Genomic DNA, 72,089 nt, shown 5'->3' with positions numbered 1-72,089 from the left:
GATTCAATATATTCTTGTGCCATAATAATTTTGTTATTTATCACAGAAAAATGACTAAATTTTGCTTAATTTTTGATTAGTTATATTTTAAAAGATACACATTTCGAAACTTTATTGTATGTATGTACGAAGTTTGATAGCTCTAGATAAATCGGTCTAGTCTATAGACTGCCAATATACACACTTACATGTATCGATATTATTAATAGAGTTAGAGATGCCATATGCTGCTCATAAAAATAAAAATATTAGCCATTCGCCTTTTCATCCTGTAATAAAATGGATACACATATTTCCGTTGAATGTAGATAACTCATATTTTTCATTAAATGTTAAATACAGAGGATAAAAGGTTAAATAACGCAACAACGAATAAAATAAAAAAATCTTAGTTTACTTTTAAAAAAAGGAGGAAGAAAGAAAAATTCACATAATGAAAATATACTGCTAGAAATAAATTTTCAACGTGAACTCTGTGACTCAGAATTATTTAAAACCTTTTCCATTTATTCTCTACACAAATATAAAGAATAAGTTCTAATTAAGAAGAATTTGTTCGGATTATTTCTCCAGATAATTTCTAAGCCCGTTCCTGAGAGTTTTATGAAATTTACTTGGAACTATTTAGAATAATTTTAAAAGAATAGTGAAATTTATATGTCTATAAGTATTTCTTAAATTTGAAATATATAAATATCAATGATTTAGATGTGCATGAGAAACCAGACGAAGAAAAAGTTATTGAAGAAATTATTTCCGTAATTGATTCGCCGATCAAGGAATTTTCAGCCAGATTTTCTCAGTTTAAAGAATTACCGGAAATGCTCAAGTTGTGTCTTGATGTGATTTCATTTGATAAACTTAACTTGTCCTAATTCGATTAGTTGCAAATTGAAGAATTTGAAATGCAACTGATTGAATTCCAGTCTATTTCAATATGGATTCAAAAATGAATTGAAACAAGGAAAAAGTTGGAATTGATTGAAAGAGAAAGATTAACAAGCAATATACGTAAAAATGCTACTAACAAAATTTTGAAAACGTGTAATTCGATTCAAAACATATTTAACTGTTTGGAGAAGCTGTCTCATGCTATTTTCATCTACCTTTGCCTGTGAGTCCTTATTTTCAGAGAGGAATAACATTAAAGACTCTTTTAGAAACCTTTTGGTAGATGACTCCAATTTCAGCATGCATTCCGCCAAAAGTAACAACTTTCAATCTTAATATAAGTTGTCATCTAATCTGCAACAACAGAAGTCACACTAATGTTACTTTAATTTTAATTACACTTATAACTAAAACCTTTACTACTATATAGTGCAAAATGTATTTTTTCGTCTTAAATAAAGAGTTTTGAATTAGTCAGTATTTAGTTTTATTATTTTCCAAATAATCACAAGTCAAAATTATTTGACGTTAAATCTATACCTCATTAAACATTTCTTTAGAAAAAATGGTACGTTTATCCATAATGGTTCACCACCCCTGTTCTAGAACAAACTGTAAAATTTGAATCTTAATGGAAGTATTATCAAAATTCTCGAATTATTTCAATTCCGAGCCAAATTTGCCAAATAGTTTAATAATTTCCAATTTGGTCGACATGGTCAGATGGCTTCTATTATATATTTGCAAAATTATCTTCCTTAACTGGAGATATAATATCGGAAAACTATCTTACAAATTCATAACAATATCATAAAATAGGAAACAAAACATTTATTATCGATTTACATAAATTTTATTATTTTCAGCAAAATATTATTACTGTTTATATCAAATTGATTTTCATTTTGTAATTGAGATTTTGATTTGTATATATAAGGAATATATAAGAATTTGAACTGATAAGAAATTTTAATATACCATATTATCAAAGAATATATTTACAATATAAAATGTTTTGTCTGAATTTTGTCTGAATGTTTTGTCTGAAGAACATTTTTACAAAATTACTTCAGCTTATTCAATTTAAAAGCTGAACAAATTCATGAAGCAATCGTATTCCCTTGTGTATTTCTTCTATGCGCTTTTTACAGATTTCTTAAAATATAAAAATATTAATAAAAATCAATTTCTGAAATACGTTTATTGAAAATGTACTCCATGTAGAATAGCCAGATATTTTCTTTATTACCTATTTTATTAACGATGATATTACAGAAATATTTTTATATTGCGTTATGATCGTTATTTTAAATTTGCTCCTATTCTTGAGTGCGTACTGATTAAATAAAATATATCCATTATTTTATATACAGGTTGTTGCCGAATTCGACCGACAAATTTAGAGGGGTGATAGTAGTATTATTATGCATTCAACATGGGGTTCCAAACGACGTTTAATTGGTGAACATCGCAAAAATATAGACGGCCAGAGAGTAGAAAGTGAATAATTGATATAAAGGATAATCATAGACTATCTACTCCGACCGACTCAAACGCACTCGGGAAAACTTGAATACCTGACCACTGCGACAGCAACATTGGTGGGAACTGTGGTTGAGTCCTAAGGGCTATAACCAGCATTGGTACAACACTTCCCTAAGGAAGCACGTCCTTTCATCGATAGGAGGTAGCCACCCCCAACCTTTCGTATACCCTCAAGGGTGGCAAAAATCAACGGAAACTTTTCATCCTAAATTACGAAGTGCCCCCCGAGGGTCTGATATAAAGGATAAATTATAGCCTTTATATCAACCGATTAAAGACATTTACCTTTGATACGAAAGGAAATCACATTTTATAGAAAATTCATCTGATCTGCAAATTGTCCAATGTTAATTAACAGTAATAAAACTCATTTATCAAGACTGTCAATAGAAAAATTAGAAATAATATACAGCCCTTCACAAATAGGTATACAAAGACGTTTGCAATCAACAGTTGGAGCTTTTGCAGTTTTTTCGAAGTATTTCAAAAACTATATGCAAATAACTTTTAAGATAAGAGATAAGATATTTTAGTATTTCATCTTTGCTGCCATGAAAAACGTTTTAATATGTTATGATTCCTTTTTTCAATCAAGAACAACTTTTAAAAATTTCTAAAAAATATTATTTTTAAAAAAAATTTATTTCATCTATTTAGGAAGAAAAATTATATTTTTTAAACAAATCATAAAATAATTGAGAAATATATTATAGTTTCTGAGATATCACCAAAAGGTTTTATGATTAATTTAACAATGGAAACGCTATTTTACACAAAATTATAACACTTGAAAATTTTATTAGAAGCTTAAAAACCTTTTGGTGGTTATGTTAAAATTTGTAATTTATTATTTTATTTTAAAAAATGTTTAAAAACATATTAATTATTTTTAATTTAAATATTTATTTCAACCGAATCAAAATTATATTCTTTAAATGAATCATAAAAATTTGAGAAATATATTACAGATTTCGTGACATCGCCAAAGTTTTTATCATTAAAATAACAATGGATGTTCTATTTTACAACAAATTAAAGTCTTAAAAATTTTATTAGAATTTTAAAAAATAATAATTATAAAACTTTCTAGTTGTTATTTTAATTATGAGCAATCGATTAAGATCAAAATATTGATGGGAAAATATTGAGATATTAATAGCTCTTTTAATTATCTTAGTTAATCATCTGCATAAACTAACCTGCTCTCTTCAACCAGTGCTATCTACATTAATTTTATGGAGATGCGATAATAAATAGAAACATTGAAAAAGTGCCCCATTATTTTTTATAGAAGGATTTTTTTTTTCGCTACAGTAAAATGATTTTAAAATCATTTAATTTATATCAATGATTTTAAATCCTTCCTTACCTTCTAAACCTTCATATATATATATATGTATAATTCGTACAAAAGTAATTTTACTGAAGCATTTAGATGGTACACAAAACCTATTTGAAACAATGAGAGTTTTTAAAGGAAAAATGTTGATGATTATTACTTAAAATCTTTCCCCCTATAATTTCCAAAAAAGTATTTTAAATTGTTCAGACTACGAAGAACTTCTTTGTAATATATTTCTCTCCAAATTTTCTGGAAGTTACAGGCCCAGCACTAAATGCCATCCGTAAATCTCCATTTCTTTTAAAAGACCTCCCCATTTTGACTTTCACCCACCATTTCATTGTAGTAAGATGTACTTTGTTTCTAGTTCAAAGAGCTTTACTTTTTTGATCAAAAAGAATGTCTTCCATTTAAAATAAAGTCAAAGAATAGTATCGGGAAAAAATAATCTAAAATCGTGGAAGTATTAGGAAAAATTGAGCAATGAACAAGAGTTGTGAAAAATACCTTTTTACTTTTTGAAAACGTGACTACAAGGATTTTTTCTTCGTAATAAAATATTTAATATAATAATTCAACAATGTGCGAAGACTAGAATTTTTATTTTCCTCTAAAATAAGAAGAAAAGGACTTTTTCGTTTTACTACAGTTTTCAGTAATATAGTCTGATGTAACTTTGTTTTAGATTGCTCAGAGACATTTCATTATGAATTCTTATATTGACTGCTAATTCATTTGAAATAACATTAAGTCTGAAAATTTCTAAAGTAAACGATGGATATATTTTCATATATTTTTTTCTTTGAAACATTGATATACAAATTTTCATTTCTGGTTATTTTCTTTCTTCAATGGTGTTTTTTTCTTTAGATATATCATGAATACCTTTCTAATACAGAGTTGTTTTTTTGCAAACTAATCAACTTTGACGGCAAGAGAAAGATAGAATTTTCTTTCGATGATGTTTTATATCTATCAGAGTTCTGTGTTCATGTAATTGATTGACGTCACTTAAAAATGTTCAAACACCACTGAAAATTATCATCAGTTTATGTCTGAACAAATTTTATCGCTTTAGTAAATACTTTTACACTTAATCGTGGCCGAAACAATGGGATTAAATATGTTAAGAAAATGTAATGTATATAGCATTTGTCATATTCGACGATCAGTTCATTTACAGAGGGTAAAGGTTATATTTAATTTCGATGAGATGAAATTTCATGCCTCCACAAATGATGAAGATTCTCCCTAAAATTCCACATATGAAATCCATATTATTTTAAATGTCTTTCATATGTTTTATTCATTCAATACATGGACCTTTCCAATAGTCATCAGCCCTATAGTATCATAGCGTTGAGCAACTCATCTATCTTTTAAAATTTGCGATCTTTAAATAAAATCCCTCTTTTTTAATTTTCTTTCAACAGTGGTAGGAAATCTCTAGATAAATATTTGACGAAACAATGAAAACTGTTTGAATTTCAGGCATCAATGCAATCAATTGCTGGAAATCAAGCAAAAAATAGTTTTAAAAAATTTTAAATTCAAAAATCTTTTATGTTTATTAAATTGGTGTCATTAACTGGAGAATGTTTTAAATCTTGAGATGATTTTTAAGTCATGCAATAGTATTATTGAAAGTTATCAGGGGAAAGCTTCAAAGAATCGCTTAATTTTTAATTAATAAAAATTTCAAAAATTTCTCTGAGAAGCACATTTCTACTTTAACTCTCTTCCAAAGTATGTATATTTCAAATTTTGTAGCAGTAAACTAAACTTTCTGGCCTGTAAAGTACTAACACATACATACACACATCCATCTTCATTATTATTAAAGATTATCAATTTGTCGTTGATTGCTTTAGGTTGCAGAGTCATAATTAACTTTAATTATTTCTGATTTGAAATAAATTATAAAATATTAATACTTGGAATACCAGATGCATACGTGATCGGATTAGTCTACAGTGTCATAATATTCATTCTCTAATTATAAGTCTATGGGTTCTTACTATCACAAACTTGTTTTAAAAAAATTTCAAAAATATGTAATCATTTGCTGGACAAGACAAGGGTGAAAACTAAATAATGAATATCTGAAACTTTATATGATTTGTTTCCTATTTATGGATATTTCAAATTACGTTCCTGAATTTTTCAAGCCTGCATTTTATTTCCTGTATGTGTTCAAAATAAATAAATATAAATAAAAAAATGCCTTTTCCGGAAGTAAATCAACATGTTCCTTTCCTTTAAGGAACAATACCATAAAATGTGGAAGGAAAAAATGCGAGGACACGCATAACTGATAAAGGACAACTTCATTCACTGAATACCATGAAAGAAAATCACAAGAATCTTAATTTACTTTTCTATGGATAATTCTGTTTCTTTTTCTTTCGTTTTCCTAGGATACATTCCTCCCCCTTTTGTTTGGAGGCAAAGGAAAAATGTTTTTGAAATGCAGCAAGGGAATTCGAAAAGTTCGGGAAAATATTATTTATTTATTCTACTTTCTTTTGACTGCAATTGCTATAAAACAGATTTTCCATGAATGTAAGAATGAGCGAAATAAAAAAACATCATCAGAGATAAGAAGTTTTTTAATACAACTTTTGATAAGAGTTCAAATAGTATGCAATGAACAGCGTTTAAACTTTTTTTAACAAGCAAATGATAAACGAGCAAATTTATTATCCTTTCAGTAGACATATCCTTTCAATAGACATAGAAAATATTTTTCATAAATATTTTCATAAATCTTGAATGAAAGAATTTTCACAAAATTCAACCTTAATGTTCCTAGCATTGATATTAAAAGCCTCAGCTCTGGTCTACCAAATCGCTTCATTCAAAATCTCAATAGCGTTTTTATCTCTTTGATTTTTTTTTGTCTTATAAATTGATATTTATAGTTTTATATGTTGTATTTGTTAAATACAAAACCTATTTAATGTATTATGTTAATTTCTTTTAGAATTTAAGCTGGATATTTTATTCTAATTTCTCAAAGGCTGCTATATAGCATGATAATTTTTTTATGAATATCATTTGCTGTAAAATTAAGAAAATACTTCTGTAACTTACTGAAAATAAAACATCGTTTGTAAAATTAAATATGATTCAGGTATTTATTTATAAATGTTAAGGATTCAGAACATTTCTGAAAGAAAGAACATTAGACAAAAGATTATCGGGCCTAATATGTAGCAATTAATAGCTGTGAGTATTGAAAAGCTATGCAGAAAGCTGAAACCTCGTCTCATTTCTTTAATTTTATGCAAATAATTTTATATTAATTCTTCTTTTGCAAGAACCAATAACTTGAATGAGTGCATTTTTAAAATGAAATAAAAATGAAAAGCAGAAATTTATTTATCTTATATTTATTCAGAAAGTTCCATGTTTATCTAAACCAAAATAATGTTTAGTCCATTAAGTTAAGTAAACAATGTTAAGTAAAATAATATTTATTTTAAGGAAGAAAATATCTTTATTAATAACAGTATCTGCGAATAAAAAAGTTGATGCAAAATATTTTTTGTAATTCATGGAAAACCTTCCAGCTTTCTTAGAAAAGATTTGTATTAACTTCGGTGAATGACGATTTCCATTAATGTCTTCAGATTTTCTCCATTTTCGAATGTTCTGATGTTTCACAAAGATCCAGTAGATTTAGATTTTAAATTATTACTGCAATTTTAGTTTTTCAAATCTTAATGCACTAAATAATATGAACGAAATTGTCATTTTATTCGCATAATAAAAGGTTATTATATGAGAAACTTTGCGTTATATTTTCCATTATATATGAGAAATTACTCAATCAATTTGAAACAACGAATGTTTTATCTTTTCTTTCTTAACTGTATCCATGGTATTATTATGGATGCAGTTACCATACATTCTGATATCTTTGTTTTTAAATCTCAAATAATAAACAATAATAAATCCTTGTCTCATATGTAATATTCATGCATGATTAATTTTTATTCTTTTCTAGACAAATTTTATCATTTGCCAAGATCATTGAAATCTGAAAAGTAGTGTTCAGTCAGTAAAAAAACTAAAATGTTTCAAACCAGGCCTATTGGTGCTTTCGAGTAGCAAGGGGAACAATTTCTTACTTAGTTGTTTGTCATCTCTAAGCCTACTTCAATGAAAAAGGAATATTATTATTTAAAATGGCAAAATAAGTAGATGAAAGATCATAATGAAATTTATCGTTTGTGAAATGCCCTTACATCAAAGATTCCAGTAAGTATCTGAAATAAAAAAAAATAAGGAAATTGTAAATATATATTTGTACAGCTTTTATATGAGAACTTTAGCACAAGTAAATTTTAATTTATGTTTTCCATTGAACAATTTATATCAGCTTTTCATAAATCTCTAAAATAATCTGAATGATGCTTCTCATCAAAATCTATTTTTAACTTTTCTTCAGATTTATTTTTTTATGTTATTTCAGTATATAATTGTTGAATATAAATAAGTATTATAATTTTTTACTTACCTATTACATTTATTTATATATCCAAAGTACATTCACTCAACGTTCTTGTAAATGAATGTAAACCCATTCAATTTTATTTCCCACTTTCAATAAACAAATCGACACATTATTTATATCTCACTTTTATCAAGACTTTTTTTTATCTTCCTTTCTGTTTCCAAAACAACTTAACGTATTAAAATAAAATCTTCGAATGCTTTTTTCTTCCAAAAGAGTTCAAAGAGAGAGAGAGAAGAAATTTCTTAGATATCCAAATAATTGTTTTTTTACGCTGTTGATGAAACATTGTAACTAAAGAATAAAGTAGAGTACGCTCCAATGGGATCACTTAGCAAGATGAAATGTATTCTCGTGAGAATTGGCTGAATCAAAGAACGCCAAGAACCAAAAAGGAATTCTACTGGCATTATCACTTAATATAAATTAATTGATGAACACTGAATTCCTTTCTCATCATGAAAGATGGTTCTTATTCACATATATGTGGAACTCGATTAAATAATTTAATGCAGTTCTCCATAAAATATTTACTATTCTACCAAATAATTCTGTAATGCAAATATTTACCTTTGTTACAGAAAACCTTTTGATGCACTTCCAATTCTAGTACTATGTATTTCTTAAATGTCTACACATAACAATTACCATATAAATATTATTATATTAATTACATAGATCAAATTTAACTAAAACTAAACAACAAAAATGCAGAATTTTGTAATTAATCGAAGTTTCACATTGTTTTCAAGGCGATACTAATAAAATTGACTGGTATGGTTAATAAGATGCTAAATATTTCATTTGGCATTTAGGCATATTTCATTTGTAAATATTATGTTGAATATTGTCCTAGGAAATCAAATCTTATTATGAATGTAAAAAGGATAAAGAGAAATAATTTCGTCCTAGCTACCTATGACCTTGAATTTAAGTTGATTCACAGTACTCCGGAATGCTGACAATATACAATTCTGAATTTTTAAACACACCTTAGTATTATGATAAAATGATGCTCCACTATACACTCAGTTCAGTTTAGTTTAGTTATATTAACGTCCCGTTTTAAAGCAACACTAGGGCTATTTTGGGATGGACCTCGTAATTTTGAACTGCGGTCATATGACGAGGACGACACCTGAGCTGACAGTCCTCACCACACTTCCACAGCACACCAGCGAAAGGATGTTTGGCCCCGACGGATTTAACGTGCATTCGATCCGCTTAAACGACAGTTCTACGGTGGAATCGGGCCTTGAACCAGAAGCTCTCCGGTTCCGTAGCCTTAACAACAGGCCACCCCGGCCTTATAGGCATTAGAGAAATATCATTTTAGTTTACATCTGTTGAAGCATTTTCTAATGCGTCGCACATGTAAAGCATAAAGGTTTGGGATTAACAATATATGATTTCTCTACCATTTTTACTTTTTCACGAAGTATCGAAGCGATATTACTGCAATATCCAAGATATTCGAAATCCAGGTTTCTTCCCCGATATACATACTCTCCCGATTATAATACATTTAAATAGACATCCATTTATTTCACACTCAATATATTTCTTAGTAAAAGACCTGATTTTATATTGTTTTATTATTTAACTTCTTTTTAATTTCTCTGGCTATAGTATTTTGCCTTCTTTGATTTATTAAAAGAAAATGTAAATAGAAAATTTAATAGAATTAGTACAATTTAGCCAGTTAACTTTTTAAAAAATAACTCCCCCCCAAATTTAAATCAACCCCATTTCGTCAAAATTAAAATCAAAACTTACCAAAAAATGTGAATCGAAGTGTTAAATGGACGTTATTTCATAGGAATAAATTAAGCATCTTTCCTTTAAGGTGTGTTCCATTGAAATACATAAAAAAAATTTTTTTTGTTTATTTTAAAGAATGCAAAACCAAAAAAAAAAAAAAAAAAAAAAAAATCACAATTTCCTGAATGCACAATTTTTTATTTTTCATTTCATTTTTTAAAAATTATTCTTATTAAGTTTGATTTTATTTTTCTTTTTATCTTCAATAATTACTTTCTTTTTTTTAATATCATCAAAGCAATCTACGAAATATTATTAATTCCAAAAAAAAATTCAATGAATAAGCAATCTCAGAATCAGTTACGAATAAATTACTAATTTTAAAATATAGGAGGAAATAAACTACAATATTTATTAACGCTTGTTACATTTTTTATTCCTCAAATATTTACTCAAAGCATAATACTTACAGGAATGGCAGCCAATATATTAATACTATGTCATCTCTCTGAAAGGAAACTATGTGCCTATATTTGTGTACTGGCGCTTTATAGACTATACCATTTGACCTAGAGATACCGAATTTAGGATAACTCATTTTGGGGGGCAGTAAATATGTATTTAAAAACGATTTATTTTTAATATTTTAATTCAAATTTTAATTAATTAGAAATTCAATGTGATTTAGTTTTTCCTTCGATATCTGGTAAAAATATTATCCCACAAAAAAATTTTTCAAAATATTTTAAGATTAAAGAAATGCCTTTTTAATATCAAAATAATTACAATTTTTTAAAAAAATTTTGAAATTTTTAAAAATATTTTTATGTATAACTTTTAACATATTTTTTGTTATTACATTCCAGTTAAAACTTTTTATTGTTACGTCAAATATTAATTACAGGCTTATTTTTTTCTCTTTGAAAAATGAATCGAGAAAGGGATGTCTTGAGGGTCTTTTCTTTCAAGAGGGAGTAGCTATCCGTAGTTTACACAGGGATAACCGTTCTGTAAAAAGACTCATAATTAGAAGGTATATTACTCTTGTTCATTACGTTTTTGAAGTCACTGCTGTGAATTGAAAAGTGATTCCATTAAAAGGGTTCATGTTCATAACAAATATAACAAGTGTGAATCTATTTACTTAATACGGCTATAATGTATGTAACAGATTCATAGTTAAAAATACTCTGTTGATAGTATCGAGCGTATCAAAATATGAAATTATGCATATGAAATGTATATCATGCGAATGGAATCAAATATTACCATTATCTCGATGAATCATCGATTCAACATTGTAGCTAAAGAATAAATATATTTTATGTTCCGCTTTTGATTTTAATTACGTAAGATATATTTTTAAAAACTGATATGGCCTGATTTAAAAATATATATGGCCAAAAAATTTGGTATGATTAATAAGATAATTTTTTTAATTTTAAAATGAAGTAAAAATAATTATCCTATTGTATTATTATCAAAAGTTATCATAGTAAAAGACAGAATTTCAAAATTCTAGCTAAAACTTTAAAAAAGTATGCTCCGAGGTTCACATTTTCACTCTTTATTGTTTATATGTGCCACGCTTAGTAGGTTTAGATCAAACGATATTTTGTCATATAAACCAACACATATGCATACGCTGACAAAAACATTTATCATTATCGACAGTTGAGATTATTTATCTTAACATAAGACCTTATAAAATATAAGTTTTCATGGTTCGAAAGTGGGATAACTTTTAATGTTGAACTCAATCTGAGAAAGTTGTAAAATGCAAGAAATACTGCTAATTTGAACACTGAATATTTTTAATATTTAAATTTTAAATACTAAATGTTTGTATTCAATCTTTGTAAAGGCCTATAATCGTGTGGTAGTTAGATCTAAAATTTTGATTACGAGGCTTCCGATGATTCTACAAAGGATTCATCTTGGATACGATTCAATCCCCTGTTAAATTCGTCGGCGTCGAACATCCTCTGCCGATATTTTTGGTAAAGAAGCATTAGGAAATTTGCCCTTCCCTACATCTGAATCACTGTTATACATTTCCAATCAAAATTTAGCATTCATTTAATCTAGAAGAGCGATGATAATTTACAAATCTTCTCATGTTTATAAGTGCATTCTGTGCACCTTCAAATCAATCAAAGAAGCACTTAAGCGATTTTAACTTCGTTTTGCTAAATATAACGGAACAAATCTATGAACCTATTTTTACTATTTCCCCTATTTCTAAATAACTAAAAAAAATTAAAAGCCAGAAATTAAATTAACCACACTTGCATAAAAAAATTAATTTAATTTATTAAGGAAGAGAGTTACTGTTGTTTTAGTTTGTTATACTTTATTTTCTTTTTTTATGCAGGCGGCATTCTTTCCCATTTAGAAAGACAAAGAAGAAAAATGACTTTAACAGACCTCAGTTAGAATTCAGAGTGGTAGAAAAAAAGTTATTTTTCTCTGTTCATAAAGAAAATGTAGTTTTCGAAACGAAGTTACCATGCCACAGATGAGTGCAACTTTCAAAAATAAAATTCTATTTTTCCCTCCTGCTTTTGCAATAGAGATCTGGAATCCTGCTGAGAATTAAAATTGGATTTGTTTTCTGGCAAAAGTAAAAAGAAAGATGTGATTTTTTTTTTTAAAAAGTGTCCTTCTATTTTGAAAGAACTGCTTTTCCTTATTATACTGCATTAAACTATGGTTTCTCGATTTTTTTTAAAATGATTATAAAGCTCTTAAAATGTTTTAATCATTCATAAAAGTAATATGATGAAACATGCTTCCTCACGTTTCAAATTAGAAACCAAACAGCCTATATCGAATTTTAAGTTTTTAGATTCCGACAAATACTATATATATATACACACAGGATAATCAGTGAAGTCCATTTAAGGATACCTCATATAACCAGAGAAATAATGTATATCTATAGTAAAAGGAGTATTCATAATTTATGAAATGGGTTATAGTGCCCCTAGAGGTGAAAAGAGGAAATTAAGGACATAAAGGAGATAGGCCAAAACGTCCAGTTAAAAAAATGTATTCTATACTATAATAAAAATATAGGAAAAATTTATATATAGTTACATGTAAAACTGGTGATGATCATGTCGTATCCGCTTTGCAACGGAAAGGGGAGTGAAGTAGCTTTTGAAGGTAAAGACCCTGAGCACCCTAGGATAGAAGTCCGACTTCTAGCTCATATGAAGATGACACTCTCATACTCCCTTCATACATACATTTTTATAGGGAGGGCTCTTTCATGCACCTCAGATATATAACACAGATGAGGAAGAACAACCATGTCTAAACCAGGATGCCTAGATCACGAGAAAGACGCGCTATCCCTAAGCCTGAAGATATTTTTGAGATTAAATTTATAGACATTCCATGACTGGAAAAAGAGTTCATCCAAAAATCCTTTAATAATCTGAAATTAGCCCTCTTCTCCCACTAGAGTACATTGCTTAGAATTTTATTAAATTGTTTTTACTTTCTTTGTTGTTTAAATTTCACTTTGTCATTGCTTAACTTGGAGAAAATTTATGATAATTCCAGATAATAGATTTGTCAATTTTAAGCTAACAGCTTGTATTTTTAATATGATATAGTGCACGTATTTTTGAGTATAGTATGCTGTATTTTTCTATTTGAACTTTTTTCCCATCTCTTTCATTTTTAATGTTTTTGTGATTTATTTTGTCACTAGAAGTGTTGTAACATTTCTGAGTAAACTCAACATAATATACTTTACTATACTTACACATTACATAACATACTTTACTTTACTTACACGTTACTTTCCTCCTTAAGGGTGCTGTAACCACGAACGCGGCTTTATATATACACATACATGCACACAGACATACGTAAATAGACATATATACTATATATATTAACACAATGTATTAAAACTTCGTCATATTAAATCGCTGTCACGGATTATCTGTTCAGCATAAAAATGTCCAGTATGTTACATATAGGAAATAGAACAAGATAATGCTTATTTGCTGGTTTTAACATCATTAAATGCGTCTAAAAGAATATTGCCTTCTTCTTATTGAGATCACCTTGATGACATATAATTTAAAATTTTGGTTTCATTTTCTGTTGTCACATACAAGATCTGCGACAACATTTTATGTTCTGTTGTTGCAGATGATAAATGCCCTCAAAGGCGTTCTATGTGCCTTATTCTTAGCATTCATGCTGGAAAAATGTTTTGAAATACAGAATGATAAAGTTTGGTGTGTTTTTTTATTTGCATTTATACTTTTGCATTCTTTTTATGACTGCAAATCGTTTGCTTCAGTAATTATTGCCATTAAAAGGAATTTAAATTTCCGACTTGCAAAATTTCATCTTACGTATTGGAATTCTTGAAAGTATATTCTGGTATTTCTTAAAATCTTATAAAAACGCATTAACTATTTAAATACAATAATCATATTATTATTCATTCGTATACGAAATATACAAAAAAAATATATTGTAATCGGCAAACAATACGAGCCTAAAATAATGCCAAATCTCTCTGAATTTCATAAAAACATTTTTTTAGACAAAACTCAAAAACACATTAAGCTAGACACATAAATTTTGGCATCTAATATTTACACCACACTTGTAGATTTTTGAAATTCTGAACGAAATTTATTGAAAGAAAGCGTGTCTGTCCAGTTATCTGAATGTACATTAACTCAAAGATTATAAAACAAAGAGAGATAGAAGCATAAAATTGTGGTGCACATATTTTTTATCTAAAGTGTAGATATGTCTCAAATTTTGAGCTAAATCCGTGAGCTAATTTATTCAATTATGGTCTATATTTACTCAAGCTTCAAACGCGGTAACTCAAAATCGCAATGACATATGCATAAAATTTGGTATGTGGTTTTGTAACTATACTTATAATTATATGTCAGATTTTGGTTTCCTCTAAGGCATATAAATAAACATCTATTATTTTTTAAATATTTTTTTTTACATATTTGCATTAACAGCATCCCAGCGATTAACCACCAAAAAGTCGTACTCGAATAGTCGCCGACTAGTTAGGGTGCTAATGATTATTTTTAAACTATTGTTCGCCAGTGGTATGTAGTTATTAATACGCAAGTACATGATATATTTCATCAACTGTCAATTGAATTTTATAATTTTCATTGAAATGTCATTTAATCTATATTTTATATTATCTATCGAACAAATAGTTCACATGATAGTTTTTTTTCTTCTATTTTTTAAATATATTCAATCATTTTGAGATTAATGGAGCTTTACAAACATTAATTGTTAATTACTGATCTATAATTGTTCACTATAACGTTTTAATCAATAATAAATCATAAAGTGTATATTGAACAATGATAGATTCATAAGTTTTACGAAAAGCTGCTAATCTTTCATTGAATACAAACGATTAATTTCTGTCAAAATTCTCTTACATTTGAATGGGAAATATAGGAATTGGGTTCGTTTTCTTTTGATTATCATGGGTGATTCTCAAAAACACCTCAGCTTCGACCTAACCTTTCTTATTCATAAAAAGAAAAACATTTCTAAAATGACGCATTTCTCATAAAAAAAGCACGTGCTTTTGCACAGTGGGTTTTTTGTCTGCGCATCATTTTCTTTCAAAACTCTACGTCTCTTACATTCCTCATCCTCTTTATAGCCTGATATCATCGTGGGCTGTGGTGAAAGCTGCGGAAACGATTTTGAAAGACCTGTCAAAAAATGGCTTCCCATATCCCCCTTTTCTCCATGAAAGACTGGGAAAAAAAGTGGAATAAATGCATTGCATTGCAAAAGGGAATATTTTGGGAATTTTTTTCAAAATGCAGAGGATAAATATGGGTAAAAACATTATTAATTATCGTCATTCTTTATTATACAGTTATATAGTTGTCATAACTGGCATTTTTCCTAAAGAAAGAACATAAAAATGGCTACCCGTATCTCACTTTATTCCGTGGAAGACTGGGAAAAAAGTGTAATAAATGCATTGCATGTAAAAGGAAATATTTTGGAAAAAAGTTTCCAAATGTGGGGGGAAAATATGGGTAAATATTTTTTTATTAATTATCATCATTGTTTATTAAACAGCTATGTAGTAGTCATAATTGCCATTTTTTCTAAAGAAAGAACATAAAAATGGCTTCCCATGCCCCACTTTTTTCCGTAGAAGACTAGAAAAAAGTTGAATAAATGCATTGCTTGTAAAAAGGAATATTTTGTGAAAAATTTTCAAAATGTGGAGGATAAGTATGGATAAATGTTTTTTTTTTATTAATTATCGTAATTCTTTATTAAACAGTTATGTAACAGTCATAAATGACATTTTTTTCTAAAGAAAAAACATTATTTATTCTTAAAATCATGATCACCTGGAATTTTTATTCAATTGATTTATTACAAAAACTAATTACAAGGCCTCTAATATCGCCGATTGATTCTAAATTGGAGTATAAGTATGGGTAATTATTTTTTATTAATTATCTAATTCTTTATTAAGCAGTTATGTAATTGTCATAGATGACATTTTTTTCTAAAGAAAGAACATTATTTATTCCTAAAAACATGATCACCTGGTATTTTTATTTAATTGATTTATTACAAAAACTAATAACAAAGTCTCTAATATCGCCAATTGATTCTTCCACAATTATCTGAATTTTTTTTAAATTTAAGAACAGCTTCAGCTTTTGTAATAATGTTTCACCCTCAGAAAGTCAGATTTCTCCGTCAACACTCCATAGTTTTTATTCATTTCCAGTTAGTCCCCCCCCCCTTCTTAGGATCTAAACCTCGAAATGTCAGTTTCCACGCATCGAATTTGATAGAATTTTACTCGATTTCCTGTCATCGGTAAAAATGACTATTCCATCGTATCACTGTAACGCAATTTAAGATCTTAGGCATGGTATCACATCCCTCATCATGGAATTTATGTGAAAGCAATATTAGATAATTACTAACGGATCAGAGAGAAAGTGGGAAGGGATAAAATCCATTAACTTTTCAATCTTAATTTCGAATTCTATTATGGGGAGACTGGATCTGTTGAAGAATCACGATGGTTGCTACTTTGCTATTATGGCTAGCAACGCTACTTTACTAATTTATATTTCATAATGTAGTATTAATATAAGAAAAGTTTAAAATATTTTGGATGGCTTATAATAATAATATTCTTTATGTATACCATATTAATTTATTGCTTTTGTTAAAACGATATCATATAATCTTGTTCATAATATTTTCATAAAAAGTGAGGTAATATGTTATAAGTAAGCAAAAGAAATGGAAACATGAGTTAAAAGTTATAAATTCAATTAAAGTACATATTAAAGCTACAAATAAGGAGACTCATAATTTAAAAGATCGCACAATGAAATGAACCATGTGTCCTTAATACATGGCACTTAAATGCATATAAAGAACGTTAAAAGAAAATCCAAATAATTAAATAAGCATAAACACAGAATTTCTTGAAAATCTTGAGAAGCAAAACTTCAAAATAATAACATAAATGTAGCTGCTACTCAGTCTTTTAGTAAAATAGCCCGCATCCAATCAATTGTCATCATTAGATAATTTTAATTATTTCATTTACAAATGCAGGAATTTTTATTAAGTAGTCAAAGAATCGTTAATAGGATTTGTTACTTTTTTTAAGAAATTAATTTCTATTATTGAAATTTCAAATTTAAAAACTTAATGTATTTTTATATACCTAAAATACCTAAATATCTAAAATGTAATATTAACTTATATATAACTATCTCTGATGAAAAATGTGATTTTTTAAAAAAATAGCAAATAAAAAAAATTATGCAGATGTTCTATAAAACGAAATATTTCTATTATATTTTCATTAAGAGCCTAATTCTTTTTGTCGTAATTATGCCTATTTTGTTGCAATTTGACTGACCTGTTAAGTTTTATGACTAAAAATAACATCACTGAGAAATCAAGAATCTTAGATATAAATGAAAACATTATGAAAAAAATAGCTTAGCATATAACTAGGGATTGCAATACCGGTATACCGGGATACCGAATACCGGTATTTTGAGCCATTTGTGCAATTTTGTAATACCGGTATTCACAAGTTTAAATACCGGTTTTTCGGTATTTACAAGAAATTATAAAAATTGTCTCCACTATATGTTCAGGGATCGCGAACATAGCAAATAAGTATACGCTTTTGTTTTTATGACTCCATAACTGGCGAAATTAATTAACTAATTAATGGCTTAATTAATTGTTAAATCTAAATTAGCGAAACATGGATTATCCCTGAAAGAAAATATTGTATCTATAACGACTGATGGAGCAACAATTATGAAAAAAGTTGGAAAGTTGATTGGTGCAAATCAGCAGTTGTGCTATGCACATGGAATTCGATTAGGAGTAATAGATATATTATATCAAAAGAATAAAGAACAGAAGAATCCAAATACTGTGGATTTAGAAATTTCGGATTCCAACTTTGAAAAGAGTAAGAGTGAGAGTGATATTGACAATGAAGATAATGACAATGTAATTGTTGAAGAAGATATTGCTAATGAAGATGAAATATTAACCTATCAAGAATTGCTTCCTATAATTTATAAAGTTTGAAAAATTGTTAAGATATTTAAACGTTTCCCAATAAAAAGGATATTTTACTAAAATATATACTAACTGAAAATAAAACAGAATATAAGTTAATATTAGATTCTAAAACATGTTGGAATAGTTTACTCCTAATGATGGAACGATTTTTGAAACTGAGAAATCCCATCCAAAAAGCAATAATCGACTTAAACTTGTAAATTAATTTTTCAGATAGTGAATTCGACTTAATATCCAGAACTATATCAGCTCTACTTCCTACAAAACTGAATATTGAGGCATTATATTGGAGAGATTCTAATTTATTAACAGCTAATGCAAAAATAAATGTCATGTTGCAGTCACTGAAAGAACAGCACACATCACTATCTGAAGAATTAAATATTACATTGAAAAATCGCATAGAAGAAAGGAAAACCGAAATAGAAGATGTTCTTATGGTATTTACATAATTATATTAAAAATGAAGATGAAGAAGAAGAAAATAAAATAACGAATTCAAATCTGATTAAGTTTAAAGTAAATTTTCTTAAAATTTTTTACCCACAAACCTATCCACATTCAGAAGAATTCGGTTCAATTATTGAAGAGTATTATGTGACTACTGTCGATAGTGAAAAGGAATTGGCTCTTGAACAAAAATTAGAAGTAGCTATAAATAAGAAAATTTCAACGAACCAAAATACAATACAGAAATCAGCTATATCCAAAACCATCCGACGAGAAATCGATTTATTTGAAGATGAGGGATTTGGAGGTAAATACTTGGAAAAAGTATATCGCGCATTGCTAACAGTACCACCAACTAGCGAATATGCCGAAACAGCGTTTTCGACAACAGGTAATTTTTACACAAAATTACTTTTCAGGCTTAATAACAGTAGAATTGCTGAATTATGTTTTTTAAGATCAGATTTCAAAAATTAGTAATTGTACCACAGACTGAATAGTGATATTTACGCTTTTTTTGTAATTTAAATAAATAAGATGTTTCTTTACTTTTTGCGATTATATACTATTATAATTTATAAGTTACAAATAATTTTTGTGATATTTACACTCTCTAACAAAACTGGCAAATAAAACAAAGAAACACCTGTGTTTTCTTTCTTTTTCTAAAATTTCTAATACCGGTATTAAAACCGGTATCCCGGTATTAATATTTACAAAATACCGAATACCGGTATTGAAATTTTGGTCCGGTATTGCAATCCCTACATATAACATATACAGGTAAAGTCCACTAAAAATGTCTCAGTGACTGATGATGGCACTTAGAGTCATTCTTAATCAATGGTGATACAATGCCTTCGTTCTTGAAAAAGGTTCATAATAAGCATTATTCATGCCATGGAACTTTTATTTCGAGAATTATATTGGCAACAGATCAATAAGTTTCCTTCGATGGGCTTATGAAATGAAAGAATAGAATTTATAGAATAAACTGTAAGTAATCCGGATCACCTTTTCTGAATAGAGGAAAGGAATATAAAAAAATAAATCGAACCTATGGAAATAGAACACAAGGGGTCCTTGTACTGTGATGATATGATTAAATTTATGATTGAAAGTAGCTAGGTCATTATTAACATGAGGTACAAACTGAAAAGTTCAACTTCTCATCTCCGAAAATTGTCTTAATAGTAAAGAAGACATCAATGAAATATGAGTGACTTGGGAATTCTCATAATTCACTCGAAAATTCTTTGGATGCCCTTTAAACGTCGTCCTTTATTATTTCAAAAGATTAATAATTCCCATTTGGATCATAATCAGCAAGATTTCCATTAATTAAACAAAATTCTCAAGCGTTTAAAGCAACATGTTTAGTAATTGACAAAGAGTTAATTTAGAGTCTAGACTTGAGTAACAGTTCATTGTTGAAGAGACATGCAATAGCCATTAAATCTTATTTAGAATATTTATATAATATTAACGAAACTATTTTCTATGAATATTTTGTAATATTTTAAGGCATTCATTTAAAATAAAAACTTGCATTGGATTTAGCAAAAAAAAGTAGAAACAACTGTTTCTTTAACTGAATACTGAAATATATGAAATTTTTGATATAATACATAAAGTAAATCAGAAAAATAATGAAAGTTATTATTTTATTGTTTCATTTCATGAAACATATAATTGATAAAACAAAAAACAGCTCTGAATTTGAAATTATCATTCATTATATCTTTCTACTGTGGTCTGCTTTAGAGTTCTCCGGAAATTAAATTTCTTTTACAAGTCTCCATCAAATCAATTTTCATCAAACATATAAAGTAAGTGGAAAGAACTACTTTAATCTGAAGGGGAAGTTTATTCTGTAAAATATTAACCACTTTATTAGTAAATGATTTGGTAGAAAATGATTTATTAGTAAAGGATTTTTTAGGTAATTTCATAATCTTACTAGTCATAGAATACCCTTGACAATAAGATGAGAAAGAGAACATGGTCATGGTGCACTGCTTGCAATTTTACAAAGTAAGGCTTTTTTTCTCTTTCGCGAACATTGCATATAATATAGTTTGATTTTTTTAAATTTAAACTATGAAAGCAATGAAAGCTTGAACACAGTTTGAATGTATCAATCCCGCCAGGGTGCAACAACTTCTACCGAGCGGCTACATACATATATTGATTAGTGTTATCCTAGTAAAAGATTAGATCTTTAAGGCTTTTCAACTCTGAATAGTTCTTATCAAAGTTGACTTTTCATTGCCAGTTGGCTACTATACTGAACCAAATTGATGCCACTTTGATAAAGAGGCATCAACTCGTAAGAGAAAATAATTTTAATCCACTAAAAATAAAGAATAACTTTATGAAATAGATATTGACCTGACTGAAATGATTTTATTAACTTTTTATATCAAAGATAGAAAGTAAATATAAAGGCAAAAACGTAAAAAGTAAGACAATGTTTTAATTTGTATTCGCTCAGTAATCTTTCTATGGTTTTTAAACAGTTGCTTTTTTTAAACTTTTATAGAATTAATTAAGATACAAGTAATGCTTAGTTTTTTTTCTTTTTCTGCAACTATATCAATATAAAAAAATTCTTATATGTTTCTTTCAAATAGACTGATTTATATTGAACTGAAAGTTTTCAGTGCCCTTTATAAAATTACAAATATTGGTATGTTAAAAACTGGAAATATGAACGATATAACTTAACGAGGTGTCTTAAGCCTTCTGAAGGACTCACTTTGCATTTATGTTTTTTTTCTCTTCTTTTCGTATTCAGGTTGATCAAGTTAACAAAAAAAATGCATTTCGGTAGCAAATTATCACATATTTGCGAGTCCTTAAAGACTAAATTCACAGATCATTTTTAAAAATGAATTGGTGTCAGTTTGTGCTCGCATAATAAATTTGAATCTACAGGCGAGTCCCATTTCGTATCGAATCTACAGTTAATCGGGTAAAATTTATCTCATTAAAGTATTAAAAAATAGTCGATTAGAATAATCATTCATTTATTTGCTTTAGACATGTCTGGGAATTTGATTTCTTTTTACATATATGAATTTTGTTTAATTGAGTGGCATTTGTTTATTTTCAGTAGTTTTCTTTTCATGTTCTAATATTTGAAGCAAAGGGCAAATATTGTAATCATTAGGAAATTTGAACTCGTGGTTTTGAAAAAAAAATCCAATCTTAGACGTTAAAAAAAAGAAAAAACAACATCAGAACTATCAGATGACATTACTCATATAAAATCAAAATTTAATTAAACTATATCTTTAAGGTCTGAAAATATTGCAATACAATATTGTCATCTACAACTTTTTTTTATCAAACTTTCAGCGTCTTTCTCACCATTTCGTATTTAAGGGTGAGAACTGAGTAACTGAGAATTCGGGCACAAAATGCCAATTTCACGAACATTAAATCGTGAAGTATAAGTGTATATTTAAATATAATGAAAATTCATTTATTAAAAGTTTTAAACTGTTTTGCTATATAAGATATGTACTAACTATTTTGTCTTTTTAGCACCATTTTTAAGAAATTTATCAGAAACAAGCTGTAATAAATATTACCATCTCAACTACTTAATTTGTACTTTGAAATTTTAAATAAAACATTTCCAGAATATTTAGTTTTATAAAATTATACAGCTTGGTTATTTAATTGGGCTTAAATATACTTTTATGTTCATCACTCTTAATGCCATTGAAGCTAAGTCACTAAAATAGCAGATGTACAACTCAACAAGGCAAAAGATAATAAATCAACAATAAACTTGCTTGAAAAATTGCTTCACTTGCTGGTTTGTGTCACTTTTCTGGCAACGAATTCAAATACCTCATTAAAATAGATTTTCCTCCTCTTTATCTACATTTATTTTTTTTTTCCTTATTCCTTTTTGGGATACTGTATTGAAAAAAAATTCTCACCCTGAAAACTGCATAGTGAAGTTGCAGAACAATAAAATAGCTTGCACCTGAAAACTTTTTCCTGTCTTTAGTTTTCTCACAGAGGAGCAAAACAAATATGTTCCACTGTCCCTTGAGTATTTCCCGAAGTTTTTGTGCCTCAGGCCATCATTTGTTACTTCTCGTTTTCACAGGGAACATGAAACTTGTTTTGTGGCCAATTTTCTACAAATGTGTGAAAAGTAACAGTGACTGCGATAGTTATTTAAAGATATCACCATCGTTAACTCTCATAGTTGACACTCTATTATAGTATTTTGGAAAATATAATTTTCTTTCAAATCTTCTTGAAAAATTGGATCTCAATATTCTATCAATAAAATCTTGCCATTCTCCAGTGTGTGTTTCCTGTTGTTGTCAATACATGTGTTTGTATTTATTAAGGTCCATAAAACCTTACGGTTTGTATTTATTGTCGACAGAAATTCAAAAGCACATTAATAGGGGCTTCAATGGCGAACATCCATAATGCTGCCGCCTTCCAGCTTCCAGTCGAAATTGTTTATAAAGGAAAGCAAGCGGAATCCCTTCACCCACTAATATATATATATGCTATACGCAATAAACTAAAGTATAGTATAGTATATATATATATATATATATATATATATATATATATATATATATATATATATATATATATATATATATATATATATATATATATATATATATATATATATATATATATAACCTACTGACTGATAAACTTTTGAGAGGCGTTTAATCAAATTTACCCCACCTTTTTCTTTAATTTAAATAATTTGTAAGGAAATGGCAGCTTTGATAAATGAATTTGTTTTAAAAATATTGATTGTATCTCAAAGATTTCTTTTGCAGCAAATATTTATTTAAAGAAGCCACTTATTTTAGGACAATTATAAGAAGATTTCATGGTCTGAAAAAAACGTGCTTATTTTATAAATTGATTTTTAATATTACCGAATATTTTAAAAAATATATAAGATGCAAAAAGATGGTTAAATTCTTTTTTGGTGAAAAAAAGAAACGTTTATTTTTCAATACAAGGTTTAAAAAATGTGTCGTAAATGCATCCCATCGCCTCTCAGTGGGTTTTTACTAATATTCTTACATGATTCCTAAATGAATTTAACGAATTACAAAATTAATGGTCGGATTCCATTTCAGTATTAACTTGGTCGTTATTAACCAATCATCTGCTTGATATACATGATAGAACTGTGAAAAATAGTAGAAGACAAATCTTCAAACTTTCTGAAAAACTAAGAAAAAATCTCAATCTCATTTATTGCATTAAATTAATAATAGACATGATCTGTTAAAACAGTTAATAGCCAAACAAATTCGTTTAATAGAAGAATTGGAACTTATTATTAAACGTTATTGACAACCATTTCCATTCAGTTTTTACCAAAACAAAGATTTTGAAATTCCCAATGATAAATCTATCCTGTTAAAGATTTTTCATAAATATTTGTTCCCCATATTGAATTTAATAATTACTTTTTTTAAAGAGAATGTATTGTCTGAAATATGAATGTATCATTAATTCAAAAGATATACTTGATTTATCCATCCAGAAAAGTAATTGCATGGTTCCGTTTTCAAACATATTTTGATATTTGATTTGTTTTGTATGGAAGGGCATATTAAAACTTTTGTTATATCTGGTTCCATCATAGCAAATAGCAAAACGTGTATCCACTTTTTTTTTTTTTTTTTTTTTTTGCAGTTGGTTTATTGAATATTTATGATCTAAAATTCGTTTTTAAGGAATACAATTCTGTATGATTAGTAAATAGTAAAGTAATGACATGTCTTGACTGCATTATTTAGAATTATATTGAAATTCCTTTTTAAATACAAAATAATTGTGTCTATGAAAAAATTCAATGTATTGAAGTTTTTCCCCTTTAAATTTGCATATACATGATCAGGATTTACTTGAACTAGTTATTCAAAAAATAATCTTAGAAACTTTTATGAAAATATTTCAACCCATTCATTTTGAAATTAGCATTTAACATTACCTTTCCATGGGATGAAAACTTTGAAATGCATTGTATGAAATAAAAAACATTGAAATGAACTTTCTATTTCTGTTATACATACTCAACATTTCAAAAAATCAATTTTTCATTAAAATATTTTAAATAATATAGATTTGAATTTATCTATATATGACAATTACATAGAATGATATTTGTTAAAATCTCATCAAATTAAAAAACAACAACAACTAAGGATTTAATACATTGTAAACACAGAACAACGAAATTATTCTAGTTATGTAATCCAAGTTGTTTCATTAAAAACGCAATTATTCAAATTAAAATTAATATTCAGTTAAAAGTTCAGTTATTTAAATTAAAATTCGTTATCGAATATTTGAAATTTGAATAGAAATGACATAAAAATTTCATTTTATGTGCTTTTATAATACAATCATGCCAGTAATTTCCATAAATTTCTAACAATACTGCTAGAAAAATAAACTTATGCTTAGAGAACGGAATTAATTCTAGCTCAATGAAAACTGAAAAACCTTATTTAGGTGAGAATAGTTTTGATTTAGATATTTCATTATAAAAGAAAAAGTTAAAATGTTGATAAAAATTAGGCAAAATATAATATCTATTGTAAAGTGTGATTACAATTTATTCTAATTCGTTCTTTTTTCATTAAAGGCGTAAAAAGAGTTTTTTTTTTTTTAGTTTTTTTAAAAAAAACAGCTTTATATAGAGATAGATAGATAGATGAAAGCTTTAAAAAGAATAATTTGAATGAAAAAGATTTATTAATTTGTATATAATAAATAAAGCGAATTTTTTCTAGCTGTATCAAACGCTTTGTTGCAAAGAAATTCCTAAGAATTGCATTCTATGATAAGAAAGATTGTAGGTATAAGCCAAAGTTTCTTCCATTACGTTTCATAAAATATTTTAAATCGTACAAATTTCCTTGGAAGTCTTTATCGTATATTTCATAGAAATTTTTCAGTGGAAGTTATAGACTCGGCGCTAAATGCCTTTCGTAAATGTTTTGTTTCTTCTTCTTCTCCTTAAAAAATAAAGTTATGCTTTTTATCCAACTTTTCATTGTAACAAGATATACTTTGTTTCTTCTACGGAAAACTTGCCATTTATTTTTCAAAAATTTCAATTTTTCAAAATTTTATTGTTTTCTGCTTAAAATATAGTTAAGGAATAGTTATATAAAGGAAAAAACTAAAATATTAGAAACATTTCTAAAAGAAGAACAAAAGTAGTGAACAAATGTTATGTTTCTAAAAGCACCGTCTCTTTTGAATTAGTTCATTCTATGAATCCACAGGGTGTAAAAATTAAATTTTTTAATTGATTTTCTTCAAAAAGCAATGAAATGATCTCCCATTCTGATTATATATATCTTGGAAAGTGCAATAGTATAAATTCTATAATTATAAATGTACATTCACTGAGAAAAAATTGGGCACATTTCAAATAATCAAAAAAAAAAAACAAAAAATGACTACACTATTTGGGAACTTTAAAAACCTTCATGATTTTGAGATCAAAATGTGATCTATTTAAAAAAAGCAAACTGTTTAAAGAAGGGAATTTTTCTCTGTTTAGTTCTGACATTACTAAAATGATTGTTTTCATACAGGAGTTTGAAAAGTCCTTAAAGATAATTATTAAGTTCTGATTTAGCTCAGATTCTAATATGCAGTGCATTCTGTTTCATGCTTAATGTGAACACAAATAGGTTCGTTGACTTAGACCCGAATATGTCTATGCCATTCATAATCCTTAAATCCGTAAAACGAAATAAAGATTCGTTTTAACGAATTAAGGACCAATAACTGTTACATTGAACTTGCTTATAGCCTGTATAATTTCTGTAGGCGTTTCAAGGACACTCGTTTCCCTACTCTGCACTCTTTCTCCTTCTTCGTTGCCATGGTTTCGACAAACCTTGTTTTTTCCCCCCACGCCCGCCAATACGTTTTGGGATTACCTTACCTTCGGAATCCCTTAACAGCTGTGAAAAAAAAAAAAAACACTGCCTACAGAAAATACACAGACTATAATAAACTTTCTAATGTACTTATTATCTCAGAAGACATAGTTTGGAAACTTCATAGAAAAATTGCAGAAATAAGAAAGTAATATATAATAGAATATATCTCCCCATGGGAAATGAGGGGAGATATATTCTATTGAATATATCTCCCATCTATCCATTGAAATGAGGATGAGAAGATTCCGACATGGTGGTTGGTTCTTGCCACCCTGGAGAGTGCACGAAAAGATGGGGTCTTGCTCATCCCATCGATGATGGGAGGTACTTTCTTAGGAAAGGATTATACCGTGGCCGATGATGGATCGTAGCACTCAACCATAGTTCTCGCCAGTGTTGTTGTAACGGCGGTCTGGTCATTCAGTTATTCTATCAGTGTGCCTTCAGGCGATTGGGAGAGTCAGTGAATCAGTGATGTGACTTACATTAGAATATAACCTGGTTTATTCAACAATGGAAGACAAATATGCAATTAACAAATTATAAAAATAATGAAAATAATTTTCATTCCATTATAACAAAAAAAACAGTGCCGTAAGTTATACTTATTTTTTTTAATTCATTAAGATAAGAAACGTTTTACACCAAATTGGCCTAATAATATAATTGCTGTCAATGATAATACATTTTTTGCAATTTGGAGAAAGTGAGAAACATTTCTTTTGTGATAATAACTCTCTATGTCATCAACAAAGAGGTTTGCTCAATTATCAGTTAATTAAAATTTTGAAAAAAAAATGTAAATTATATGTTATTCATCATTACGATGTGCTTGTTATTTTGATTTTCTGAAACAGTTTTATTAATCTTTCAACGAATAATTATTTCTCTTGGAAAAGAGACGAGAAGAAAGGTTTTCAAATTTAATGAGTTTCTTTCATTTCAGTTAGTCATACATAAAAAAACTTCTTAGTAAATCAATAATTTTTCTTCAAAGCAGAAAATCAAGCAGCAAATTCGAATTCAAGATTTAGCAAAACATCCTATAAATAAATCAAAGGGTTTTTCTTTCACCCTTTTCTGGTTCAGTAAATAACTTGAGTTTTCTTTCCTTTTTTTTTTTATTTATTTATTTATAAACTTCCTTTTCGAATAGAGTAACTGTATTGCAAACGTAACTGCTACTCTTTTTCTTTCTTCAAATGAATTCAGCAAACTTTGCTTTTTGCAATGTTGCCTTCTTTTTTCTCTTATATGGCTTATAACATCAATGCCTTCGAGCGATTCCTTCGATAGTTTTCATATCCTAGACAAATGAATCCTCAATTTCCTCTGCGTTTTATTAAAAAAAATTCACCGCAGTGGAAGAAATGATTTAAATGAAATATTCATTAGTATTCTAATATTGTTATGTGTCGAATATAGGGGGCATTTCCTTAACGAAGTATTTCTGCACTGTTCGCGAGTACATACCTTGTGCTTCTGTTTGCAAAAAGTAGAAGATTCTACACGAGAGAAATTAGCAAACAGTTTTCTTGACTAGTCATCTATTTATTCACATCGAGTCACACCTAATATTTTTGTACAATTTCCTATAAGCAATTCCATATCACGGTTACGAATATTTCTTCAAGATAATAAAAATTATTTTCTTCATAAATTACTAATTTCATAAGACAATCGCTGATAGATTTCTGCGTGATCATTAAAATAAATTTGATCTGCTTTTTCTCGCAAGTTACTGATCGCTCACACTCCATGTGAACGTCTGCTTTTCTTGACTGCCAAGCAAACAAGAAATCGTTTGCATTATTTCAATACAACGAGAATGTGCTGCCATCTGGGTTTAGGAAAAGAAACTAATTCCGACAATTGTTTCGCAAAGTTTTACTGCAAGTGACACATCAGTAGTTACAGTCTCGTCACTTTTCAATGACGTCAATAGTTGTCACATACACAATTATACTCTCTAAATTTTTTTGACATGATAAAGATTCCTTAATAGAATCAAATGCGAGATCATGGGAGATTGAATGATTTGAAATTATATAAATGAGAAATGAAGGTTTTCCATTGCCATATCTCTAAAAAAATGAATCCAAATATTTGTATAAGTTAATGACAGATGGTGTCTCGGAAGACAAAATTCAAAATCAGTTCAGTTTAATACTGATCATCATGAAGTCCAATGAATTTATAGTCCTGAAATCCAAGGAATTTGTGAATAAACAAAACTAATTAGAATTTATTTGTGAGGCAAATTGAAATGTCACAAGTTATAGAGTACTATACTTGCAGGCAAAGAATACGGATTTGGAGTTTCTGCTGCAGACATTATGTGTCATTCTTATCAATTATTCCAAAATATTGTAAAATTCTTTGGCTCCAATAGAGCGTAGTTGTGATCCTTCATGAGAACCTTTTCTGTTTCAGTGTGATGGTAGGTAGATTCATTATTATTTACGCGTGAATAAACAAAGACACGGGATAGGCAACACAAACGACCTCAGATGCACGGAAGCTAATATATTAAAATGGGAAAAACATTTCTTTTTTAAATTTTATTCTCTCTAGTATTTTTTCTCTTTACAACTGCAAAGAATACCCTTTTTGATAGAAGAAAGAGGTTATAGAAGTAATCTAAAGCAAAATCAAAAAAGTTTTATTTTTGTTCATTGGTAACAAAAAAAAAGTTTTCGAAGTTAAGGTAGCAAACTATAAATAAATAAATAAACCACAAGAAATGTTTTTTTTTCTGTTTTAGGCAAAAGAATAAGATAACACTTCAAGGGATTGAAATTAGATTTATTTACCAGAAAATAGAAATGAGATGCGAGATACTTACGAATTTTTATAGTATGGTAGAATTATATTGTTTTATTGTGTGGTAAAATAAAAAAAAAATATTCTCTTTTCTTCATTCTTTTTTAACCATTGATATTGCTATTCGACTTTAAAAATAGGATTAGTTATTTTACCATACAATAAAGATAAAATAATTTCATTTTATCTTTCAATAAAATGAAGTAAAAAAACTGGATCGCTTATACATCTTACTCTTTTCCTAGATTGCAAATAATCATTTGATGCCAGATAGGAATTCTAATGAAAGCTTTTTAAATGCAAAAAATTTAATTCGTTACAGTATTTTTGATAAGAAAAATTCGCAGTATGTAATATTTTGTAATTTATTTAAATAATTTTTAAATACAATAAAAACATATTTAAAAAAATGTTCGTTTTTCTTTAACTATGCAAGAATTTCCGCCATTTTTTCTTTTTTTCTTTTTACATTTTCCAAATGCAAAGGGAATACTCCAAGTCGTATTTGGATTCGAATTTTGATGCATTTCTTTTTCTTTCATTAAGTTTAAATAATAATTCTTAATTTTACCTTTCTATTTTTCTTCCGTATGCATATGCATATGATCTCTTTATGTTACATTTTGTTATTTTTTTAATTCAAAATAGTTATAATAGACGTTAAACAAAATACGTTATCTTTCTTTTTCAGAAAAAATAATTTTCAAAAGGCAAAACTAAATGCTTAAAATTTTACGTATTTTGACAGAAATTTGTCATTTTCAACTCTGTTTATACGTGTCCTTGCAATGATATTAGAAACTGAAAAACGTTGTGAAATTAGATCTACATCGAATTTTGAACAATATATGCGAATTAATTCAATGTTTTTCAGTTGAATTTTTTATTAATTGTAAAATTATTTTATATATAAGAATAGACGAAAAAATAAACATGCTAAACATTTGATACTGTAAAATATTTTTCTGAAGATATATCCAAAGCCTATATTCAGTTTTATTCATAGCGCGATAACGCTAAACTCAAAGCGTTTCACATTGTGAAAATATATGGAAAAATAGAGAAAATAACAGTCTTGTTGAGTAGTTTCGTAATCTTTGACAGGATAAAATATTATTTTCTATTATTCCTCAATTTTATCAATTTATATACCATTTACTCCAAGATTATAATATTTACATTACATGTTTATGATTTCCAAACTATTCCACAATTTAAAAAGTAAAATAATTTTATAGCCTGTCTCTTCACAAAATTAAAATCATCTAATAAAAACACTTTGTTCAAATTTAATTATTTGGAATTAGCATAACTTGGACAACTTCATTTCAGTACTTTTCTTGATGATATTTTATTTATTCTTTTTATTTGGCGTAAAAAATTTATAAACTTTGTTTTACATGGTACTTTCTAGAATAAACCTTACGGCTAAAATCAATTACAGAGATGAAATCTACACTTTGGTTGGTCACTGAGTTAGAGCACGCTAGACAAAGGCAAAGATTTCTAGCATTCCAATACATTTTCTAGATTGCATTTATGTTGTTTAAATGTAACTTCTGGAAGCTTTGGATCTTAATATGATAAAGAGGCCGAAAACTGCGACAACATAAGAATTTTCCAAATTACCACTTCATACCAACATGATGATGCATAATTTAACACAACATATTTAACAAGCATTAGTCCCACATATATGGAACGTGTCTAAAAATTGAGTATATATGAAGAAAGTGTCCACAAATTGCGTACATACAAGGAAATTGTCCATTTTCAAGAGATAGTTAACTTTTGAGAACATACATGAAAAATATATAAACATTGACTTTACTAAAAATATTTTTTTATTTCTAGTTATAACAAAACATACTAATATAAATTAATTCAATTGCAAGAAAAATCATATTGTTTTGTGATGCCGGCTGCCGAATATTCTTTCTTTAGTTAAATTATATATTTATTATTATTATTATTTTCGAATGAATTACCTCATACCCTTTACAAAAGACTAAAAAAATGAATGCACTTAGATATTAATGAAAAGCAAAAAAAAAAAAAAAAGGAAGGTTAGATTATGAACCTTGATTCAAATGATTTGAAATGAAGAAACATTTATTTCTGCTTACATGAAATACTTACATTATTATTATATGTTTTGTTTGTTTGTTTGTTTTTTAAATTTGTGCTTTAATATGTTTTTTTTTAATATTTAGGCAAAAAATCGTGTCTTCTTTTTTGACCTGTAAATATATATCTTTTCCTAATTTTATGTTCTGATTATCAAATTTATAATTAACTTATGAACAATCATGCGTTTGGTTCGTCTTTAAAATATATTTTTCTTTAATTTTCACAAATATTTTTTTCTTACTTCTGTATTTTCTTTACATTATTTTGAGTCTTGTAAGCTACTTTTTGTTCACTAATAGTCTGCAAAAAATTCTTTGAAATTCTCTATTTATTCAGAAAAACACAATTTACATGTACTTTTAAAAAAGTTCAGAACCATATTATATGGCTGAATTTTTCCATTCTACAAATTATTTATCTATACATATATTTACGAATCATAATTATTTAATAATCATAAAATAGCAAAATTTATAAGGAAATAAATTACTTTCTTCGGACAGAAAAGAAATGATTATGTATGCTATTAACCTTTCTATGCTTCTTTTAAAATAGTTTAAAATACAATAAAATTTTTCATCATATATTTCCATGGAACTTTTCTGAAAGTTGTGGTTCCAACACAAATCTTCATTTATTTTGAATACACTTCTTTTCCTTCCTTTTCTTCGCCATTTCATTGGAGCACAACTTCTTATTTTTTATTTCCTATTCTTTTATTTTAATTTTACTTTTTCCGGTTGAAGAGATGTTGCTTTCTGAAATAAACTCCGGAATCGTAACTCAAAAGAAATAGCGGGGCAAAGGAAATGCTATTTGGAAAAAAAATAAAAAGCGTCATATATATAAAAAGTAAAGTTCTTTTTTAGCATTTTGATCAATATTTTAAATACTATAATCCAAATATTTGGCCATGCATGAAGCATGAAGAAGAGATGCTTTCTTTTTTTTTTAAACTATTCATATAAAAGTGCATTTCGTATTAAATAACTTATCGTGTAAATTCAAGGTTTTATTCATTCACCTGTTTTAAAAACTTGCGAACTCATTTCAATAGAAAACAAAAGAAAAAAAAAGAAATTATGTTTTTAAAACGAAAAAGATTTATTATAAATATTATAATAGAAATATGAGAAATATTTAATTACGTATTGACCCGTAACTATTTTGTTTGACTTAATTTATAAGGGAAATTATTTTAAATGTATCAAGAACACTGGTTGAAACAAAACAAAGAAGATTTCAAAGTGAACAGGTTCATTTTCAGTTCAAGAAGAAAATTCTTTAAAATTGAAATGAATTGTCACTTATGACACTAATTTTGGATAATAATTAGCGTTTCAGTGAATTCTTAGATAATCCTCTGTAAATTTATTTCTTATGAGTAATATGCATTGTTAAAGGCTTTGAATTTTATGTAAAACTGAGATTCCCTAAATTTTAAATAATTTTCACAGTACTGGTGCTAATTGTACGAAACAATACTGAATTTTTTAAATTTTTGTCAAGGTAATATAATTGCTTTAAGGTGTACGTACACACTTGAAGATTTTTTTTTTTAATTTTAACTTTAAAAATCCAGTTTTTTCACAGTAGGTTATTAATATATGTTTAAACTCATTTCAGTGAGAAAAAACTATATTACACTAATTATTAATTAATTAAATAATATTTAATGAGCTAATTAGCCTATTTTTGAAACATGATCTCTTAAATTCTAATTTGTACAGACACACAATTCTAGTTGTAAATTATGCTTCATATTAGTCTTCATGTTGTCTGCCTGAAACACGTTACAAAAATGTATAGTTTTTTTTAAACAATTTTTTCATCAACGATGAATGGAAAAAGCGAGATTTTTTCTGTCATTTTAACTTTTAAACAGCTATTAAAAATTTATTTCTATAAATATAACTTTGATTGAGGCACAAAACATCCGCTATTTCAGACATATTATTTTGATATATAAATAACTGTATATGGTTCATTTCTTGTTGAGTTATGATTGTTTGAATGAAGCAACATAGTGGAAAAATATCATTCTTCATAAAATGAGTTTTAAAAATGCCGAAACTAGAGTTTTTAATGAAAGCCCCTCAAGAAAAATAATTATAACTGGAGAAATATTTCGAATATTGACAACATCTTGGTATCGTTTGAAAGCTAAGGGATCAGAGAATATTATTAAGCATTAAAAAAATATTCGATATTTTGAACGATTTTCGAAGTTTTAAGTGTGTACATACACCTTAAGGTTTAAATTAGTATTAAATAAAAAAGATATGATTTAATTTATTATTTACTATATGATATATCAAAATACCTCATGCGTTGGTCTAAAAATCAAAATTTTTCAATATTTCATAAATATCTAATCCATGATTTCCTATCATTACTGAAATATAAACACGAAAAATTCTGTTTGAGTCCGCGTAATAAGAGAATAAATAAAGTGAAATAACAATACAGTGAATGTTAGAAGAAAAATGAGCCACATATTTACGTTTTAAACAGCGTTGTTATGTCATGAGATTAATCTGCATATTTTATAAACTAAACATAATTTGATTTATGAATTATGTTATAATTTTAAATTTATAAAATTTTGTACTCTCCATTGGAAATGTCCATGTACACATTGAACAGAATATACGCAAATCAATTAATCTTAGACGGCTTTATTATCTTACAAATGGAAGAAATTTTATGTATGAAGTGACATCTGAACAATTCAACTTAAATTAAATCTAACAAATATCCGTGGCGCACGAGATGATTTCCGAAAAAGGTAGTGCTCTGTAAGTTGCATTTTCTTTATGTATTTTATTCACCATATTTTAGCCGCGATTAAATAAAAATGTATTTATTATAAGGATAAATTTGTTCTGACAGAAATTGACGATGTTTGTTAGTAGTTTTTTTTTAAAGTTTATAATTGCTACTGAAAAAAATGTTTTAACTCAAAGAAATGTATTATATAAACATTATAACCCGCTAGTTATCATAACCCATTCAAGGAATGTCCTATGTTTCTGTTATTTTTCAGAAACAGGAAACAAAATAAAAGGCATTCTCTTTAATATACGTATAACCATTCATTTCCTTCTTTCTTTTTCTATATAAGTAATGAACCATGACTTAACATTTATAAGACAAGTCGAATGATCTCAAAAACATAGCAAGGCAGTTTAATTTATGGGGATCTAAAACTTTAGAATCTTCATTTTTTTTTTTTTTTTTTTTGTATGGAATGCTTTAACTCTCTTTTCTGAAGACATTCCTTTCTGTTTTATTTGAAAGGGAAAAGGAAAAGATTTGAAAAGATTACATTTAGAATACAAAACGAAAGCAAATATGCTTTTCATCCTTAAAGAAAAAAGTCCCAAAACGAAGTTGGTTTGTAGTAGATGAAAGGAAATCGAGAAAAGACATTTTTTCTTTGCATAAAAATTTTCGAAATTTTTCAAGAGTTTCAATTTAATTTTTAAACGGCAAAATTGTAAAAAGAGAATTTTGCTAATATTTAGGTCAGAAATATCTAATTGTTAAGCAGAAAAACATATATTCTGTAAGTCATTAAATTCTTAATTAGCTATATTTGCTTTAGTTAACCTTTCATAAAAAATATAGATTATATTTATATTGATAATATTTCCTTGAAAATCGAAAAAAATAAGAGTTAAATTATTCATATTTTTAAGAAATTCTGTTGACAAGTAGGTAGGCAAAAGTAAAATTGGTTTATTTAGAGATATAATGAAAAAATGTTCACCTTGTATTTCATAAGGATTGGAGTGGCAAATGAATTGGCAAAGAATATAATTTATGAAATATTTTCAATAAAATTCATTTGCGAAAGTTAGAAAAACGCTCGAAATCAAAGTCACAACTTTTAATTAAGAAAAAAAAATAAGAAAAATTCCTGATCACAAGTCGGAGAAGAGCAAAAAGTTAGAATGATATTGTTTGGTTTAATAAATGTTTATTTCATTCAAAAGTTCTTAAAAAGTTACTTTTTCATTGAAATGACAAATAATCTGCCAACGCTTGTATGTAGTTAGTTGTGTATCACCATTTCCTTAAAATCAGATTTATTTAATTTTTTAAAAATTGTTTTCCTGAGTATTTCAGAACACATTATTGCCCCATAAGTATTGTTAAAAAAACCAGAATAAAATAGGAATTCTGTTCTATGAAAATATATAAGCATAGATTTCTATATTTTTTCATAAATATTCTCATTGAGCATTTATTATTTATTCTTTATAAAACATTATGGCACTACAGAGAAAAAAATTAATGTTTTTTAAAGTTCTATTGGAAATGAATTTGTTCTCAAATTCAATTTTGAACTGCATTGATATTTTAATGCATTTTAAATCTAAAACGAAACCTCATTTCTTTATTAATGAACTAGCCGCCTTTGGCGACCAGCCGGTTCGCCAATCTTAATGTTCGTTTAAATTTTAATAATTAAATAGGTTGAACCGGAGTTTAACCCCCTTCTTCGCCAAGTTGCGATAACGCTCCAAAGCTGGCAATCTCTATTATACACTATAATTGAACATCTGCTCCTTTGCTTTTGAACATTTCGCTAGGTCGTTGTTGGCGATTTTTAAAAATAGCTCCAAGCAGGAGGTTAAAGGCCTTCAGTCATAGCCTGATATGTATCTCTCTAATTTTCTGTTACCCCTCGTAGAAATTATGCTTTAAATTAAAGTGTAAATGATTAATCTGCAATTAATATAATAATATTTTTTACTGAAACAAAGCATTTTTTTAATACTATGATTACTGATAATAGAGTCACTGAGCGGTTAGACTTTATGGGCACTAAAGAATATCTTTCTTAATTTATGTAATATCTCAAGAATTTGTCAACAAAAATTTCTCAGATTCATCATGAACAGATCGATTCATTAACAATGTTTCATTTTAAATGCATCAAACACTAAGAAAATAAAATGAATCGTTTAAAATAATCGGTCGAAAACAGGTTTAAAAAAATACTTAAAAAACGATGTACTTAAAACTATAAGCATATACAAAAAAGTATATAACTAACATAAATACAATTTAATTACAAAAGCATCCAATTAACCTAAAAATAATTTAAATCATTGAAAATAGGTTAAAAAAAACTACTTAAAAAACGATGTACTTAAAACTATAAGCATATACAAAAAATATATAACTAACATAAATACAATTCACTTAAAAAAGCATGCAACTAACCTAAAAATAATTTAAATCATCCGTTGGTTGCCATGTCAACAGTCAGAAAACAATGCGCATGCGTGAATTTTCTTCGCCATTAACGTTAACGCAAGTGCGTGAATTTTTCTACGCCAGTTGGGGTAACGCTATGCAGATTATACATTTTTAATTTCCTTTATTCTGTGTTATTTTAATTCAAAAGTACTTCAGAATGAATGTGAAACATGGATTAATTAACAATGTTTAATTTTAAATGCATAAAACATTAAGAAAATAAACAGAATCGTTTGAAATAATCCGCCTAAAAGTGTTAACCCTAGCCTCAATTCTGTTGGGAGAAAAAAAGAACTGAAAGTTGGCGGTGGGGAAAATGGAAGATTTTTTTGGCGGAAAAGTTGGCGGTGTGGAAAATGGAAGATTTTTTTGGCGGGAAAGTTAGTTTTTAACTAATAATTAAAATTCTAATTAAAATTTCAAAAAAGGGACCCCAGGTGCACATTCCCGACCTCTAAGGTATACATGTACCAAATTTGATAGCTGTATGTCAAAGGACCTGACCTGTAGAGCGCCAACACACACACACACATTGAGCTTTATTATAAGTATAGATAAGGAAATTTCTTTCAAGATTTTATTCAGTGTTTGAAAAGAGAAAAAAAGTAGAGAAAATCTTATCACTTTTTTGTCACAATATAAATAAAACAAAACCTTCTTGAGATTTTAACAGATGCAAATTTCTATTTTGCACAAGGAGATTTATTTCCAAATATTTCTATTATGTATAAACTTTGATGCAAAGCAGGTTTTTAACATAAAAGAGAAAGAAAAAAAACAGATTTTTTGCTGTTATTACCTGGATGCCAATCGATATATTTTACGAATGTTTAATCATAATTTTTATAAGATATTCAAAAACATTTTGTTTTATTTTTGAAAATAAGTACTTATAAAACCTTGCATCCTTAATAATAATTTAAGAAAGATTTTTTCTTTACGAAGATAACCTTTCTCACTTAAATTGTTGATAAAATAAGGAATTCTTTAGAGAGCACAAATTAGTTCCATCCGAATTACCCGATTTATTTTTCATCCATCACTTCCAAAGAAGTCATTAGTGGTGGGGTGAGACAATGGCGAAAAAATACATATTTTCCTATTGCAAAGGCAAAATCAAAAGTAGGAATAAATAGTTTGAACTCATCTTGAAGCAAACCGAAAAGGACGAAATAAGACTTTTCTGCTCATTTGGAAGCAGATTTGGTTCGCAGAAAAACACGCCTTCGGTGCTTGAAGGGTTAATTCAGATGATCATAAATAAAATTTTGTAATACTCAGAAAGAAAGATTTTTTCAAAAAAAATTGGGCTTCAATTGTATTTAACTGAGTAAAATACTTAGACATTTTGATTATTTCGAGCTTACGGTTCACTACTGATAAAAACATCGTAATTTAAGGGTATTCCCCTTTCACAAAATTTCCTAAATTTTTATTCATATCTATTTATATATATATTCTACAAAGACGCATTAAATTCTGTCGCTTGCATTAACATTTTTTTTATACATACCACACTGAAATTCTGTGGAAGGTTCAGATCCAACATTGATTTTTTTTTTCCACAAATCTTTATTTCTTTCATTGAAATATTTTTTTCTCCTTTCTTTTCCTATTCCATCCCCTGTTTCATTGAAGTACGACTTGTTTTCTTTTCACTTCAAAACAGCTTTATTCATTTTTGTTTTTCTCTTATAAAAGAATGTTATTCTATGGAAAAGAAAGTTGGGGAATCGAAATTCGGGAAGAATGATCAAATCTTGAAAAGATTTGAACAGGAAACAAAGCAAAGAGCGTAAAATCTAGAAAATAAATTCTTATTTTTTGTGCATATAACCTTCTCTTAAGGATTTCTTCTGAATAAATGTTTAATATCAACTTTACCAATGTTTTAAAACAGAAAAGCTTACGATTTTAAAAAGCAAAATGGAACTTCTAAAGAAGTACATTGAAAACATTCTGAATTTTTCAATGTACTTCTTTAAAAGTTCCATTGGGCTTCATTTCTTCATTCATTCCATTTCTTCATTCTGAAGAAATATAGAATGTATAACACAGCGTGATCATAAAGTCTCCCAGTTTACAAAAGAACCATTGAATATACTAGTATAAAACTTTAACCATGAAATAATGATGTATTTACACATTTTTTTAGTTCAAAAGAGAGCTTAACCATTTCAGAAATAGTGATTTTACATTCAGTTGTTATCACATCATTGTTGTAGGAAACGTTTTATGTTTTCTTCGATTCCATGAATTCAAATTAGCCATTATTATTCAATGCCAGTGCATGCAACACCCGTTGAAAATATCGTTGCATTACATTACACCATCAACATCCGTCTTTTTTAAAAGAAATTTGAAAAAATAACAAAAAAATGAAAGATAATGCACAGAGAATATAACAATAGATAAATGATGCAGTTAACAAGACAATAAGAATGGACAATTATCTATATATATAAAGCTCAGTGTGTGTGTGTGTGTGTGTGTGTGTGTGTGTGTGTGTGTGTGTGTGTGTGTGTGTGTGTGTGTGTGTGTGTGTGTGTGTGTGTGTGTGTGTGTGTGTGTGTGTGTGTGTGTGTGTGTGTGTGTGTGTGTGTGTGTGTGTGTGTGTGTGTGTGTGTGTGTGTGTGTGTGTGTTGGCGTTCTACAGGCCAGACCGTTTGACCTACAACTACCAAATTTAGTACATGTATACCTTGGAGGTCGGAAATGTGCACCTGGGGTCCTTTTTTTGAATTTTTAATTAGAATTTTAATTATTAATTAAAACTAACTTTCCCGTCAAAAAAGTTTTTTTTCATTTTCCCCACCGCCAAATAAGTAAGGCTTCAGTTTTTTTGCCAACAGTAATGAGGCTAGGCTTAAGATTTTTCGGCCGATTACTTCAAACGATTCTGTTTATTTTCTTAGAGTTTAATGCATTTAAAATTAAACATTGTTAATGAATCGATCTGGTCATGATGAATCTGAGAAAATTTTGTTGACAAATGCTTGAAATATTGCATAAATTAAGAAAGATATTCTTTAGTTCCCATAAAGTTTAAACGCTCAGTGACTGTTTTCAGTAATCATATTACAAAAAAATATTGGGTGGATCCTAGCACAGCCCACCTCCTGGCTCCTCGTACACGGATTATGGAGGAGAACTGTCTAGAAAATTATAGAATCTTAATTTTTTTTAAATGTATTATAATTAATTATATATTATTCAATTTTATATATATATATATATATATATGTATATAATAAAGATAACAACATTAATAAACTTAATACTTTTGATTTCGAAAATTTATACACTAATCTACCTCATGAAAAATTAATAAAGGTCTGCACTTTTATATATGACGAATATTTAAATGAAAATATCATTCCTAAAAATAACTGGCTTCAGTTATGTAATTTTAATATTACTGAAAATTATGTGTTTAATGGTATTAATTTTTATAAACAAGTCAAGGGCATTCCAATGGGAACAGCTTTCTCAAGTGCTTTAGCTAATATTTTCCTGCATTACTATGAGAAAAAAATAATTAAATATAATTTAATAAACGGGTGGAGATATATTGATGACCTATTTTTGATTAACTTCGACAATACTAATATTATTACTAATTGTTATCCAAAAGATTTAATTCTAAAAGATACAAATAAAAATCAACTTGAGGCTACCTTTATGGATTTAAAAATCGAAATTGCTAATGATAAAACAATAGTTGGTATATACGATAAAAGGGATGATTTCAACTTTAAAATAACAAAACTATGTAACTACCATTAAAATCTAAACTCTAAAATTTTCAAAAATCTAATTTTCTCACAAGTTAACAGGATCAAAAGGGTTTGCAATAATAAAATTTCTTATATTGAAACATCAAACAACCTCCTTAAAAATTTAATTAAAAATGAATTTCCTAGAAATTACTGTAATGTCAATTTTTTAATTAAACAAGGAATGTTTTGGGATTAATCCTTTGGCTTAAATAAAAATAGAACTTTCCTTGCATGTTGGATCACTCAATAGATGGCGCTGGGAGCCTACATCTGTTTACATAATTTACCGCTAGTTTTTTAAAAACAGTTTCAAGTTTCCTTCACTGTACTATGTACTGGCCTTTTCGTTTTTAATTTTTAATTTTAGTGCTATTTTTTGTTTTTATTGTTTTTTTTTTGTTATTGTTTTTTTACTTTGTTGTGGTTAATTTCTTCTTATTTGTTGTTTTATATTTCCTTTCTGTTAAAATGGTATATCTCTTGAGCATAATTTCAGGGGATTTTCGGGTCACGAGGAATCATTATTAGACAATGTCTGTATTTCCTCACAGAAAAAAATGCCTTTCTTTGAATCCCTGCCTGAGGGTGACCCTTGAAAAAGTCTTCAGGCCGGATTCATTTTTTATATTTTTTATAATTTTTTGGGTTTAATTTTTATTTGATTTTTTGTTTTTCCTATTAACTTGATTCTAATACTTTTGTATATATATATATATATATATTTATATATATATTATAAATTTTATTTTTTAAATTCATTATTATTAATTATTTATTAATTATTTTTTAAAAAATTAAATTTTTAAAAAAATATTATTATTATATCTGGGTTTCAATTATCGTTTTTCAATTGAAAATTAATAATAATAACAAATATTCAATTAGTATTCAACTTGGGGAGATTTCAAATAAGTCACCAAGAGGTGGGCCCATCTAGGATTTTACCAAAATACTTTGTTTCAGTAAAAAATATTATTATATTAATTGCAGATTACTCCTTTCCACTTTGATTTAAATTATAAATTCTACAGGAGCTAACAGAAAATTAGAGAGATACATATTACGTTATGACTGAAGGCGTTTATAATATTATGAGTGAATTATATGACTATCAAAATTTGAAGTTTTTAAATATTTTGATGAAGAAGCTATTAAAGTAGGAATTGCATAAACTATTTAATTATTAAAATTTTAACGAACATTAAGATTGGCGAACCGGCTGGTCGCCAAAGGCGGCTAGTATTATATATAATTAAAGGATTTAAAAACGCGAATTAGAAGAAACTCCACTGAATAGTATTCATTAATTTAAATATCGGAGGCTGGTTCTTGATAAATTATTTTTGTCCGTATTTTTAAAGTCATTGCGTTCATTTCCTGTTGAAAGTATTTGGGAATGTCAGGGGATTGTTAGTGGACATTTTGCTGTATTGGGTAAAATTTTCACCATAGGAGCAGTTATCATTCCTAAAGGAAGAAAGTGTGAAGGGGGGAGATAGTGATACATTCAAAATTAGGATTACAGATGCTGTGTCTTGTATAACAGCTAAAATATGCGACAATCCTCTGAAAAAATTGGATCAATGCCTTGATCTTCAGGTTCCATAGGTGCTTAAACTGAAATTTACTGAAGTAATTGATTTCATTAAAACGTTCATGAACATCTTTACAGTATATTGAACTACAATATGCCAAATTAGGATCATTTTTTTTACAAATTGTACTGTTTACGAACAAATTCGATGCAATATAAGAAAATGGGGAAAAAGCAATTATACTTTCAATAGAGGAAATATTTTTCATTAAAATAATGAGAATATATCTGAATTCCTTTTTAATTTGCTGATTATTAATTTGGTTTCAACTTTTCAGAACTCAACTTTGAGTCTTTTTTTGAGTCTGAGACACTTGTAGAGCCTTCGAAAAATCAACATTTACCGAAATATTTTATAACATTTTATTATGATTTTTTTTTTGCTTTATTTATTGTAAAACTGAAAATAAACATTTGCCTAGGTATTTTCTAACCAAGGGCGGAGGAATAATTGTCTTGTAACATAAAAATATCCTTTGAATGTTCAAAAATTTATTGTTTTTAATTATTATGAAAGATACATATATCCTCCAAGAGGACGAAACTGCAATACATATATATATATATATATATATATATATATATATATATATATATATATATATATATATATATATATATATATATATATATATATATATATATATATATATATATATATATATATACTGCTTACAACAAATAAACAGAAATTATCGAATACACATTTACATACCTAAAGTTTTCAGTAAGCAATGGTTTTTTGTCAGAATATAGCCTACAACATCAAATGGATGAATTATGAAAATTGGACACCGTTTTTTGTTCTGCTATTTGAAAATATCACGATACTTTTTCAGCATGACTTGAAAAATGTACACTATTTTATATTGATGCTGAATATGGAATTTTATTTATTAACCAGGAATAACAATTTTAGCATTAGGATTTTATTAAAAAAATTTTTAATAAAAATACGTTAATAATCAATAATCAATTTGAATTATTATTCTGATATTGACATATTGATTAATAATTCTATAAATAACATTACCGAATTATTAATTAAAGTAAAGTCTTTAAACATGTAATAAGGAAATAAATTGTTTAAGGACTTCTGTGCAATAAAGAATCAAGAGCGTATAGACAATTTAAAAGCAATGAAAACTTCTATTCAAATAATTTCGACATTTTCTCATTCATTTATCAAGTGAACCTCATCCAGAGAAATTTGTAAAAAAGCAATTAATTATTTGCTCTCTGTCTTTTATTTCATTCAAAATAATTCAGTCTTTACAATTAAGGAATACAACAAGCATTCGTCTTTTGAAATGATAGTCTCTATAGTATAATATAGAGGGTTTCATTCAATACCATGGATAGGATCTCACATTATATATCACAGTGATAAAAATATAGGAAATATTTAATTTCATATATATATATTTTAGGAATCATTAGTAAATATTTATAAAAATTTTCGAGACTTATAAAAAAATCTGGCAAAACTCGGAATTGATTTCATACGATTTTCTGAACATAATTTTTAGTAAAATATAAATTAAAATTTGTTTTCTCACTGCAAAAATAGTTTCAATAATTTACCTTCAGAGATAAATCTTTATCAAGAACAAAAAAATTCTAGTGCTATGAAATGTTTTTAAAAATAGAGAATCCGTCATAGATGGATCATGCTCTGATAGGCCATCCACTTCATATAATAATCAACAATCCTTCGTGTCATTTAACAGTTAGAAATATTTTTGATTATATCGGAAATAAAAAAAGACTTGAATTGTGGTGAGATATTGATAATGCCACTTCTCCCTGAGCCAATATTATTTTTATTACCAGACATTTAATAAAAATTTCAACAAGTATAGGTCCACTAGCTCAGTATTCATCCGATATAGCTCAGCGTGATTTTATCTTATTATGGATGTTCAAAATTGCTATTAGTGGATACTTCTTTAAATTTATTGATTTAATGAAATCTGATGCAATAATAATCACGAAAGGGGGTAAAGTGTCTTTTGAGGATCTAAAAAGTATTAACATTAGTTTAAAATACATGCAATAAATGCTAAAGAGTAAATGTTTTTACGAAAACATTCTCGATATTCTTTTTATCTATATAGTATACTTATTCGTTCTTCTTTTTATTCTCTCGCAATCATGATAAACAAAGGGTTTAAAATTTGGGAACTAAATTGAATGATTTTAGAACCGTGAGAACGCATTTCAATTCTAAAAAGGTAGTAGAGCAAGACCACAAAAAGCCTTTCTTTAACAGAAGTTTTCCTCTTCGGAAAAAATTTCTTTGCCTTCAATTTGGAGTCGGAAGAAAAATGTTTTTCAAAGACTTGAGGCGGAATCCAAGAAGTTCTCTGCCGTTGAGTGCTAAGGAAAAGTAGTTTCCCAAACGAAGTTAGCATTCAATAGATGAGACAAGACCATGAAAAAGAAGATTTTTTTTCTCACTCTGTACACAAGGAGATTCTGAAACACGCAAGCGAATAAATTGGATTTATTTATCAAAAGAAGGCATTCTTTTTATCAGCTTTTTGTATTTTTTTAATAAGTGTAAAAAAACAAATAATTAGTACTTTAACTTTTCATTCTGCTAATTTTTATCAGTGTAATATTTTCAATTTTATTATTGAAGAGTTTAATGCCTTTTTATATAATATTTTTATTTGAATTATACATATATTATTTTCACATATCGCACTTTATTTATACTTAACTTGAACTATATTATAGAGCTATATCATGGATATTTATTTTTTTTAGATATTACTTTAATTATGATTACTACTGTTTAGTGATACTTAGTGATTTCTCATTTGTATTATATTTAATGTTATTATTAACTGCTATTTGCATTCCGTTTGCTGTAATTATTAAACATTTTTTGAACTTGACTTTTTAAGGCTAATACCTATGTAATGTTCATAATTTTGTAATTTAATTTTCGTTAGATTTCTAAAGAACTAGTTTTTTTTTAAAATTTTGTAAACTTTTCAATATTGAGGTCTGTATGCAATTTAAATATTTTCGGAATTTCAATGTCAGTTTATCTGCTAATTTCAATAAATTTTATTGTATGTAATATAAAATACCTGGCGTAAATTTGAGAAAATTTATTTCAAGAATCTATACAATTTATAATAATAAAATATAAATAAAAGACCTAGAATTAGAAAATTACGTAAAATCTCTTTTATTGTGTTCTTAAGTAAAGCGGGTAAACCTCTCTCAAAAATTATTTTTTATGAGAGAGGTTTGTTATAAAATATTAGTTTTATACATCTTGGACTTGCCATGTTATTTTGGTTAACAAAAAAAATATTTAAAAAAATTAATTTGCAATCTGTGCTTTTAGAATATACTACTTAGCTCTTCAGAAGTAAAATTTATTAGAAATACAAGTCTGCTATTTTTTTTATATATAATTACTCTACACGCCCAACATAAAAGGCTTAACCTTAACAATTAGAACTATAATCATTTATAACGCTTATAAATGTTTCAATTCAGTAAAATATATTGAATTAAGATTATTATTTATTTATTTATTCGTTATTTTGTTAGCAATTATGAACAATTTTTGATTTGTTCAGCAAGCTGTAAAAAAAAATATTTTACTTTAAATTTGTTCTTCTTTTCCACTTATATTTTGAATTTATAAAATGTGTAGCTTAAACGTTTCATTGAATTGAAAAAATTACAATATTTTAATAGCTTATAATTAATTCAGTTGCTTAAACTCTAAAAATCGATAAGCCTTAAAAGAGTATCCATTCATTGTAATAATACAGTAGAAAAATTTATTCAATCACTTTAGGTTAAAATTGTATGAGGTTTCTTTGAACATCCAATAGTATCATTTTGATAAAAGATAAAAACTAAATTCAGAAAATTAAAAGTATAAAAAAATTCTCCTTTACTTTATTTACTTTTTTTTTGTATGAAATGGGAAATGCATAGGAGCTTCCCATATTTATTTTTCGTTTTTTTTTAATTCAACCTTTAAGAAAACTCACTTTTTTACTTTATCTCCAGAGAAAACGACTTGAGGAAAACAGAAACCTTTGATCTGACTTTGAAAAAATAAACTTTAGTAAATTAATAATGGTATAATGGAAGTAACGTTAAAAATATGAAGTAAATTCTATGATCTCAGAAGATTTTTTTCGTTTTTTTAAATATTTTATCAATACTTTTAGCTAGGAAATGAATTATATTTTTAACTAGAATTTTAAAAAAATGAGTTGCTTTGATATTATAAATAAATAATTTTCCAGAGAAATTTACTACAAAAGAGGGAATTTCGGAATATAATAATAATTGTCTGAGAAATTATAATAAGAACACGTAATTTTTTTTTAACTTAGACAGAATTTTGAGTAGAAAATAAAATCCTACTTTATAGAAATTTCTAAAGTTACTGTTAAAGAGAAAATTCTAATTTATAATAACTTTTCTGGAAATTATTTTTTTTAATATAAATATACAAAAATTGTTTTCTTTTTATTAAAGGATGGTTTTCCTTTTTATTACACAAGTGGGCCCTTGGCAATTTTCTAAATAGTTAGAGATGGACTTAGTTCCAATTAGAAAAATTGATTATGAAACGAGTATTTAAATGACACAGATAATTATATTTTATTTTGTTGGGATTGAAAAATGTACTTCTGAAAAAAAAAACACCCTCATAAATTTATATCATTTTATATTTCCTGAATCCTATCAATCATGTTTTAGTAAATTATTTTTGAAATACCAAAATTTTCACAAGGAAAAGTTTAATTTTTTTACTGACCAACTTATGAAGCGTTGAAAGACTTATGAAAAACTGACCAAGTTATGAAGCTTTGAATTTCATTATTTTAGTTCGAATGACAGACATGTCAATGAAATTGCCCACTGATTTAATACTCTTTTTGAAGTAGCTTTTGAAATGGAAACAATCATATAAAAAAGTTAATGATATTCTTATTAAAAAGATTGTTAAGAGTTTTCACGTGTCGCTTCATGAATTATCCCTAGAACTTTGAATTTGTTCAAAAACTAACACCATGCTCAAGTGACCCTAGAAATTCATAACAAAAGTGCTTTTGCTGAAGTCAAGAAGGCTTAATTAAAGGTGATAAAATTTGACTGTATGTTTTTGATAAAGAAATAGCTTTACAGACTCCTATTATACTGATCATAATAGCTGTAAATTTTTTTTAGATATTTTCAGGTTACCGGCTTACTTACAATCTAATCATCTAATCTGCTATGCATACATCCGTAGTAATTTTCTTTTAGTCTCTTGATCTGAAATATTGAAAAGCATCTGTAATAAATTTGCAAACCGCCATTTTCCAAGGAAATCAAATACTACTACTATATATTGAATTTTAAACAATACTATCCCAAATTCTGAAGTTCAGAGCAAAGTAGATAAGACAAGTATTATAAAAAAAGAATATAGTATTCCTTTTTATTTTTTCCTTTAGTATTTCTGTGACTCAATGGCAATTTGATCATACAATGAAAGATATTTTCTTTTAGAAGAATTGTGAAGTTTCTTCATATTCAAATATATTCAGGCTATTTCTTTATTGTAGGAAACGCTGAACCGCGACATTTAAAATAAACATCACAATATAATGAAAAAAAATGTTCTTCCTGACATTCTTTCTAATTGTTGTATCAATTCATCATCACTTCATCGATGATATCTTTTATTACCTTTGTAAAAAAATATACAGAACCTTGCAATGAAGTCTGCTTATACCCAAACATTTTGCTCACGAAAAAGGGAAAATAAACAGTGATATTCTTCACAGTTCTATCCAAAGGAAAATTTCACTGTTTTCAAATATCATAATAAATTCGGTGGATCTTTGATTCTCGTCTCGTGACCAATAAATGCCATAACATACAGATATTCCTTCTGACATATTGACTGCTCAAAATAAAACAAACAATATAAGTTCAAATGTTCCGAATCTGGACTTTTTTTTTCCAAAAAACTGAGTCACTCTCTTCTTGCTACTGCGCTTGTCCTATCCTGTCTATTCTAAGCCAGAATTCGCTTTTGGAAATCTTGAAAAGAGTAGTAAATTCTGCTTGAGATAAAATAAGACACAAGAAACAATATTTTTATGTTCCATTTATCGAAGAGCAAATTTATTTCTTTCAGTTTAAAATAACGAAAGTTATATAGTGTTTTTACTAAGTGTATTATTTTATTTGATCCCCCAAATCGAATTTAAGGATATAATTATTGTATTAAATAGCCTAAAAAAAAGACTGTTTTAGGAATTCTCATTTAGATTCTTTTTTTTTTTTTTTCCATGAAGGCTCAAATCTATTTGTATTTATTGTGTTGTTGTTGAGTTTTCCTGGTTCATTAAATAGTTTTCTTTAAATAGTCAGTTTATATTTACTTGAAATACATAAAGTGCGTCTAATAGTTTCATTTTGGAATGTATTGTTCGTCCAGCTAGAGAAAAAGAAAACTCCTCAAGAATTCAAAAATAAAATGTCAAATTAACATCGATTATATATTAAATTACATGCACAGTTAAGTTTTTTAAATAAAGTTGATTATAATACTCTCAGAAAATCTCTTTTTATTGTCCAATCGAATTTCTGACATGTAAATGATTTGCCTAAATCTTTTTAATGAAATATTTAAAATTGTAATTCTTTCTATAATATATTTCAGATAAAAGAAATCATTTATATAATAACTCATCCAATATACATGATATTAAGTGATATATCTTATATCGCAATGTCATCATGATTCATGAGGAATCTAAACTTCTTCGAATATATGGAACAAACAATTTGGAAAACTAAAGGGTATTTTTCTCTTTCTGTCCAAAATTTCGAAGTCGGGCCTAAAGAATACTACATTAAATTAATAAATAATCCAAGGAAGTATAAGTTTTCAGTGAAAACTGAAAATTTAGTTTGATGACGATTTGACATAATTATAAAGGGCAATTTCTTTTCATTTAATATGATTTATTAGATAAATAGGTCTTTTGAGTCTAAACAAGAATAGCATGAATATCTATATCTATCATTAAATTTTGAGTTTTGGCCTGGCAAACAACATTTCAACCGATTATCTGTTTTTCAAGCTAAGAAGAACTTTCTGGGAACTTTGCAATACTGAATATGCAAGATATATTTGCTCATTGACATCATTGCCTTAGTCGAGTGGCAAACTTGAGGCCCATCTACGTCTTAGTCGAGAAGAAAACTTGCCCACCTCGTGTTTCTATGCTTCTTATATTAAGGAAAAATCCAAGAAAATAAACTATTGGAAATTAAGAATCAAATTTTACTGCACATAATACTGACTTGTAATGTTTGAAATCAAATTCTTTTCAAATACATTTATATGGTAAAGAACTTCAGTTCCACCAGACAATGCTACTTAGAATGGTTATAACATTTGTCTTCCTCCCATCCTAGCTAGATAGGGAATGGAATATAAATGAACATGGTTTTTGACCATTTTTTTCCATAATAAAGGGGCTATCATCTTTCTTAATCATCTTTGTTTATGGCATTTTTTTTTCTTAACCCTTTCTAGGCCCCTTGGGAAGTATGCTTCCCACCAAATTCATCAATCTTTGTATGAAATTATGTAGGTTGGCATAAGTTCTGACAAACTTTTTTAGAAAGACAAAAACTTAGACAAATGATGGGTCTTGATTTGTTAATTAATTATTAATTAACCAAATTAATTAATCAACCAAATTAAATGTATCTAATAAATTAAATGAATCCCTTTTCGTATCCTAATTTTAAGCCTAAAAATATTTTAACATAATATGACTAGAAAAAAATGGCCCTTTAAAGGGCCATTTTTTTTACGTCTTCTACTAATCCACTTTTAAAAATCGCAGAGATTCAAAATATATCTTCCGTCTAGCTGCTTTTTCAACTGTGGTAGTTCCTCCCCCCCACACACACACGCACATAATTTTTTCTTTAAAGAAATTGTAAAATTACAATAAATATTTTTATTGGAGTTTTAAAATAATAAATGTTTTTATTGGACAGCTTTTCAAGTACTGAAATAGTAAAAGTACTAAAATTAAATATTAAATTTTAAAGAATTGAAAATTTTTGTTTTAAACGGAGTTTTTCTAAATGGCATGTTTTCTATATATACAAAAAAAGAGTGAGCTCTACTCTTTAAAATATTTGTTTCTTCAAATATCTATTTTTTGATTTGCCAATTTCCTATTGAGACTGCATCGTTTTTTTCTATTCCTTTGTTTTCTATTCTTTCATTTTACATCATTTTTAAATAAATTCTGTAATATTCCTCAAAACAGCTTTCTGGTCAATACTGAGAATCAGACTGTATTCCTAAAAAAATGATCGGAACTCCTTTTCTTTTCTTGAATTAGCTTACGGAAAAATGTTTAATGATAATTTCTTTTCGATTTCGATCTCTAAATTACTTTAAACTGAAATGTATCGAAGCGTGAGGACAAAAATGTATTCAAAACAGCAATAACAATAAGTCAAAGGCAATATGGATAGGACTAATATGAATATTAATCCATTTCTTAATTGGTCAAATGAAAGTATAAGTGGATGCCACACGATGTCCTAAATCAACAAATGCCATGTCCTCTTTATAATCTTCACTACTTTTTGCTTGGTGGCTATTAATTTCTCTTTTCTAAACTCGGCATATTCATATGAAAGTTTCCTTTCTTTTTTTTTAATCTCTTTCATTTAGGACTGTATTTTATGGTCACTTTTATTTTATATTTCCAGGATAAAACTGCTACCCCATTGCCAACATTTCATGACAAAATCGCCTTGTTTCATTCTGTTAAGGTCTAAATCTATTATAAAATATTTTTTTTACATATTTCTTTTTTGTAATAAATAAATTAGTTCTTCTTTTCTGGTTAAAAATCACGAAAGAGTTTGGTTGTGGTAGAGAAGTTGCCCATTATCTTTTATACGTTCAGCCATTTTGTATACATTTAAAAAAAACATAAAAGGTGATATGTTTTCTTTTAGTTTTTCTTTATCTTAATATACTATCATATTGAAAGTATAATCCATTGTATCTGCAGTTTTGTTACTATTATTGCTTTATATAGAATAGATTGTTTACATATCATTCTTCATTTAAACTTAATAATACAATCATTAAAAGAAAAATTTTGCATAAGATGATACACTGCTCTAAATTCTCCATTAAAATATTCAAGAATTCCTCTTATTTTCCAGAATTCGACGCAAGTTTCAAAATATTTGCATTCTTTCAAACTATTATTAGAAAAATATACAACTTTTAAAATCATCAGGACATAACTTATCTGAAGTATGAAGTTACGAATAATTTGTTAGTCATCTAACAATCATGTAGGCAGTTTTATACAGTGCAACTAGTCGCTAACACCAAACCAATTAATTCTGAAATATCATTGTTATTATTTGTTTTCCAAAATGGTACATGTTTTCTTTCCCCAGATATATTTTATGGATGTTAAGTGTCCCCAATTTGTAACTAATAATTTCTTCAATCAAATCTGATAAAATTTCATTCGAAAAAATATTTTGAAATATTACTATTCATTTTTATAATAACTGGTACAAAACGTCATTTGTCTTAAACGACATTGCAAATTAAGAGTTCCCATTTCTGGTCCTTCTACATATTTCAATAAAAACGAACTCTCTATTTTACAACAAATTTCGCTAATTTAAATTACTCTTAATATTATCTCCCAAAATGCTAGTTTCTAGTTCTCTTACATTTTCGGAATTTCTGTCATCAAAATTTTCTTTCTTCAAATCCTGCAACAAATTATCAATCTTCATTTATTTCAGAGATTCGAAGGTATTCTAAACATTCTAAGAAACAGATATGAAAAAAGTACTAATAGTATATAACTATCGAAATTCCTTTCCCTATGAAAGATTTCTCTTATATGTCGTCAATGATTTGGAACTTAGCAACCACTGAAGAAAAATATCCCTATCGAATTAGAAACAATGCAACGCAAGCTGTAAATGAATTGGGAAACTTCTGTTAAATGTATAGCGGTAGTAGAAAAACTTTCATTCACTACTACTCGTTCGCTACTGGTACTCTTGTGCAGCAGTCGTTCTAGGCCAGCCAAAAAAAAAAAATGGAAAAGAAATTATGGTACAGCAAGTGTACCGCAGAATTCGAAAAAGTTAAAATTTTCAAATGATTAAATCATTTGTTCGTCATCAATCTGGACTATCGCAATCAAACCAAAATTATTTTTTTTAAAATTTACCAGGTTTACATTTAGGAAGAGTTTATAATACATCGCATAGATATCCGTTACATAATAAGTTCTTTTAATCTTTAAATATAACAAATTTTTAACTGTTAACTATAACTGTTAAACAACTGCTTAAGTATCACTGTTTAATCTTTAATTGTATAATTATATTAATCTTTACTTCTTTAAATGTGAGGATTGGGATAGCTTAGTTGGGCGGGCTCGAACTCGCAACCCAAGGGATTCGTGTCCCTTGAGTTGCGAGTTCGAAACCCACCGGTCGAAGATTCCTAGTGTGTGTGGCGGCTGGCGCAGGTATAAATCTGCAGTGGTCACAAAGTCCTCCATGGCCAGAGTAATACCACTGTGGGTATTGGATCAGGGGTGATCGTTCTCTAATTCGGGTCTAAGTTACGATCTGTGGGACGTGTGTGTGTGTGTAGTGTGACGTGTGTGTGTAGCTAAGTCGTATTCTTGACCCAAGATGGCGCTACTGAGAAACAAGAGATGCACTCTTGGCTTAAAATCACTAACTTCTAAACTCAGTAGACTTGTTTATGACAAGTGCCATTAGAAACAACAACAACAACTTCAAATGTAATATTAGATATAAGAAACTGCGTCATGTCCTAATTTTTCTCTAATATATTTTGTTCTTTTATTAAATAGAAAAATAATTCATATGTGATATAATATTTATTAAAATAAATCATGCTATAAAAAATTAATACTCTTACCTTTTTGAAAGTAATAACTAGCATACATTACAAACCGTAGCAGTGAATTTTTGTGAACATTTATAACAAAAGTTGATAATGATACTATTTTAATAAAATGTCTAGTGTTTCCACAGTTGAAAATAAGAAAATTTTTAGATAAGTAAGATATTTTGCAATCACCTTAGTTAATTTAAATATAAACTGAAATGTAAAATACTCTATTATGCCTCAAATACAAAACTCCAAATCTTCCAATAACAGGATGTGAGAAAAAAAAACTCCTTTTAGCCATTAGCCATTTCAGAATTTTTATTGCCATTGAGAAATCCCTGGAAAGCATATAGTTTCTGCCTCGAAGCAAAAAGAATTTACAAAAATATCAAAAGATTTTAAGGTAAAATAGAAAAATTGCTCCTTGCATTCATTTTTTTTTTTTTCAGTTTGAACAAAAAGAAATGATAGAAATTTATTCTCACACACTGAAATTCAAGTCCTTTTACTTCGCAAATGGTTCATTTAAATGTTGAAAACGGGGTTAAAGTAAACCAATTGAAATCTATTTGGGGTAAAAAGAACAAAAAATAAACCCAATTATTTATTAAATATCTATGAAATTGTTACTGTCTGATTTTATTGAAATTCTGAAATATTTCATTCGATTCCAAATCCATATTGGCTTACTATTTTTAAGATCACAGTCCTTGTATTCCAAGTATATTATCTGATTTTACGTTGATTTAATAAGCACAACATAAATCCAGAAATAATGCATGAAATTAAATACTTTCATTTGTTGAATAAAATATCAAATTGTCCTAATCAAATTCCTTTTCATGAATAGAAGATGAGTTTCATTTTTGTTCTTATATGACAGTAAAAGTTATGTAAGCTTATACATATTTCCTCAAACTATTACTTTCGTAAGATATACACATTATTTTAAAAGTGTAATATTTCATTAGCATTTTCTTTAAAAAAATGTTGTACATAGGTTTTCTGTTATAATAAAAAATGGCATGAAAAAAATTATATTAGTGCGCGCTATAATTACAGACTTAAATGCGGTAATGAGATTAACAGAGTCAAAAATAATTCAATAAAATTAATAAAAAAATCAAAATGTTGTTGTTTTCGATCAGCCTCCCTTTCAATATTCGCCTTAAATTAGCACTCTTACTTTTCTAAGATGGACGCGGTGGCCTGGTGGTAAGGTCTCGGCTTGTGAGCCGTAGGGTTTCAGGTTCGAGACCCGATTCCACCGAAGAACCGAGGTGTAAGGGGGTCTGTTGCACGTTAAATTCGTCATGCCAATCGTTCACCCGCTGGTGTGGTATGGCATGGAGGGGAGGTGCCAGCTCAGGTGTCTCCTCGTCATCTGACCGCGGTGCAAAATTACGTGGTCCGTCCCAAAATAGCCCTAGTGTTGCTATACAACGGGACGTTAATATAACTAAAATAAACTAAACTCAGTTTCCGTTTTACATATTTTTAAAAATTTCATGAATCCTGATTTGTCTTGAAGCGAAGCAAAACGAAAACCTCTTCTTGTCAATATTTTTATTACTATACCTAAGGAAATTCAATAATAATATTTTTCTGAATGTTTTTATTTATATTAATATCATATCTGAAATACTGATTTGCAACAACTAAATAATAGATTAATTATTATAATTGAACATTTAATCAGAAAATATTATAACAAAAATTTCCAATCAGAAAATCATTCTATTTGCCAATATTTCAATTCAGAGAAAGAGATTTTAAAAATAAAATGCAATCTATAAGGGAAATCAAAATCTTTAAAAGGAATAGAAATAATGTTCGGATCATTAAATCAAGTTTGCTGCGTGTTTATATGCAAACAGTGAATCCATTATTATTTTTTTATCAATCAATAAAAATTCAATCAGTTCAAAACTCGCATACAAACCATTTCAAAATAAAATGCAAAAATTTTGTGACATTATCCTTGCATCAGTCAAGAAATATATTCCATCGTCTCTAAAACTTTTGAATTGAAGGACAACATATGCATGCACTGAAATGCGATTGAGTAAGAAGCTCCGTGGCTATACAAGATGCATAAATTATGCAAATCGAATGCAGATTTGAGGCGGAAGAAGGTTATAAGAGTTTGATTCATTTTTTTTTCTATTTAGATGCTTGCCTACATAATTTATGAAATATTTCATTTTTTGAAGGAAATTCGACAGGAAACTGAAAATAAAACCAGCCTGTTCTCTTTTCCAGGTGGTTCATTGAATTACAAAACATATAATCTCAGAAATATCTGCAGTAAAATTTTTACGGTAATATACGTTAAAAGTATAGCGAGAAGAATTTTTATTCATCATAGATAAATGTGATAGAAGAATTTATTTAAAAAATAAATATGGATATGCAATAAAGTATGTAGTTCCGCTTTATAATACAGGAATTAAATTAAAATTATTAAAAGACTGCACAAAAATTTATTGTTATAAGAATCTTCAGTGTGATACAAGTCATTTTGTACAATGAATTAATAAACAAACTTCCTCAACAAATTTGTTGTTAATTACAATTGCTTTTCATTATGGCATTTTAATGATTTCATGCGCTACAAAAATTATTTGAATGGCTATATGTGATGATCGGTATTTTATACGGCAGTTTGTAACATATTGATGGGTTACAGTGAAATAAATAATTTAAAAATGTGTAGTTAAGGCATAAATTTAATGCAACTTTTGAGTTAAAATGGAATCTTTCGACCTCTTAAACGTGAAAACATAACAATTTTGTTCTCGAATAATGCAGCGCATCTTACGATGTTTTAATTTCTGGAAAATAGCGAAAATTGACTTAATTATTCTTCAATTTTAATTTCTCCATATTGAAAATAATTTTTACTTTTGTGTATGTGAAGTATGTATACTATAGGAAGTAATGTTCCGAAAAAGAGAATATTGGTAAAAAATTCGATATTTTCAAGAATTTCCACTTTTTGGAACAACTTATCGTCTTAAAAACATAATTTTGGATTTATGTCTATCTGTGAAAAGAATAATGCAAAAATTAATTAGCTTAGAGTGGTGATATTTGGTAGGTAATTTTAACACTGAATTTGCATATTTCTATCAAAATCGAACAAAATCTGTGGAAGAAGCGAATTTTCTTCTATATGTCTTCTATAAGAACACTATGATTCAAAAATACAAATTAAGTTTGTATTTAAATTTGCAAAATAAAACAGTTTTGTTTGTTAATGACCGAATCCAAAGGAAAGGTGAAAACGTTTTGCAATTTAACAGCCAGAAAAAAAAATAACTAAAAAATGGCTACAAATACTAAATTTAAAAAAAAAAGAAATGCATTTATTTATTTATTTTATTTATTTATTTTTTGAGAAGATAAATTGTCTAAATTTTAAATCACTTCCAATTATAACATTTGAATTATTTTATGCGATGACATATAATATATCAAATATATACCATCACAATAATAACATGCCATTTAATATTTATTTAGTATTTAATATCTAGCAAATTCAATAAAATTATTAGGAAAAAGATAGATTCTGAAATAATTTAGTTTATGCAATTCTAATTTTAATGAAAAAAGAACATGGAAGAAATAATAAAAATGGAAAAAGTTTACGTATTAATTACCTTCTTTCATTCCATAAGAATGAAGAAATATTATTCATCCTTTGAGATTTTTTAATGTATTCTATGAATTTTAACTTGTTAATAAAAACACTTAAGATTTACCACTCTATAATATTTCATAAATACAAAAAGAAACTAAATATTTAGACGTAGTTTTTAAATAGTATATAATGATGAATAATCCTTACTTTGAATGTTAATTAAATTAATGTTATGTCATGAAAACAATGTTAAATGAAATTAAAAAGCAATAATACTAATATCATTTAGGAAGAAAGCTTTATGAGTCTAGACACATTTTTTCAAAATGAAGCCATCAGATAATTATTTGTTACCTCTCTCAATCCTTATTTTTTCGGTAACTATTACATTCAGCTGTGAAATTTTATCTCTATTCTTTTTAGTTTGTCATTTTTAGGGAATGAAACAAAGTTAATACAAATTAATATTATAGATATATTTTTAACATAATGATGCTTATAAGTTGGTATACCAATCATGAAGCGTACCGTGCATAGTGTAAAACTCGTTCAAAACACTGTACAGATGAGACTTTTCGATCTAGAGCTATTAAATTTGAAATAAAATTATGGTTATGTGTTCATTAATAAATAACATTTCAAAATCTTTACAGGAACTTTTAATAAAAAAATTTCCTAGATTAATACTTTTTGCTACGTAAATTTAGAATATATAATTGCATAAAGATCATTTTTGTATAATTCGAAAATTTAAAAAAAAAAACACCTTTATAATATTAATTTTTTTCTGGTTTTTGTCAAACTAATTTAAAAAAATTCTTGAGTATACACCGAGGTAGCATAGAATGTTACACGATATTGTATAATAATGTGTAGTATTATGTTGCACTATATATATATATATATATATATATATATATATATATATATATATATATATATATATATATAGTATAGCTCGTGCTAAATCGGATATCATGAGACAACGTCTTTTAATTTTTCTTTGAGTCTTTCAGTTAATAAATTTTACTATCATGTATTTTTTTCATTCAAATTTCTATTACTTTTTTTTCATTCAAATTTCTATTTTTTTTTATTCAAAATGTTACGAATCTCTTCTGTGATAATTAAAAGGTAATAGGTCACAAAAATAATTAAAGTTCGAAAATATTCTCAAACAGAATTAGACATTACAAAGAGTAGATTAGATTTACAAAGAGTAGAAGTTGACCTAGAAGTTCATTGTTTTTGTTCAGCCACCTTTAATCAAACTATGTTAATTTAATGAAGTAAAATAATTTTTTAACTGTGCAAGGATGGAACTGATTCCAAGAGTTGAGTAGTACGGAATGTTGATAATGTGCTTTTACCATTGTTGTTATCAATATCAGCATCCCAGAAAGACTCGTGTTATATATTTATGAACTGATTTTATACATTACTGAAATATGCTCCTATTTGTATATGCACACTTTCAAATGCTACTTGAGGAACAAAACCAGATGGTTCATGGGAAACTACTTTAGGATTCCAAGCTGTATCATAATCTTTCAGCAGATGAAATCAGTTAATTCTGATATAAAGGAATTTATATATATATATATATATATATATATATATATATATATATATATATATATATATATATATATATATATATATATATATATATATATATATATATATATATATATATATATATATATTACAGTGATCTGGAAGACTGATTGGACATATTTTGATTTTAAGTCGCAAATCAGTCGCAATGCGTGGATGGTTATCTTAGTCTCTTTATAAGTTTTCGAGGAGTTTCAGTTTCATCAAGTTGTACTAGTTATAAGATCTTAAGTAGCACTAAATATCGATTTCATTTGACCGTTTTGAAGCGTTTAAATTCTATTTCCGATATTTCAGATCACTGCGCTTAAAGTTGTATGCTGATCTCATAATTTAGTCTTTTTTAACATATTTTAAAATAATACTTAATTTTTAATCCTTAAGTAAATTTCCGTTTAGTAACTTTAAACGTTTTATTTCAATCGGCTTACTTATAGTAATAATTATTGACAAGTTTTAAGATGACGTCTTTGAGATGTTAGAAATTAGTAGAAATATGGACAAAAATGTACTACACGTCATTACAAGTAAATTAATGCATTAAAAACATAAAATATAAATATGTGCAATTTGCAAAGAATTTTAAAGTTTTAATAGCTGGGCATAAAAGCATATGCTCTCTAAGTATGAGACATATAGTAGATTATTGAATCCTGCATGAATCCTTTCTACATGTATAATATTAATTTTTCCCACATGATTTCTCTACTGAATTTTGTTTGGTGGTAATAAGAAAAGCATAGTTTCTTTTAATTTGTACAATTCTTTAAAAAGTTTGGCTTACTAAAACGTTTGATAAAATGAATAGCATTAGGATCCCAAATTCAATATTAAAACATATAAAAACACATTAAAAATGTCATTGATCAAAATGCTTTCAACTACAATTTAGCACAAGAGAAAATGAACGCTATTCGACTTCTAGTCTTTGCTTCTTAGTTTGAAATACCGGGAAGCACTTTACTCTCTATATATCCTACAACTAAGGAAAAAAATTACAAATTTCTATTGAATTTCCAAACACTCGCTATCTGTGTCATCTGAAGCGCAAAGCTCTAAAGCTTCGCTAAAGCACAGCGATGCCCGGATCAGTAACTTGAGCACGTTTTTAAAAGTTTCTTACGTCAGACGTGACAAGAATACTTTTCGACTGATTCTCCCAGTTTAGTGATGGAAAATGATGAGGAGCCGAAGGAATGTGTTTTTGCAGAATAAATGTGTTGTCGGATTTGTAAACATTGGATATTTCTTGTGCACCTGGGATTATACAGCCGCGTTGAAACATTTTCAAAATCTCTCGCTGTATTCGGGGAAAAGGCTTGGAGAAACTGCCATTTGCATTTCATGATACTGAAAAACACAACTTGTGTATGCAGCAGATGTTTTCAAATGTTTCAGTCTGTTTCAATAAATTTGCAATGAATAAATGATCCGTTTTCGAGGTATGGGGCTCAACAAAAGACTATATGTAAAAAATTCCAATATCAAAATAAAAGAGGACGAGTTTTTACCTTTTCAGATGTATCTGACTTTAGCACAATTTTTAATGGATATGCAAATCTTATCTAGACTTAACACTTAAATGGCATATATATTTCTAGCTTTTCTTCTAAGTATCAAATCATTGATTGCTTTTTCTAAATAGTATTTCTTAAAATTTTAGTGTTTTATATTTTTTCTTATGATCCCATATTTACATATGTATTATTAAATAAAATATATATGTGTATACAAAAAATATTTATTCGAAAAATTGCACTTGGTATATATGTTTGGACAACTATATTGTATATATGAATTAAATTTAGAACCAAATCCAGCAAAGGATTGATCGTTTATCGGTCTGTGACTTAGCATGCATATCACAGGGATAGCACAAAAACGTAATGTCATATATAAATATGAATATATGTTCATTTATATTTGATATTGCTTTTATACTTGTAGTTCTGTTTCAAACTATGGTGTCAGTCTTTGACAAAATAGCCGTGAAAATTAATATTCTTTTCTTATATAAGAAGTTATAAGAAGTTAGAAGAAGTTATTTCATTATTCATTATAAGAAGCAAAAATTTTCATACGCACGAATTCAGTCTCGGCGCTTTCACACCGCAAGTTTCACCATTTTTAAGCAAGAGAGGGAGAGGCAGGGGTATCATTTTTATTAAGGAATATGCGAGAAAGTTTTGGGAAGACTATTTCCACACGTTTTTAAAATTTAAAAGAAATAACAGTTAATAGTAGTTAGACTGTATAGTAGTAGTAAGATAAACTCTGATGTTATATATATATACAATTATATATATATATATATATATATATATATATATATATATATATATATATATATATATATATAAGTAGACAGGTGGTAGACAGATAAGTGGTAAGATAAGATCTTAGATTTATAAAGAATCCTTTATTAGTATGGTGTAGGACCGCCTTTGGCATGTAATACAGCTTGGATTCGCCTAGGAATTCATAAAAGTTTTGAATAGTTTTTAGAGGAATGTTATACCATTCTTCCTGGAGATATATTGTGAAAGTTCTGAGAGCGATGTCGGTGGAGGATATCGATTACGTATTGAATGCTCTAAAATAGATCATAATGGTTTAATTATATTGAGGTCTGGTAATTGTGAGGGCCAAGGCAGATGTTTAACTTCATTCTCGTGTCCATCAAACCATGATTGGGCAAGTCTCGCTGCATTATCATCTTGGGAAATTCCATCTCCCATGATGCAAAGTTTGTTTGCATCATAGGATGAACCTGATCAGCTAAAATTTCAGTATATTTCTTCTCAGTGATTCTTCCTTTCAGGGTTATGATTAATCCAGCAGAAAACCACGATATGGCTGCCCATATCATGACAGATCCACCTTCATGCTTGATAGTTGGAAGGAGACAATCCCAATCATACGCTTGTGCAGATGTCCTCCAAACGTGCACCCGTCCTGTTGTATGGAAAAGTGTGAAACATGGTTCGTTAGAGCATATTACTTTCTTCCACTTATCTATACACCAGGTTTTTGTGAGTGTGACACCACTGTAGACGACGTTTAAAATTAACATCTGTAACGAGTGGCTTGGGAATTGCTGCTCTGCTATAAATGTTCTGTTTATGAAAGGGCCTTCTAACTGTAATCACTGACACTGAAGAATCCAGATGGGTATTGAGCTCTGTGGTCACTTTTGCTGCATTTGTTCTCTTTTTAGACATTAAGTTCCGCTCTAATACTCGTCGGTCTCTTTCATTGAGATTATCTTTCCTCTTACTGTTATACTTTGTCGAGCTTGTTCTGCCGCGCTATGTGTATATTGTCATGACTTTATACACCGTACTTCTAGAAACAACTGAAAGTTGAGAATTTCAAGATGTTGAGGATACTTGCTCAAGCTAGACAGGCTCCTACAATTTGGCCTCTTTGATAATCTGAGAGGTCCGATATTTAACATTTTTGAAAAAAATCAAAGAATTACAGAATTTTAATAAAGTCAACACGTACTTCCAGAATATATGCATTGTTATTTATTTATATATATATATATATATATATATATATATATATATATATATATATATATATATATATATATATATATAAACTGTTGGCTGTTATTATATTTTAATGCTTACGAAGCGCATTCAAAAGGCCATTTTTATTCACAGATGTTTCCATTATTTTGATAACCACCTGTAGATTGTTAGGTTGAGAGGGAGGGAGGGATACATGTAGAGATAGATAGATAGGTATATAGAGATAGACAGGTGGGTAGGTAAATCGACATCGATAGGTAGGTAGGTATATAAAGATAGAAAGGTATATAGAGACAGAGAGATAGATGGGTAGGTAGGTAGGTATATAAAGATAGAAAGGTATATAGAGACAGAGAGATAGATGGGTAGGTAGGTAGGTATATAAAGATAGAAAGGTATATAGAGACAGAGAGATAGATGGGTAGGTAGGTAGGTATATAAAGATAGAAAGGTATATAGAGACAGAGAGATAGATGGGTAGGTAGGTAGGTATATAAAGATAGAAAGGTATATAGAGACAGAGAGATAGATGGGTAGGTAGGTAGGTATATAAAGATAGAAAGGTATATAGAGACAGAGAGATAGATGGGTAGGTAGGTAGGTATATAAAGATAGAAAGGTATATAGAGACAGAGAGATAGATGGGTAGGTAGGTAGGTATATAAAGATAGAAAGGTATATAGAGACAGAGAGATAGATGGGTAGGTACGTAGGTATATAAAGATAGAAAGGTATATAGAGACAGAGAGATAGATGGGTAGGTAGGTAGGTATATAAAGATAGAAAGGTATATAGAGACAGAGAGATAGATGGGTAGGTAGGTAGGTATATAGGGATAGAGTTAGATAGATATGAATATTTTTTTTTCATAGAAATTATGACATTCCTATTGAAAAAACATTAAAAAAAATTTGATGACAGAAAAAAAAGTTTTCATTTATTTTCTCACCTTCTAGCATACGTAATGAGATTGTTCTAAGAATTTGGAACTTAAATTGTATGAGCTCAGAACCGAATAAAGAAAATTTAATTTATGAAGTTGGCAGAAAAAGCAAACCGACGAAATCTACTCTTCCAAAGAAAATTTCTTACTTTTGCCTTGCTTTGATTAGATGCCGAAGAAAAATAATTTTCCCCAAGCAATCCTCCAAGAAAAATTAGTTTTCAAAATAAAGTTATAACAGAATGCGATGTAAGAAATTCATAAGATATTAAATTTTCTTTTATCTTCTTTTCTTGTCTTTTAGCTGCGTGCTAGAATTTTTGGAGCTTTTCAAAGCATTTCATTTAGATTTGATTAGCGAAGAAGGACGAGAGAAAGGCTAGAATTTCTCAAGTTCCTTAGTCAATGTTTTATCAAACGGAAAGCTAAAAGCTAATTCACTCAGTTTTATTTTCTTATTTTGTTTTTCTTTTAATGCTTAAATGCATGGATCGATAATATGATTATATTGTCCTAAAAATTAAATCAAAGAACAAAGTCGTATTTCTTGCATTATATATGCACTTATTAAAATTGTAAATATCGCATCATATGAAATTCAGAATTTTTTTTTTCGTTGTAGAAATATTTTTATATTTACTAAAATTAAACATGACATATTCTGGCAAAGCAGGTTTTGTTTGAGTCAATTTATTAGAGTTATCTGTATTTTAAAAGTTGTCCCAAAATTAATGCAAGATTTGAATTTGCCACCATTCATGCAGTAAAGTGTTGGCAACCCTATTAAAAGAACCATTTGACAGCTGATAGTTTAGAGTTAGTAAAAATGGAGCGTTACACGATAGAGCAACCTGTTTTCATTGTTGAATAATATTTCAAAAATAATGAAAATTTATAGACCACAGTTCGAAAATTTGAAAATTGCCTTCTAGATCGTGTGATTTAACACCACTGGATTTCTTTCTATGGTGTTATTTGAAATGAAATTCTATGATAACAAGCCCACAAACAAGCGTGCATTGATGCAGGAAATTCAACGCTGCGTCAACTAAATTCAGGAACATGTATACAAAATGGTCATGGTAAATTTCGACAAAAATGTGTGTATGGGCCAGCAAAGCCATGGAGGCCATTTGCCCTGTGTGTTATTCCATACATAACCCAATCCTATGTACTCTACGATTCAATTCAAATCTTGCGTTAACAAGTTGCTCTATCGTGTAACGTTCCATTTTTACTAACTCTAAACTATCAGCTGTCAAATGGTTCTTTTAATAGGGTTGCCAACACTTTACTGCAAATTCAAATCTTGCGTCATTTATGGGAAGCCTTTTAAAATGAAAATTTCTAATTGATATTGTAAAATATTGATTAGATTATTTGATATTATAAAACTGATTGCAAGTACTTATATTTCAATTAAATTGAAATGATTTTTACAAATACATTTGAAAGTTTTTTTAGTTTAGTTTAGTTATATTAACGTCCCGTTTGAAGCAACACTAGGGCTATTTTGGGACGGACCTCGTCATTTTGAACCGTGGTCAGCTGACGAGGACGACACCTGAGCTGGTAACCCCCTCTCCACACCACACCACACCACACCAGCGGGAGGACGTTTGGTCATGACGGATTTAACGTGCAACAGACCCCTTTACACGACGGTTCTTCGGTGGAAGAGGGTCACGAACCTGAAACCCTCCGGTTCCGAAGCCGAGACCTTACCACCATGCCATCATGGCCCCACATTTGAAAGGAAGAAACTGTTATGATAATACATTCTTATAAACAATTTCTAAAGCAATGATAATTATTTGTTTGCATTTTTTAATCATGTATAACTAAAAACATAACAATTATATAACACTGGTTATATCGAAATATAAATAAAAATCATTATAACTACGCAAGTATGCTCCACATCTCCTAATGAAATCAGGCCGATTTCAAAAAAATTGTACGCATTTATAATCATTAGGACAAGAAGTTTTAACCAGCATGAAATTTTCGCATCAACTATAATGTCGTTCTTTGAAATTGCTAGTCACAGAAAATTATATTTTGGGCATTCATGCCTGTATGGATAGATCACTTATCAATTATTTACTAGTAAGCTGCTTTTATTAAATAATATATTCGCAGATAACTGCAATTGTTAAAGTAGCAACAGAAACAAAATATACATATTTCTACGATATGGCTTAACATTTTTTTCCGTTGACTCAAATAGAAGTTTAACTATTTCTTAAACATGGAAATAAATTTCATATTTTCGTGTTACAGATTTCGTGACCAACACTTTTCATGACTTACAGGCAGTCCCTCCTGATTTCTCGACGTGCTTTATGCTTGAAATGCATCAAATAGTAAAGGAAATTTAAGTCGAAGTTTTTAGTCTAGACGTCTTTCCTCTTTTGTCTGAAAAGCTGAATCACTCCCTCTATGTGGCTACGCTTGTTCTGTTCTGTAGTTTATTTCCGGAAGATTCAGTTCTAAGTTGGAATCCCTTTAAAAATAAAAATAAAATAACAGTAAATTCCGCTCCAGATGATATAAGAGACAAGAACAAATTTCTTTTTTGACGTTTCGTTTACGAACGGCAGAGTAAATTTATTTCTTCTTCTTCTTTCAGATCGAAATGGCAAAAGTCATTGTGTTACATCGCCTGACTCCCAGGAAAAGAAAAAAGAGAAATGGTCAAAAGTTGTACCTTCGACATCCCTTCTGTTTTCTTTTAAGGTTCAGTTATATTTGTATTCCTCAGATTCTGTTGAATTTTCTTTTTTTTTATTTTCATTAAATAATTGAATTATTGATTACGTTTATAGAGATTTTTAAAATGTCAAATAAATGAAAGAAATAGCCTCTTTAGGATGTCTTTTTTCCATTAGTCCTAATTTAATCTACATTGTTTCAGTTTCCTGAAAAAATAACCCAATCACAGTGCACCTGAAAAAAATCTATTTTTCATGCTGATACAGCTGTAGAGTTATTGAGAAAAGAAACTAAGGAAGGAACTATTGAGAAGGAAACTATTCGATTGATATCACGCTCACACTATTAATTCTCATTTCTGAACTTCAGCTGCGATGTATTCTTTTTATTCTCTGATATTCTACCAAATGAAGAAGAATCGTATCCAAAACAAGATTGACGTGATGGATTAAAGTTGAGTCTTCTATGAATGTCCTGTCAACTATATCAATATATTGAAATTCAGAAAACAAAGACTTTCAAGTAACATAAGAATGTGAAGGCAAGATGGGATTTCATTAGTTGTTTGAAGCAATTCTCTAACATATTTAAAGTACTTTGACAAATTATTAATTTTATAAATACCAAACATTTCTTTTAACCCTCTGACAGAGTAAAAATCGCTATTCAGATGTAATGTTTGCAAATAAATTTAAATATTTTTGAAGCAAAGGGAACTGATACTAAATGTTACGCAATAATTAATAAGAATCTGTAATCGTAAAAATAAACACTCTAAATTGAAAAAAATGGGGTATGCAATAGAAAGTAGACTGATTGCCAACATTCGGAAATCGCAGAATAAGCAGCTGGACAGTTAAATAAATGCAACATTTTAGATTTCAACATTTAGAACCAGATTTCCTAATTCTCAACAAGAAATGGTCAAATGAAGAGAATTCAGCAGCTGAAATCCCAATCTTTAAAATTGTACCACACACCGACGCGCGAATATTTTACTCATAAATGCGAAATTGACGTACACTAAGCCCACCTGAACAATAGATCATTGATTCGTATTTTGAAAATACAAAAATTAATTAAATTTAGTTTCTTTTGTCTTTGTCAACGGATTAAATCTGTCGAATATTCAAAAATGGAACTGTATTTACAATGCATTGAAATAAATTATTAATTTTGAAATGTATTACTTAATTTCATTATTATTCAAAATGAATCAAATCATTATAAAATCAAAAATCGCCATCATTTATGATTAGCATTTTCGTACTTCCATTGAAGGACTGCATATCTTACACGTAAAGCTATATCGATTTTTATACATGATGTTCTTCAAATTGTTTTGAAATAAATGGTGATTGTTTTCTCTCTACATGTTATATGGGTATTAAAGCTCATGTATTCTATTAGAATTAATTTCTACAGTATGTACAAACGTTATTTTATGGCTTTTCAGCTTACTGATAAATCTACCTATGTAAGCCTGTAGTTAACATTAAAGCTAAACCAACTCAATTCTGTATCATAACTGAATTTATTTTTGTAATTCAGTAAATAATGTTGAGCAAATATTTCTTCGTAGAAAGTTTTTGTCCTAATTTTTTTTTCAAAATTATTTACGTTTCAAAATGCCCATTTTGGAGATGATTCCTCACTGTATAATTTCATTCCTTTGATATTTCATTAATTAAAAGAAACATTAACGACTCACATAAGAAATTAAGATCAGAATTAATTCATTTCCTATATCGTTTAATCTCAGCAGTCATTGGTAAGACGTTGGAAACTATTCAGAACGCTTTAGTATGATTGTTTGTCCTTGAAATCTGTTTTCCATAAAATGATGTTCATTAACTATCTAAACCGACATTTGTGGTGGGGGAGGAAAACTTTTAGTTTACTCATGTTTAAAATGTTTATTACTGAGAATGAATGTTTTACTCTTTACTAAAACTGAAATTTTATAAAATAGGTTTTTAGATTCAGTGATTCTAATGTCAGATTGTCTCAGTGACTGACACACCTAACTTTTTTTCTCTTTGATAAATTATACAATACATTTCATTAGTTTGTGTGTGTTTAATGTGCACCGAGACCATCCTGATTTGATGCACATTAATTGTCTTCAATCGTTAATGACTTGTATATCATTATCTTCCATTTCTCAGAGATAATTAATTTACATGAAAATAAATTGAATTAATTTAGTTTCCCTTGTCATTTAATACTTTGTTTATTCTTTCAAAATTTTTTTCTGCAGTCTCTGTTATTTTTTTCTATAGGGTGAAATTATTAAATGATAATGAATATTATGCTTATTTTTTTGTATTTACTATGATTTATTTGTGTATTCATATGTTTGTTTGTTTTGTTTGTTTTCTTATGGCACTTGCCATAGACAAGCCCGCTGTTACGAAGACAGCGATTTAAGCCTGATGGGAGCGTCTCTTGTTTTTACTGTAGCGCCAACTAGGACCAAGAGTACGACTTTGCTACTCACGCATCACTCATTCGCTTGCACAGCCCCTTTTTACAGGAGGGCACACTCACGCATCTCACAGATAGAACAGGAAGAACAACCATTCCCAAACAGGGACTCGAACCCGGGACGCCCATATCACGGGGAAGACGCGCTACCCCTATGCCATGACGTATTCATATGTTCATTAAGCATATACCCTTTATCTAAGGTAGATTTATGTCTCATATTAATATTTTGGGGAAACATTTGCTCTGCACTCTTTACTGGTGAAGTTTTGAGTCTTTGATTTACGTTTACATTCCATCTCAGAGAATAACGCGAGCATTCTTTTAGAATAATGTTGTGTGTGTCAAGTCAGAGCACATTTCAAGCTTTTCACTCTTAGATTAAACTAAGTTTGCATAGAAAATTTTAAAAAGCTCTGCAAACATTTTAAAATTAAAATAATATATACAAAAACATATATTAGATATTAAATAATGAAAATTTAAAAAATGATAGATAAATATAGTGTCTAATCTAAGCATATAACTAAGATGGCATGAGTCCTTTCACGACTACACCTTATAAAGGTATTATTGCTAAAAATAATTTTAGTAATTTCCCTAAAAAATGTTGTTCCTTCTTATAAACGAATCGAAACTTTGCAGTGATTCAACTATTGCACAAAATAATATTAGAAATCTTCTTGAAAGAAGTAGATTTATTTATAAAAAAATCTAGCTTTAAAAAAACTACTAGAATATATCATAAGGCACAAAGTTTTACTGTTTCCTTTCAGCATCTTCCAATAGTAAATACATAATACAATAAAGATATATTTGTTACAAACAGTTTTCTTCTTGTGCAACAGCAAGCTTTAAAAACAAAAGAAAACGGGGGAAAAATGTTTAATTCCGTATGTACAAAAAAATCTACTCGTTTCATCTATTTGATGCTACAAAAAATACTTACCAGTTTTTTAAAGAAATGGCCAATTCAGATTTTTTTTTCTCATTGAAAAAATCTCTTAAAAGCAAATATAGAATAGCCTAAAGTCAAAAGAATTCTCAAAAGCATCCAACCAGTTTGCTAAAAAAAAGGGAAAATATTCCCAAACTTCCAAACTCTTTTCAGTAAGTTTAGCCTTAGGCAAAGTAGATTTTAAAAGAAAAAAAATCACAAGATGACATGAAAGGAAATCACTCACATGTTGAAATTCAAGAATTTTCGTTCACAAATGGGTCAATTTGATGTCAAAACGAGATTTTTGAAAACTAAGCAAAAGGCTCTTGGAATGCGAAGACTAGAAAATAAAGCCAATATTCGAGCAGGATTATCAGAATATGATCTATAAAATTTTAGAATATGATCCGAAGTTCTGCTCCATTTTTTGGGTGGAAAGTTTGAATTTCTTTCTACATTCAAATTCATATTTGTTGTCGAGAATAAAAAATAAATATTCTTATAAAATTCTGGTGTAAAATAACACCAGTTATTTTTTAAGCTTATTTACTAAATTATATAGCAATTCCCTATCCACTTTTGTAACAAGTCATTTATATGTTAATAAAAACTTGATTAAAATGAAAGTATGATTCCTATATTAAATGTATAAAATATTTATTGACAATAAATAAGTTTTTCTTAATTATTCTTGCTACAAAATCGGTCTCGTACATTTTTCATTAATTCCTATTGTGTTTTCCATGACATTTTGAACGTCTTATAATATCAATCAATAATAAAACATTTTTTTTTTAATATTCTCAACTATGAAAAGAATTTTTGCCAGTCCAAATCAAATGTTGAATGACAAGGTAAAAATTAAGAATCAAGCGTAAAATATGGAATATATTACGACACCGTTTTTACCGTTTCATTATATATCGTTTCTGAAAATATAAAGATTTCATCTTCGAAAATATCTGTTTATTAAAATATATATATTAACGTTAGTTACCAAATGCGCTTTGAAAGCATTCATTATTTATTTTTTATATGAAATACTTCCATGTGTACTACTTTGGGAGGATCACCTGAAAACTATCCAAATAATGTATAAAAATATTTGCTTTGTCTGCCTTGATGTTATTTACTATATTTTTATTTTTTTCTATGAGCAAAACTTCCTTCATGAATAAATTCCATTCTTTAAATGAAAGAGGAAGAAATGCCCTTCCATATTACTTGCTGGAATGCTGTTGTATTCAACACAGATAAATAAGAGTATTTATAAATTTCAATGGCATTAAACTATTTAAACATTAGACCATGGAGATTCAAATACATATTGTTCAACTAGATCATTCTGTAACAGACAAATTTATAAAGGGAAAGATTCGGAGTAAGACATGCAGTTATAATCAACTTTTCATCTATTATAAAATTATTTATAATTCAATATTCATCCATGCCTAAAATTAATTTCATAGCGCTTTTAAGCTATATTTTCATTTATATTTGTACGGTGTAACAAGAACATTGTTTACAATTATTTGAAACGGATTTTTCTAAGGAGGAAATAGAGGGTAAACAAAATTATGTTTTGAACTAAAAACTCAATCAATTAGAAAAAAAATGACATCGACGTAGAATTCGTTATATATTATTATTTCATACGCTTTATATAATTATAAATTATATACATTTCTTCCACATAATGCAAAATACATAAAAAGAATCAAGAAGCATAAAAAATGATGCATATTCATTCATTGCACAAAGTCGGTTGTGGAGTTTTAAGTAAAATACGAGGCATTGTTTGAAATTAACATAGCAATGATTTTAAATACCAAGAAAAGTTCAGTGAACAATCGCTATGTAAAGCTACGTATCGAATGCTTAAGTCTATATCCTAACCCTAAATAAGAAAGTTTTGTTTTGCTTTTCTTGCTGAAATCAGGAAATATATTCCATCGTCTCTGAAACTTTTGGGGTAAGTAGCATTGGGATTTGATTCGGAATCTCTTTGAAAATAGAAAATGCATAAATTATGTAAATCAAATCCAGATATTTCTCAGAAGGAATTTTTAAGCATTTGGTTCATCTTTTCAATATTTAAATATTGGTTCATCCAGTTTGTAAGATGCTTGATTTTTAAAGAAAGATTCTTCCTCAAATATCATAAGTTCACGAAATCAATGTTTCCTGCATTTTAAGCGGGTATTTGAGCTTCAGAACGTAACATCTAGAATTTGTTTATCTGTTCATGTGATAGAAAAAGGATTCTGTGACATTTTTCTCCTACTAAAATGCAAAATAATTTAAATTAAAGTATTCTTCCTAATAACCAGGAATTCCAGAAATCATAATAACATTGAATTTCGGGGATAAACATTTCAGAATACAGAGAAAGAATAACGTTACAAATAACTAAGAAAAATATGTGGTCAAAATCTGCTGTACAAAGTTATCCAAACTAAAGAAGAATCAAACCTATCTTTAGGGAAAACAATTCGGC

The sequence above is a fragment of the Argiope bruennichi genome, chromosome 2 (assembly GCF_947563725.1).
Source record: "Argiope bruennichi chromosome 2, qqArgBrue1.1, whole genome shotgun sequence".
NCBI classification, from domain to species: Eukaryota; Metazoa; Arthropoda; class Arachnida; order Araneae; family Araneidae; genus Argiope; species Argiope bruennichi.
This window is presented reverse-complemented; position numbering follows the sequence as displayed.